The following is a 72089-nucleotide window of genomic DNA, read 5'->3' on the forward strand; positions in this document are numbered from 1 at the left end:
CGGTCTCACCAGTGGTTTCCAGACGATCAACCAGCTCAGGTTTCAGGGACAACTGACTTCCAGCTTCTTCACCCTGGATGCTTCCCCTGAGCTGACTCACAGCTACCACTTCACAACTTTTCGTCTTGACCACCTCCACTTCACCTTTATCTTCCAACACCATACTCTTAGCTCTCCTCAGGTCTACCTTCTCATGGTCTAAGGGAGTAAGTGCAACTTGTTTGCCTTTTCCCTTCTCCAAGGAGACCTCGTTCACCACGTGACACTTTGCTAGGCGACCTTTGAGCTCCAAAACTTCTCCTTCCAGCTCAATTACTCGCCTCTCAGCGGCCCGTCTCTGAAGCTCTTCCTGCTTCAACTGCTCTTCCAGCAGCAGAGCTCTCTCAGACCTCTCCGTCTCCAATGTGCCCACTCGGCTCTCAATAGCCAGTCTCTCACGCTTCTCTTGCGTCCACTGGGTTTGTAGCAACTCCTTGAGCTCCCTGATCTCGGCTCTTACTTCCACCAAATCATCCAAGCTCGCATCACTCGAGGAGGTATCTGCTTCACACCTCCCCTCACCAGCGGCCAACTCCTGGCCCTGGTCTGTGGCTTCTCCGATGGACTCCTCCATCTTTTTCCGCTCACCTTCCATCTTGCTGACTATTTCTTTAAGGCACGTCTCTGCCCTCTGGAGAGTATCACAGGACATCTGTAGCTCCTTCACCTGAGCTTCCAGATCTAGGGTCTTTCCCCGGAGACCATCATTCTCCTCACGGGTGTCTTGCAGAGTGGTCTCAACCACTTGGCGCACTTGCTCTGCACCGGCCTTATCCTCCTCTAGTTTTTCCTTCACCTTGAGGAGATCCTCATAATCTCTCTTACTCTGTTGCAGTTCCCTACTGCGTTCACCACACTCCTTCTTGGAGTCACACAGCTCCTGGTTGAGCTGTTTGCGCAGTCGTTCTAGGATTTGTTCGCGTCCAGAAACACCATTCTGCCGCGCCTCCTTCTCAAGCTTCAACTGCAAAACCTCTTCCTGGATTTTGCGGCGGTCCTCCTTAATTGCGTAGAACATTTCCTTCCACTGGTTAATTTCCTCGTTGCTTCCCTTTAGATCTCGCTGTAAGTCCTTCACAAGCTGGTGTATTTTCTGCTGTTCAGACTCCAGGGTCAGCTGGTCTGAGGACACGTTCCCCAGGTTTCCACATAATTGCTGCCCATCACTCTGACCCTGCTGGCCGATAGGTTCCAGCTCTTGGTCACGACTGGCCGCCTCCCCTTTCAGGGCTGTCAGATCCTTCTGACTCGGTACCGTACCGGAGGTTGCTACTGGCAACGTCACCTCCTCTTCTACCTCTAATGGAGGATCCACACTTGAAGCAAAGGCACACAGTACTACCCTCTCTTTATTTTTATTTTCAGCTAAGTCTGCAGGAGCAACCTTTTTGTGGCCCTTGCGCCGTCTACGAGATGGGGACTCTCTCACCTCGTCTAGCCCCTCCTGACTGAACTCACTTTTTACTTTCATAGTGTCACAGTCAGCTACCGGGTCTGTGTCACTACCCATGGTGTTGTGGACTAACAGGTCACCTCCCACTTTGACGTCACCCCCTTCTACTGGAGTTACCCCGTTATCAACGGTCACATTGTCATTTTTAGGAGGTACCAACCCACAACCAGTAACAATTTTCAGTTTTCTACACTCCACACTCTTGTGAAAATCCGCCCCTTTTTTAGACTCCGCCCCCTTTTTAACAACCACACCGGCAGGGTAATTTTTACACAAAAAATCAGCAGTAGTCTTAGGACTCAGTTCACAACATCTCTTACCACCTCCCCGGGCACTCTGGGACAACACTGGCGCCCCCGGAGAGTCCATAGGATGGTCCACTGCCGCCATTCCATATGGTGCCCACAGCTCCTGCGGTTCCTGCACCATGTCCAGTAAAAGTTTCCCAAATACGTGCTCCGGTCCCAACCGGCCCTTCAACCGCTCAACAGCTCCAGACAGATCTGCTGCTTTGCTCACAGCCATCGCGGTACGCTGTTCACACTAGCACTTCACCGCTCTCCTGGAAAAATTTTCGTGGCCCCACCAAGACCCCGCAAAACCGGATGAGTGCGATGAGAATCTTCGCAACCCTGCCGAGTTGCCGCAAGATGCTTTATACTTCGTGAGCCCCGCCGAGCCACAGCAAACCAGGTTTGAGTGCGACGCCAATCTTCACAACCCTGCCGAGTTGCCGCAAGATGCTTTATCCACACTCGTCGTCCTGTGCCGTTGCCCCTAGCAACCGGGGTGTCGTTGCCGCTAGCAACCGGGCTGCCATTGCCCGCATCCTCGAACCATATGTAAGGCAGCGCTCGTCATCATACTGGGGGTAACTCGCTTCGCTGCGTCAATCAATGCACACGTGCAATGTCTTTACGTTTTTCACACAGTGTTGCAGTTTATTATGGCACTTCATAAACCGCTGTTCACACACAGTTCATCTTAGTCCGCCACCGGCAGGTTTACACACATAAACAATTCATGAGCCAAGTGGCACACCGGCCCACTTGCTCCAGGGTACAGCTTACGGCAAGGTAATAAAGTAGCAATGTTCATATCACAATGTCCATATAGCACCGGGTATTACCTTTGCCAGGTATAGCTGTCTCAGTCTGTTACTCTGCCACCACTGTGGCTCTGCGGCTTCCCAGGTGGGGTCTCCAGCCATCGTTCCCTCAAAGGCCACTGACATCCACACAGGATCCAGGCTCTGCCTTTCAGGACTCTTACTCAAGCCGGCTCTCCCTCAAAGGCCACTGACATCCGCACAGGATCCAGGCTCGACCTTTCAGGTACCAGGCTTCACTTCAAAGCCGCTGCCTTCCAAGGCCACTAGCATCCACACAGGATCAAGTCTCGACCTTTCAGGCTGCCAGGCTTCACGGTATCCCGGTATCCCACACACATGGGGAACAGGCCTCACACCGAACATACCTGTCTCAAATTAAGCAGGGTTTATATATGCTGTGCACAGACAGCCACATACTGACAGGACCTTGCTGATGTCACAGTCATGTGATCAGTCAGCTGTGTGTATAGGTCCTGTGTGCTGTCCCAGTCACGTGTACAGAGCTTTACTGTGCATACAGGACCTGTGTGATGTCACAGTCATGTGACCAGTCAGTTAAAGGGGAAGATATATGGTCCGGTAAACACATCCTGGACCATTTACAGTAATGCTAGCAAGCTGCAGCATTACAATATTGACCCTATACACATACAGTACAGAATATATACATACTGATCCTATACACATACAGTACAGAATATATACATACTGACCCTATACACATACAGTACAGAATATATACATACTGACCCTATACACATACAGTACAGAATATATACATACTGACCCTATATACATACAGTGCAGAATATATACATACTGACCCTATACACATACAGTACAGAATATATACATACTGACCCTATACACATACAGTACAGAATATATACATACTGACGCTATATACATACAGTACAGAATATATACGTACTGACCCTATGCACATACAGTACAGAATATATACGTACTGACCTTATACACATACAGTACAGAATATATACATACTGACCCTATATACATACAGTACAGAATATATACATACTGACCCTATACACATACAGTACAGAATATATACGTATTGACCCTATACACATACAGTACAGAATATATACATACTGACCCTATACACATACAGTACATAATATATACATACTGACCCTATACACATACAGTACAGAATATATACGTATTGACCCTATACACATACAGTACAGAATATATACATACTGACCCTATACACATACAGTACAGAATATATACATACTGACCCTATATACATACAGTACAGAATATATACTCACTGATCCTATACACATACAGTACAGAATATATACAGTACATACTGATCCTATATACATACAGTACAGAATATATACATACTGACCCTATATACATTCTTTACCCTATTACCTTTTGTACATTGCTGATAAATCCGGACATAATGATGACACAAGGACTGAAGAACAGTATGGATGAGACTTGTCCGTGGTTTCTAGATGGAGTCGGCTCGTCTCTGCTGTGAAGGGTTTGTCCGGTCAGTTGGTGCCGCTCTCAGGATTTCCCAGTGTTGATTAGCGCTGGGTTACAATTGAATCACAAGTTCATAAATCTGTGACATAAAATATCACAAAGAAGAGCTCTAGGATTACAATGAAATTCTAATTTTATTAAATTACATAATGAAAATGACAATACAATGAAAAATAAATATATATATATATATATATATATATATATATATAAATATATACAGTACAGACCAAAAGTTTGGACACACCTTCTCATTTAAAGATTTTTCTGTATTTTCATAACTATGAAAATTGTACATTCACACTGAAGGCATCAAAACTATGAATTAACACATGTGGAAAGAGCTGGGGGGGGGGGGGGACAGCTGCTCACTTACCTCCAGTCCAGGTCTTGGAAGGCTGATTTAAGACAGCTGCGCCTGTCTCTGTCAGTCTGTGTGTGTTGGGCAAGGTGAGCAGACCTTGCATATGCTCCTTAGACTCTGCAGGAGGCAGAGGAAGGCACTTTGTTTAAACGGCTGAGGCCGTGCCGCATGGACTTGTTATTTTGACCTTTGTTCTGTTATTCCTTTTTGTGCCAGGAAAAGGCTGTTACTTTTGTTTCCTCACTGGTGTATGGACACTAAATAAACCACCAGTTTGTTTGAACCCGCGGACTGCATCACTGTATGAATCTGTGCCTACCTCCAACGCGGCTCAGTGAGTACAAATCCCTACAATTGGTGCTAGAAGCACGGGCACAGATCCCAAGCAGCAGTGTGACTGCTGCAAGAAGACGTATATGTCCTGGGTGAAGTCGGCCATAAGCCAGGAAGTGTCGCCGGATAAAATGGAGGACTTGCTTTACATTTGTTGCAGGCACAGCAGGCGCAACACCAGCAACAGTACCTGCAGAGCATGCTGCAGCAGGAAACAGATAAACTTCTGATCAGGGCTGTGGAGTCGGTAAGCCACAGTTGCGACTCCGACTCCTGGACTTTATCAGGTTCCGACTCCGACTCCTTCATAAATGGCCAATTCGTAACAATAAATTTACTGTTGTAAAATATTAACATCGTGCTTATTCAGTTTCTCACCATCATATAAGTAATCAGCCCACTTAGAGCAAAAACTATATTTATTAGAATACAATTAGAATATAGCAAATAACTTTTATAAACTTTTATAAACTCTTGTAAGTAAATAGGCAATAAACACTGTTATGCAGTTAATAAGATTAATAAGAAGAAATCTATAAATTTGTCCTCAGAAAAAGTATTACCTCTGTCAGATCCTCCTTCATGGATGCCCTCAAATCTGATCTAATTATTTTGAGAGCAGAGAACAACCTCTCTACACTAACTTGGGTTGGTGGCAAAGCAGTAACCACTCAGGCAACATCTCTGACAATGTCAGGATACAGAGGAATCGCTTGTTGCACTGTTATTTTTGATGAACGGTCAAATTTCTCAATTTCTTTTAGTGCACATGAAAAATTCTGCTGAAATGTACTGGCTGTGTTCTTTGATGGGGATGACTCTTCTTCTATGCGGGAACGCTTTGCACGGTCCTTGTGATCCAAATATTTTTCTAAATTAAATTGTTCATTAGTTGATGATGAGGGTGAAGATGTGGCAGGATGACCAAATTCTTCTTGTTCCTCCTGACTGTTCTGCAACCCTTTCATCCTTACTGCTATTTCAAACAGAGCTTCTTTTCCTTTAGTTAGCTGTTGATCATCTAGAAGAATCTGATGCATTGGGTCTACATAAACAGCTGCCAAAAGAATGTTATTTTGTAAGGCTGTGTGCACACGATGCGTTTTTAATGCGGTTCCGCAGCGTTTTTGCAGCTGCGGAAACGCATTAAAACACATGATAGAAGGGCAGCTATGGTCCCCAATGATAATCCGCATGTGCTGTGCCCATGCTGCAGATTTTTCCGCAGCATTTATGCTGCGCTCAAAAATCCGCAGCATGTCCATTAATTTTACGGAAAACGCGGCGTTTTCGCCACCATTGACTTGCATTAGACCGCATGGATTACGCATCACTGTATATGTAGATGCGTAATCCATGCGTTCTAATGTGCGGATGGTACCCGGGTGTGGAGGAGAGGAGAGTCTCATCCACACCCAGGTACCATTAAAAAATCTGTAGAAAAAGAATAAAATAAAAAATAAATGTATATTTACCTTCTGTCGGCCCGCGCACCGCTCCTGCTTGGTTCCCGGCACTTTGCAATGAGTTGAAGGACCTGCGCTGACGTCAGAGTCATGTGACGGGTCACGTGACGCTGACGTCGGCAGGTCTTTCAATTCAATGTTGCCGGCGAGGGAGAACCTAGTGAGCGGGACACTGGGGGCCATCGGAGGGTAAGTATACATTATTTTTTATTTTTACCACTCTCGGGTCACACTATATAAATCCATGCTGTTTGCATGGATTTATATAGTGTGACCTAGTTGTCACAAGCACTTTCCAAGTGATGCTAATCGCTTGGAAAGCGCTTGTCAATCCGCATGCGGAAATGTCAGTAGGTAACCGCTCTATTTCCACATGTCCCTGGCAGGAAAACGCATGTACAATCCGCATGCGTTTTTTTCTGCCAGGGAGATGCAGAAACGCTCAGGAAAAAATCCTGAGCATTTCTGCATCGTGTGCACATAGCCTAATAGTAGCTCCTCTCTCCGTTTCATTGATGTAGCAATGCCACTTGCAATTAACCCTCCTCTTTGGGACAGGCGAAACATCAGGTTCTTCCACTCCTTTAAGAAAATACCTGGAGTTAAGTCCTCTGCTTGTAATTTTTTAGTCACCATAAATGGGTGCCCTAGCAATTTTTCCAGCTCAGTCACCTGATTCCACTGACTTTCATTTAGCGTCAGTTGAGGGTTAGCCATGTCTACAAGAAAGGTTTTCAGTTCAACCAAGCGCTGAATCATTAAGTACTGCCCCATCGTGTGGCTTGATCAATAATTGCCCCTTTTCCAGCACGTCTCTTCAAAATTGAGTCAACTTTAGGGGTTCTGGCAACAGTAGCCAATTTTCTCACCTTGCCAATCAGTGCAGCAGCATGTCCTTCTTGCAGACTGTCTCTTATAGCCAGCTGTAGCGTATGCACAACACAGCGCATGTGATGAATGAAAGAACGTATTGACACAGTTTCAACAAGATCATCTAAACTATCATGTTGCTGTTCATCTGAAGCAACTTCAGTTTGCTCCTCAGTTACAATACTGTGTTCCTCTATTTCAAACATTTCTGTGTCTGTGGACCCAGAATGTTCTTCTAGCTGCTGGTCACCATCATTACTCTCATTCATTAGCTTAATAGTACTTATCGTATTTGAAGCATTGTCAGTTACGACAGAAAAAACTTGCTCTTTTTTAAGTTCATAGTCTTGCAGAACCTTTTCCACCAAGACCTGGAGAAACTCACTGGTGTGATGAGCTTTGGTGTCTTTTACTGCCAATGTCTTGGTAACTATTTCATTTTTGTCACAAACAAATCGGACATTGATGGCAAAATAGTTCACTCTGTGACGTGTGCAGGCATCCATTTTAAGAAACAGAAAGCGTCCCTTGAGAGTTTTTTTAAGTTCTTCCTTTTGTTTAAAAGCTTCTTCGATTACTAATTTTCTAATACTCTCTCTCTCCAGAGAAACACCAAGCTTGCAGGCTATTTCCCCATTCAGACACATAACAGCTGTTTGTGAAAATAATGAAATAGGCACACTATCCTTTACAACAAGCTCTATGATCTGTTTTTTAAATGTATCTACTGTCATTGTAACAGTAACTTTGTCACTGACAAAATATCTTGCAACTGATGGCTGCAAAGTTCTCTGCTTCTTTTGTTTGGCTGGAAGAGCTGGGCACTGGTTCATTGGTTTGGATGCAGTCTTTCTCATCCACTGCTTTCAGTACTTCTGGATGAAAGCGCTGTAGATGTCTCTTTAGATTAGAAGCTCTGGTAGGAGCATTTTTATCTTTGCCTGAATATGCACTGATCTTGGCTTCACAGCATTTGTTTTCGTCTGGATCATTTGTCATGCACTGACAGACATAATGTTTTCTATCTTGAGTGATGGTGAAATGTTCAAATACAGCTGATTTAATGTGACGCTTCTTTGACATTCTCAGGTTTTTAATTGTGCATTCACAATCCAAATGACAATTGTTTTTCCTAAAAACAATTGTACAAAATTATTGCCAGGTTGTACAACTGATATAGTGGTCAGCAATACTGTTATTCCTCATGTACTCACAGTTAACTGATGCAAAGTTTGTTGAAAGGATAATACTTCTTACAGTCTTCCTCTTCTGAGTAGCAGCTGTGAGATGCTTGGAAGACGCACACCTAGTAAACATCTAGTCTAGAGGAAGAGGAGCTTTACTACTAAGAATTTGCAACACATTTTCACTTTCAGTTTCATACATTGTAAGTAGGGGGGTTGGGGCAGCATGAGGTTAACCAAGTATAAGATTAGATAAGGGCAGTGGAGAACAGTGACACACAAGAAGTAAGAAATGTCTCTATCTCCAGCAGAACTGCTTATCACTGTTGTTCATAGTTTGATAGAACATATATATTTGAGTAACATTTATAAAATTCATATGAAAGTTCAATTATGAAATATTAATACATTTTTTTTAAAGCTGGAGTCGGAGTCAGTACATTTTTACCGACTCCGACCAAAACTAACTCCGACTCCACGACTCCGACTCCACAGCCCTGCTTCTGATGCAGCAGATCCAACAGCAGCAAAGACAAATGAAAATCTTGGCAGAGCAGATCCGTGGCAGGACGACCGCCACATCCTCAGATCCAGGTGATGACACATACGTCAGGAAGACGGTAAGAAGAGCTTTACAAAATATGACCCCGGGTGATGATGTTGAGGCGTTCCTGACTGTCTTTGAGAGGGTGGCAGAGCGGGAAAAATTGTCTCCGGAGCAGTAGGCGGAGGTGCTGGCGCCATATTTGACAGGTGAGCCGCAGAAGGCATATTATGACTTGGCCTTGCAGGATGCGAAAGAGTACGCTAAGTTGAAAACTGAGATTCTGGCATGCTTAGGAGTGACTCTGACTGTCAGGGCGCATCGGGTGCACCACTGGGCCTTTTGCAGTGACAAACCTCCCCAGTCCCAGATGTTCGACCTCCTACACCTGGTCCAAAAGTGGTTGCAACCTGAATCTTCTTCCCCAGCACAGATGGTGGAGAAGGTCATTATAGACAGGTTTATACACTCTCTTCAGAAGTCGGTGAAATCCTGGGTTGCCCAGGGAGATCCCCGTAATGCCGATGACTTGGTGGGGTTGGTAGAAAGATACCAGGTGGTTGAGAGTCCATTGGGAAAACAAGGGGTCGTAGCCTCTCAATACTGGGGTTCTCAAAAGGCAGCGGACACCCAAAAGAAGGGAGCTAGCGCCACAACAGGGGGGCGTCATAGAGTTCAGGAGGGGTCTGAGTTGTTGCCCAAGGTCCCACCCGATAATATAGTGTGTTGGAGATGTCATACCCCTGGCCATACTGCCGCCCGGTGTCCCATAAACTCTGAGTCAATGAACTGCAACATGGGCCGATGTTGCTCTTATTTTGCCTACCCCTCCTGCAGTGTGGTTTCTCAACATGGCAAGGGCCCTCAGGCATGCTCAGTGTCAGTAAACGGGGCACAAGTCTCTGGACTATTGGACTCAGGAAGTTTGGTGACCCTGATAAGGGCCACACTCCCTCATTGACTGATTCCTGGGAAGGTGGTGGGTGTCCGGTGTATCCATGGGGACGCTAAGAACTATCCTGTGGCCCCGGTGGATGTAAACACGGACTGTGGCACCACATCTCATGAAGTGGCGGTCGTTAAGGACCTATTTCATCCCATAATAATTGGACGTGACTTTGCATTATTCTAGGAAATGTGGGGGAAAGCGGGGACACACGTGGCTCTGCTCCGTACACCTCATACACACACACGGCTCCGCTCTGCACGCCTCGTGCACACGCAGTTTCGCTCTGTACACGCGCGGCTCGGCTCCGTACGCCTCTTACACGCGCGGCTCGGCTCCGTACGCCTCTTACACGCGTGGCTCGGCTCCGTACGCCTCTTACACGCGCGGCTTGGCTCCGTACGCCTCGTACACGCGCGGCTCCGCTCCGCACGCCTCGTACTCGCGCGACTCCGCTCCGCACGCCTAGTACACGCGCGGCTCCGCACGCCTCGTACACGCGCGGCTCGGCTCCGTACGCCTTGTACACGCGCGCTCGGCTCCGTACGCCTCGTACACACGCGGCTCCGCTCCGTACGCCTCGTACACACGCGGCTCCGCTCCGTACGCCTCGTACACACGCGGCTCCGCTCCGTACGCCTCGTACACACGCGGCTCCGCTCCGTACACCTCGTACACGCGCGGCTCCGCTCCGTACACTTCGTACACGCGCGGCTCCGCTCCGTACACTTCGTACACGTGCGGCTCCGCTCCGTACACCTCGTACACACGGCTCCGCTCCGTACACCTCGTACACACGCGGCTCCGCTCCGTACGCCTCGTACACACGCGGCTCCGCTCCGTACGCCTCGTACACACGCGGCTCCGCTCCGTACGCCTCGTACACACGCGGCTCCGCTCCGTACGCCTCGTACACACACGGCTCCGCTCCGTACACCTCGTACACACGGCTCCGCTCCGTACACCTCGTACACACGCGGCTCCGCTCCGTACACCTCGTACACACGCGGCTCCGCTCCGTACGCCTCGTACACACGCGGCTCCGCTCCGTACGCCTCGTACACACGCGGCTCCGCTCCGTACGCCTCGTACACACGCGGCTCCGCTCCGTACGCCTCGTACACACGCGGCTCCGCTCCGTACGCCTCGTACACACGCGGCTCCGCTCCGTACACCTCGTACACACGCAGGTTCGCTCCGTACACCTCGTACACACGCGGCTCCACTCCGTACACCTCGTACACACGCGGCTCCGCTCCGTACACCTCGTACACACGCGGCTCCGCTCCGTACGCCTCGTACACACACGGCTCCGCTCCGTACGCCTCGTACACACGCGGCTCTGCTCCGTACACCTCGTACACACACGGCTCTGCTCCGTACACCTCGTACACGCGCGGCTCCGCTCCGTACACCTCGTACACACACGGCTCTGCTACATCCACACTGTAAACCCCTCCTGACCCCACACATAAACTTCAGCTCATCCAGCACCATGACAACCACCACAGCAGAGTCCTGCATCCACTGAGGCCCCTGATCATGTGACCCCTGACTCCTCCCCTCCTGTGACCTCATCACAGCTCCTGTGCGCACAAAGCAGCCATATATGTGGTGGCGGCTCTGCAGGTGGAGGTATGTAAAGATCCCCCATTACTGGAGCATTAATACTAGATATATATTACACAGGGGATATCGCAGCCGATTCCCTCTAGAATAATCCTGGAATCGCAGCATTAGATGATTATTTCTCAGCGGTTTCTATGGCAGAGCTCCCAGCGTCCCGTACTCTATGGGACTGTCCCGTCCCGTCTCCGCTGTTCTCCGGCTCATACTCCCCTCTCAGACATCTTCGTAGCTCCTCCCTGTGAAACGCATAAATTACAATTATAATATTCACTTCACTTTACGGGAATCTGTAAATGCCGTGATTGATATTTTTTCTCTATTAAACTTATAAGAAATGTATTAAAAGCGTAACGCTGTGGCCGTGTTCACATGTAGATTAAGTGCGGCATTTTCTTTAATGCTCTTCTCTGCACGTTTTCTGCATGTTTTCTGCAGCACACGACGCAGTAACAATCTTCTCTGATTATTGGTGTTTGCTGCGCTTCTTTTATGCGTTTTCCTGCTTATTTGATGCAATCTCGGTGCAGATGTGAAGACGCGTTTTTAACGCTTTTTTCTTAGTACAGAAAAGCTTTGATTCTGCACTTAAAAATGCAACAGTGTTTTTTTCTTCATTCGTTTTTTTTTTTTTTTTCAGAAGAAGCCTATAGAGAAAAAATGCACCAAAACTGCATATTTCAGCAGCGTCTTCAGGCCACACACGGTGGAGATTTCATGGAATCACATTCCGGAGCGTGTGTCCGTGTGATCCACGTGTAGACATGTCCGTTTTTGGCCATCAGCACGGATCACACAGCTCCATTCAAGTCAAAGGATCCATATAAACACATACCGCACACGAATGCCATCCATGTGACACATACCGGCAGTTGGGAATTAGTGTACAGTTAGCGCTGTTCCCAAGCCCCAGGTGCTGAACGTTGCCCTCATCATTGTTCCCTGCTGGCGCTGCGATCAACACCAGCAGGAACAATGATGAGCGTAGTAGTCTGCTCCCGGTTTCTCCTCCTGTTAAAATAAAATAAAAAAATCCATATTCTCACCTAAGTGTCCCCCCGCTGTAATCCATGCGACCGATCACACCGAGGAACTGAAGAGAATGACTGCAGCGAGTGGGCCCCGGAGCTGCGCTGAGCTCATGAGCGGTTTCCTGTCACTTGCTGAGGGCAGCTCTGGGGCCCGCTCGCTGTTGGAGTGATCGGTCCCATGGATTACAGCTACTACTCTCATCATTGTCCCTGCTGGTGCTGATTACAGCGCCAGCAGGAAACAATGATGAGGAATAGCGCTAACTGTACACTGATTCCCAAGCGCCAATATGTGTGCTCCTGATGCGGCACACGGGCAGCACATGGTTGCCACACGTGTGCCACACACGGACGCGGATATCTCCGGTACTGGTTTTTCCTGTACCGGAAATATCCAGACGTGTGAAACCGGCCTAACTGTCCAAGCAAAGTGGATGTGATTTCATGATAATTGTGCCCCCTTGTGATAAATAAGGGGGAAAAGGCCAAAAAAATTAGAGAAGATTGTTATTCTGTAGTTTGGTGCGAATCTTGCAGAAAGCCAAAAACACAGTATTTCTGCACTGTGTGAACACGGCCTTACAGAAAAGCCGGATGTCGTATAGTGAAGCTACAAAAAAATGAGAAAGTTCTGCCGGCTCGGACTGTGAATGAAGGAACAAAAAAATAATCTACAGGTCCCAACAAGAGATGAGCAGGACGCACAGATGACGGTGCACTGCCCTGGGTGATCAAAAGTCGCGCTGGGGACTAATTGGTGGGAAAACTATCACCTTTAATAATCCTCCAACAGTTCTGGCATGAAAAATACAGAAAAGTGCCCCTTTATGGATTTGAAAGAAAGTCTGTTTAGAAACTTTAGCTTAATAGTATCAGCTCTAATCAAATGGTTAGATAGTGATTTACCCTGAAGATTCACAAATTGTGGGGTGTTTTTTGTGCAGGAATCATGTATTGCTCCCATAGTACAGTGCCCCTTTCTTGGTTCTCACACACAGTATAATGTTCCCCCAGTACCTCCATCCCCAATTTTATTTTTTTGGGGTGTTTTTCATGCAATGTAGGGAAACCTGCATGAAAATGTTAAAAAATATCCCATCATATCGAGAGAAAGAAAAATACATATGGAGAATTTGGCATTAAATATCTCTTGTCTCCATGCTTTTTCAAACAAACTTTTATAAAAGCCTCAAACTTCTGAGTATGAATCAAACATGAGATCTAACGTGATAGAAAATTACAGTCCGGGGAAGACGGGAAACATATAAACGGCCGGTGGTGATGTAGTCAGTGACCGACTCTGGCTAAATATGTTTCTAAAGACATAGTAGAAGATGAAGATGTCGTCCTCATCATAAAGTAATTATTTTTAATTTAGCTTTATGGAAGATGAGTCTATGAGAAACGTATTCAGATGCAAACTCCAAGGAAGAAACTGCTTGTTGTCTGTGGCCTAAAATATATAGGTTTTATTAGTAGATGTAAAGAAGAAAACTAAATACTGTAAAATAATAAATCTCCTCATATGTTTCCCTTATTATCTCCAGTAATTGTATTATTACACTGGATTTTTATGATGTTACATCGGCTCATCTTCTCATTCAGGTCCCTACAATATCGGATCCTCTCAGTGAAGATCGTCTATATAAGAGAATTTTTCTGATTTACTCATCAAGGATGAATATGGACAGAGACAAGATGGCTGAGAAAATATTACACCTCACCCTAGAGATCCTCTTCCGGCTTACTGGAGAGGTGAGAGATTCTGATGACGTCACATTACATCATTCTTATCTATGGGAATAACAGATGGACAGAACTGGAGAGGTGAGGACTCTGGAAATGTCTGGAGTGAGTTTTATTAATGTCTCTCTCCATAACCAGGATTACACAGTAGTGAAGAAGACCTCTAGAGAGCGCCGTCAGGACCCTGTGTCTGAATTATGGGGAAGACCCCTGAGCCCATTCACAGGGCCTCCACCACAGCCCCTGATACATGAGGACATCAATGACCAGAAGATCCTAGAACTCACCTACAAGATGATTGAGCTGCTGACTGGAGAGGTGACACTGCTAGGAATACTGGGATATTATACAGTAACGCTATGAAGGGATCAGGGGATGACGGTATCATTGTATGTGTCAGGTTCCTATAAGGTGTCAGGATGTCGCTGTCTATTTCTCCATGGAGGAGTGGGAGTATTTAGAAGGACACAAAGATCTGTACAAGGGCGTCATGATGGAGGCTCCCCAGCCCCTCACATCACCAGGTAATAGACAGGACTGAATACACACGGCCTTTGTTATCTGTATGTAAAGAATGAATTCAGTCCCTGTATGTGTTTCCTCCAGATCTATCCAGTAAGAGGACAACACCAGAGAGATGTCCCCGTCCTCTTCTTCCACAGGACTGTAAACAAGAAGATCCCAATGTTCCTCAGGATCATCAGGTAGATGGAGAGAAGGGGTCATGAGATCTCCCCTATGATGTGTAGACGGCTGTGAAGGTCTTGTGCTCAGTCTTGTTTTATCCACCAGTATTATATGGTTTATACTTGTGTAATGAGAACGGTGGAGATGGTAGGATTAGAGCTGATCATAGATGGGACTTCTCCATCTGTCTGTGACTTTTACAATATTTGTTTCAGGGTGAAGATCTGACCCATATTAATACTACAGAGACCTATGTGAGGGGTGATGAGCGGTGTAAAGAGGAGATTCCTACATATGACTACCCAGGTGAGTAGTGACCACTAAATGCAGAGAAGTCACAGATTCTTCTCAGTCAGCGGCTGTGGCTGCTTTATCGGTGACGTAGTCCGGACGTATCACAATCGTGTCATCACCATTTTACCGCTAGACCACAACATTCTCCTCCACCCAAAACAAAACTGTTCAAATGACTTAGGGCAAGTGTGGGCAATACATTTTCCCGAGGGGCCACATTAGAGATCGTGACTGTTGTGAAGGGCTGAACCAATAGGTTGAAATTAATTCTGCTCAATATTAATATCAATATATTAATGATAATATTAATATAATTAATAATTAATTGCATCAATTAATTGCATTAATATTGAGCAGAATTAAGTATGCTGACCTCTAACTATATACTACTTAAACCTGAATACAGCCCCTTCTATATATCGTATGAGCCCCCACACAGCCTCCCCATATACAGCATGAGCCCCCACACAGCCTGCTCATATGCAGTATGAGCCCCACACAGCCACCCCATATTCAGCATGAGCCCCGCACAGCCTGCTCATATTTTGTATGAGCCCCACACAGCCTGCTCATATGCAGCATGAGTTCCACACAGCCTCCCCATATACAGCATAAGCACCCACCCAGACTCCCCATATACAGCATGAGCCCCACACAGCCTTCTCATATGCAGCATTAGCCCCACACAGCCTCTCCATATGCAGTATGAGCCCCCACACAGCCTCCCCATATACAGCATGAGTCCCCACACAGCCTCCTCATATACAGCATGAGCCCCCACACAGGCTCCCCATATACAGCATGAGCCCCCACACAGCCTCCCCATATACAGCATGAGCCCCCACACAGCCTTCCCATATACAGCATGAGCCCCCACACAGCCTCCCCATATTCAGCATGAGCCCCACACAGCCTGCTCATATGCAGTATCAGCTCCACACAGCCTCTCCATATGCAGCATGAGCCCCACACAGCCTGCCCCATGCACAGCCAGAGAGCCCCATAGCCTGCCCCATGCACAGCCAGAGAGCAGAGAGCCCCATATCCTGCCCCATGGACAGCCAGAGAGCCCCATAGTCTGCCCAATGCACAGCCAGAGAGCCTCATAGCCTGCCCCATGCACAGGCAGAGAGCCCCATAGTCTGCCCCATGCACAGCCAGAGAGCAGAGAGCCTCATGGCCTGCCCCATGCTCGGCATGAGAGCTCCATGGCCTGCCCCATGCTCGGCATGAGAGCCCCATGGCCTGCCCCATGCTCGGCATGAGAGCCCCATGCTCGGCATGAGAGCTCCATGGCCTGCCCCATGCTCAACATGAGAGCCCATGCTCACCTCGCTTCACCCGACGCTCTGCCTCTGTTGCTCTCTCCGCTGCTTCACACGCTGATTTGTGGAGGAAGGGGCCAAAGGCCCCTCCTCCACAAATGTAGTCGGCGCGGATGGAGAGTTTGGAGACAGCAGACGGCCGGCGAGCAGGCGGTGGGGAAGGTTGTGGTGCGTCCGTAGGCCACTGTTTTCCAGCCCCTCGGCCATTTCAGTCCGCGGGCTGGATTCGAACAGCCAGAGGGCGGGATGTGCGTCCACTTTGCCCAGGTTTGGCTTAGGGCAGTGAAAGCCCTTTTCTAGAGAACTTGCAACCTGGGAGGTCCACTGACCCCCTGGGATTAGAAGACGCTGACCATTACCTACTCAGATCTGTAAACTACAAAGCCAAATGACAGCGAATGTAGAATGTGCTGACAAGTGAGAAAATCACTTGAAGAAATATAAACATTTTAGATTCCCAAGAGCCACCGAGCCCCATACTCCAATTACCCCAGAGAGGTTTCACCACTAGTTACACACTACTTACTGATGGAGACTGTTGAGTTTGATCATTTCAGTAGATGTGTTATTGTCTATACTCACAGTTTTTGACTACAGTAGTTAGTGCCCAAAATACTCTGATTTAACCCCTTCCTGCAGCCAGTTTTCTGATCCTAATCAGGCCTATTTTTCAAATCTGACGTGTGTCACTTTATGTGGTGATATCTTTGGAATTCTTCACAAAGGATAATAGGAAACAAATGGACCTTACAAATTATTTTCCAACTTCTCTTGAATCCGGCAGTACCCTATATATAGTTGTACACTACTGTCTGGGCACATGGCAGGATAAGAAGGGAAGGAGCGCCATTAAGCTGTGTGAATGCAGATCTTGCTGGAATAGTTTGCAAATACAATGTATTGGGGGCACTGTTCATGGTCACCTGGCAGCTCAAAAGATGGCTACCATGAACAGGCTTGGCGCTATCTACTCCGTTTTCCAAATCCCAGGGATTGTCTTGCTCATCACCCTTTAACATCTTCATGACCTTGGATGTATGGATACGTCCAGGCGATTTTGTGTGCCCAGGAGCTATGCACACACGATCGCTGCCGTCTGTCAGCTGAACTGATAGCTGACACCCAACACTCAGGGCACCGCTCCCGGCACTTTAACCCCCGAATTATATATATACTTAATATATGTACCCGTAAATATTGTTATGAAAAAAACAAATTAAACCACATACACTATATATATATATATATATATATATATATATGTATATATATATATATATAGTACAGACCAAAAGTTTGGACACACCTTCTCATTTAAAGATTTTTCGGTATTTTCATGACTATGAAAATTGTACATTCACACTGAAGGCATCAGAACTATGAATTAACACATGTGGAATTATATACTTAACAAAAAAAAGTGTGAAACAACTGAAAATATGTCTTATATTCTAGGTTCTTCAAAGTAGCCACCTTTTGCTTTGATGACTGCTTTGTACACTCTTGGCATTCTCTTGATGAGCTTCAAGAGGTAGTCACTGGAAATGTTTTTCACTTAACATGTGTGCCCTGTCAGGTTTAATAAGTGGTATTTCTTGCCTTATAAATGGGGTTGGGACCATCAGTTGTGTTGTGCAGAAGTCTGGTGGATACACAGCTGATAGTCCTACTGAATAGACTGTTAGAATTTGTATTACGGCAAGAAAAAAGCTGTGAAGTAAAGAAAAACGAGTGGCCATCGTTACTTTAAGAAATGAAGGTCAGTCAGTCTGAAAAATTGGGCAAACTTTGAAAGTGTCCCCAAGTGCAGTTGCAAAACCACCAAGTGCTAAAATAAACTGGCTGATATGAGGACCGCCCCAGGAAAGGAAGACCAAGAGTCAACTCTGCTTCTGAGGATAAGTTTATCCGAGTCACCAGCCTCAGAAATCGCAGGTTAACAGCAGCTCAGAATAGAGACCAGGTCAATGCCACACAGAGTTCTAGCAGCAGACACATCTCTAAAACCACTGTTAAGGGGAGACTTTGTGCAGCAGGCCTTCATGGTAAAATAGTTGCTAGGAAACCACTGCCAAGAACAGGCTACAAGCAGAAGAGACTGCTTGTTTGGGCTAAAGAACACAAGGAATGGACATTAGACCAGTGGAAATCTGTGCTTTGGTCTGATGAGTCCATATTTGAGATCTTTGGTTCCAACCACCGTGTTTTTGTGCGACGCAGAAAAGGTGAACGGATGGACTCTACATGCCTGGTTCCCACCGTGAAGCATGGAGGAGGAGGTGTGATGGTGTGGGGGCACTTTGCTGTTGAAGGCATACTGAACAAGCATGGCTACCACAGCATCTTGCAGCGGCATGCTATTCCATCCGGTTTGCATTTAGTTGGACCATCATTTATCTTTCAACAGGACAATGACCCCAAACACACCTCCAGGCTGTGTAAGGGCTACTTGACCAAGAAGGAGAGTAATGGGGTGCTACGCCAAATTACCTGGCCTCCACAGTCAGCAGACCTGAACCCAATTGAGATGGTTTGGGGTGAGCTGGACCTCAGAGTGAAGGCAAAAGGGCCAACAAGTGCTAAGCATCTCTGGGAACTCCTTCAAGATTGTTGGAAGACCATTTCCGGTGACTACCTCTTGAAGCTCATCAAAAGAATGCCAAGAGTGTGCAAAGCAGTCATCAAAGCAAAAGGTGGCTACTTTGAAGAACCTAGAATATAACCATATTTTCAGTTGTTTCACACTTTTTTGTTAAGTATATAGTTCCACGTATGTTATTTCATAGTTTTGATGCTGTCGGGGTCGTAGCGACATTCCACTCGTCCTCCAGTCACTCCAAATTATGGCTATGAGCATGGGTCAACCATTCAAAGAATGAGTCAGACAACAAGCTGGTTCAAACTCAGAGCATGCTCAGAGGCTACTGGCAAGCCACGATCTCAGCAATGTTCTGCCTTTATTTCCGCATGCACAAACCTAAATACACTACGTAATGGGGAGGGGAAAGGGAGTGTTCGGGGCGGGGTAAGCCATAAATGGAGTGTTCGGGGCGGGGTAAACCATAAATGTCTAGTATCCGGCCACTCCTGATTGGTCCACGTCTCCTTAACTCAGTCTCTGGGCAGACAACAGTCAGTTGATGTTTTGGTTTCATTTCTCTGAAACAGGTGCTTGGCTGATACCAGCGCCATCTTAGCATAAATTTCGATCTAAGTAACAAGTAGCAAGGAAAGCTTATTGTTATAAGACACAAAATGGTGGTTAGTACATAAGCAAAGCGTATAAAAGTATAAAAGTGGAAAAATATATATTCTTTCTTACCCTGACAATGCCTTCAGTGTGAATGTACAATTTTCATAGTCATAAAAATACAGAAAAATCTTTAAATGAGAAGGTGTGTCCAAACTTTTGGTCTGTACTGTAGGTATATGTGGTTTACGTTGTTTTTTCATAACAATATTTATGGGTACATATATATATATATATATATATATATATATATATATGTACCCATAAATATACACCGTGCATTGTGAAAGTATTTGGCCCCCTTGAACTTTTCTACCTTTTGCCACGTTTCTGGCTTCAAACATAAAGATATAAAATTCTATTTTTTTTCGGAAGAATCATCAACAAGTGGGACACAGTCGTGAAGTGGAACGAAATTTATTGGATATTTTAAGCTTTTTTAACAAATTAAAAACTGAAAAGTGGGGAGTGCAATATTATTCGGCCCCCTTGAGTTAATACTTTGTAACGCCACCTTTTGCTGAGATTACAGCTGCAAGTCGCTTGGGGTATGTCTCTATCAGTTTTGCACATCGAGAGGCTGAACTTCTTGCCCATTCTTCCTTGCAAATCAGCTCGAGCTCAGTGAGGTTGGATGGAGAGCGTTTGCGAACAGCAGTTTTCAGCTCTTTCCACAGATTCTCGATTGGATTCAGGTCTGGACTTTGACTTGGCCATGCTAACACCTGTGTACATTTATTTTTGAACCATTCCATTGTAGATTTTGCTTTATGTTTGGGATTATTGTCTTATTGGAAGATAAATCTCCGTCCCAGTCTCAGGTCTTTTGCAGACTCCAACAGGTTTTCTTCCAGAATGGTCCTGTATTTGGCTCCGTCAATCTTCTCATCAATTTTAACCATCTTTCCTGTCCCTGCTGAAGAAAAACAGGCCCAAACCATGATGCTGCCACCACCATGTTTGACAGTGGGGATGGTGTTTTGAGGGTGATGAGCTGTGTTGCTTTTACGCCAAACATATCGTTTTGCATTGTGACCAAAAAGTTCGATTTTGGTTTCATCTGACCAGAGCACCTTATTCCACATGTTTGGTGTGTCTCCCAGGTGGCTTGTGGCAAACTTAAAACGAGAATTTTTATGGATATCTTTGAGAAATGGCTTTCTTCTTGCCACTCTTCTATAAAGGCCATATTTGTGCAGTGTACGACTGATTGTTATCCTATGGACAGACTCCCCCACCTCAGCTATAGATCTCTGCAGTTCATCCAGAGTGATCATGGGCCTTTTGGCTGCATCTCTGATCAGTCTTCTCCTTGTTCGAGATGAAAGTTTAGAGGGACGGCCGGGTCTTGGTAGATTTGCAGTGGTCTGATACTCCTTCCATTTCAATATGATCGCTTGCACAGTGCTCCTTGAGATGTTTAAAACTTGGGAAATCTTTTTGTATCCAAATCCGGCTTTAAACTTCGCCACAACAGTATCTCGGACCTGCCTGGTGTGTTCCTTGGTCTTCGTGATGCTCTCTGCACTTGAAACAGAACCCTGAGACTATCACAGAGCAGGTGCATTGGAGGCAAATAGTGCTCTGTCCCTCCCGAGTCTCACCGTATGGCTAAGCTGTACTGTACAGCCACATATGGGGTATTTCTACATTAAGCAGAAATTGTGGGATTAATATTGGTGCTATTTTTACCCATTTTCCAGTGTGAAAATGTAATATCAGCTAAAACAAAATTTTGGTGGTAAAAATGTAATTGTTTTTCTTCACTGCCCAACGTAGGCACCCCTATATAGGGGTGCAGTGATCATATTAACAACTGCACCCCTAGATGAATTCATTGAGTGGCGTCATTTGTAACATGGGGTCTCTTATGGGGGGGTTCTGTTGTTCTGGCACCGCAGGGGTTCTGCCAATGTGCCCTCAAACCAGTCCAGCAAAATCTGAACTCCAATATGGCGCTTCTTCCCTTCTGAGCCACGGCCCCATTATCAGAATTCGGTCAGTATTCAGTCAGTATTTTTCTCAGGAGCGGGATCCAAAACCAGGTGAGGAACAATCATAGAAAAGGTATAATAGAAACAAGTCACCAATTCTGCATTTATCACCCACTCCTGGTTTGGCTCTCACTCTTGAGAAAAAATACTGGCCGAATACTGACCAAATACTGATAGTGGGGCCATGGCCTTACACTGTGTCTCAAAAGTAGTTTTCGACCACATATGGGGTATAATCGTACTCAGAATAAATTGCACAACAATTTTCTCCTGTTACCCTTTTTGAAAATAAAAATTGGGGTCTAAAATTTAAAATAATGCAACGTTATAAACTTATGTGAAGCACCTGGGGGTTCAAGGTGCTCCCCACATATTTAGATACATTTCTTGAGGGGTCTAGTTTCCAAAATGGGGTCACTTGTGGGGGTTTCCACTGTTTAGGCACATCAGGTGCTCTCCAAACGCGACATAGCGTCCACTAATCCAGCAAATTTTGCATTCAAAAAGTCAAATGGCACTCCTTCCCTTCCAAGCCCTGCCGTGCGCCCAAACGGGAGTTTTCGTCCACATATTGGGCATCGGTTTACTCAGAAGAAATTGTACAACAAATTGCATGCCTAAAAAAAACATTTTTGTGGGAAAAATTGGATTTTTTTTTATTTTTACGGCTCAAGATTATAAACTTCTCTGTGAAGCACCTGTGGGTTGAAGGTGCTCACCACACATCTGATAAATTCCTTGAGGGGGTCTAGTTTCCAACATGGGGTCACTTGTGGTGGTTTTCCTCCATTTAGGCACATCAGGGGCTCTCCAAACGCAATATTACACCCGAGGATCATTCCCATCAAAGTCTGCGTTCCAAAAGTCACTCTTCCTTTCTAAGCCCTGCCGTGTGCCCAAACGGTAGTTTTCATTCACACATGGGGTGTCTGCATACTCAGAAGAAATTGCACAACAAATTGTATGGTTAAATTTGTACTGTTACCCTTGTGAAAATGCAAAATTTGGGGCTAAAAAACATTTTTGTGGGGAAAAATTTGATTTTTCTGTGAAGTCCTTGGGGATCCAAGGTTCTTACCATACTTCTAGATAAATTCCCCTGAGGGTCTAGGTTCCAGAATGGTGTCACTTGAGGGGGTTTCCACTGTTTAGGCACTTTAGGGGCTCTCTAAACACAACATGGCATCCGCTAATTATTCCAACAAATTTTACATTCAAAAAGTCAAATAGCGCTCCTTCCCTTCCAAGCCCAAACAGTGATTCTCCCCCACAAATGGGGTATGGGCAGTGTGAGGACACAGCTTCTAATCTTAATTAGCAAGACGACTAGATTTGTTAGGCCAGAAGAACTACACTATTGTATGTGTGTTGACTTTTGAAGAAATTTGTTTTTCTTTCTTCGGGTGCCACAAGAAACATAGACTTTTGTCATAAGTCTGAATGTTGACTTCTCTTGATCTGTGAACAATGAATATTTGCTAAATATGTTGATTAACCTTTGTGTGGACCCTGTGGCTTGTTGACTTACAGAGCAGAAAAGTATAAGATATGGAAATTGATTAAATGCTCAAACAATGAGACATGAGCCCTGCACCTTCCCCCCTGACCTGTGAATGATGACCTGAGCCACAGATGTATAAATAAAAAGGGATTTCTATGGTACTGCAGGAAGTATCAGAGAGACACTTCAGGGCAGCAGCTTGGTAGCATGGCTCCATCCAGAGGGACACAGATTTATATTCTTCAGGAATCCAGCCTAAGGGAACACTGCCCTGGCTGTAAGGATACAGATCTGCTCCATTGACCATCACTGACCCTATGGAGATGTTTGAGGTAACCAGGTTTGTGACCATCCGGTCACCTGGTCCCGTGGATATGTTCTGAGACGCCAGGTTGGGACCATCCGATCACCTGGTCCCATGGAGACATTTGGGGAAGGCCAGGATTGTGACCCTCCGGTCACCTGGTCCAATGGATATGTTTGGGCTAGCCAGGTTGGGACCATCTGGTCACCTGGAACCCATGGATACACCCGGATAAACCCAGATTGGGACCATCCGATCACCTGGATCCATGTATATGTTTAGAGAAAGCCAGGGTGGGATCTTCAGGTCTCCTTGCAACGTACCTCAATGGACTGTCAGCTTCCTAAACTTGCTGCTACCTCCTCTCTGTGGGTGCCCGCCAAAATCGGGGGCCACTGGTTGAGGTAGTTGTCTCTGGAAGTCCCAAAGTGGCAGTTGCTCTATTCCCAGTGAGCCAGCGAAAGGGTGAGACTGCGTAATTTTGCACCATCTTGTGTGTTTGCTGGGACTGTTCAATAAAGTATTGCCACACAGTTTAACCTTCACCCTGTGTGGTTTGAGTAGTATTATGCCCACGGAAGACCCAGTGTCTCCACAGGCGTGCTCAGGAGGAAATGCACAACAAATTTTGGGGTCCATTTTCTCCTGATATCTTTGTGAAAATAAAAATAATGGGTCTAAATTTTAATTTTTGTGGAAAAAAAGGTAAATGTTCATTTTTTCCTTCCACATTCCTTTAATTCCTGTGAAGCACCTGAAGGTTTACTAAACTTCTTGAATGTGGTTTTGAGCACCTTGAGGGGTGCAGTTTTTAGAATGGTGTCACTATTAGGTATTTTCTGTCATATAGACCCCTAAAGTCACTTCAAATGTGATGTGGTCACTAAAAAAAATGTTTTTGTAAACTTTGTTGGAAAAATGAGAAATCGCTGGTCAACTTTTAATCCTTATAACTTCCTAACAAAAAAAAATTCAAAAATTGTGCTGATGTAATGTAGACATACGGAAAATTTTGTTTACAACTGTGATTTAAGGGCATAAAAATTAAGTTTGAAAATTGCTAAATTTTCAAAATTTACACCAAATTTTCATTTTTTTTTAACAAATAAACGCAAGTCATATTGAAGAAATTTTACCACTATCATGAAGTATAATATGTTACGGAAAAAAATCTCAGAATCAGTGGGATCCATTGAAGCGTTCCAGAGATATTTACCAATGGAAAAAAGGGGTAAACAAGAGAGACACCCGCGCTAAATAGTGTGTCATTGTATCAAGTATGTCAGCAGCTAGTGACAACCAACATCCCTGGATTGATGAATACTTGAATTGCCAAACCAAAACTGGAAAATGCCAAAAAATACCCACTTCAGTGTACCATAAATGATGACCAATTAGAAACAAACCTAAAGTGTCCACAGCTAATATTTTACTAACAAAAAGTGATCCAGATACAGTATATGTTGTGGAGGATCCTGCAGTCTGATCCGTATTGGTCAATCTAGACTGTATAAATTACATCAATGCAGTTTAATAGCCATATAATAGCAATCTGTATATCAAAAAACAATACCTCACAGGTTGTGTTATATAATATATAATCAATCCAGTGACCGCACAAATGAACTAAAATTTATATACACATATACACCATACACACCATGTGTTTAGAACTTGTATGCAAGTTAGAAGTTAATTACCGTCCATTAACATTCCTGAATGACAGTCCACGAGAGACGAGCAGCAGGACCTATGTAAGAAGGTCCGCAATAACTCACTGTGTCAGCTTTTTATTGCCCGATGCTTGTATGCAAGTTAGAGGTTAATTACTGTCCATTAACATTTCTGACTGACAGTCAACGAGAGACGAGCAGCGGAACCTATGTAAGAAGGTCCGCAATAACTCACTGTGTCGGCGTTTTATTGCCCGATGCTTGTATGAAAGTTAGAAGTTAATTACTGTCCATTAACATTTCTGACTGACAGTCCATGAGAGACGAGCAGCGGGACCTATATGAGAAGGTCCGCAATAACTCACTGTGTCTGCGTTTTATTGTACGATGCTTGTATGCAAGTTAGAAGTTAATTACCATCCATTAACATTCCTGACTGACAGTCCACGAGAGACGAGCAGCGGGACCTATGTAAGAAGGTTCGCAATAACTCACTGTGTCAGCGTTTTATTGCCCGATGCTTGTATGCAAGTTAGAAGTTAATTACTGTTCATTAACATTTCTGACTGACAGTCAACGAGAGACGAGCAGCGGAACCTATGTAAGAAGGTCCGCAATAACTCACTGTGTCGGCGTTTTATTGCCCGATGCTTGTATGCAAGTTAGAAGTTAATTACTGTCCATTAACATTTCTGACTGACAGTCAACGAGAGACGAGCAGCGGAACCTATGTAAGAAGGTCCGCAATAACTCACTGTGTCGGCGTTTTATGGCCCGATGCTTGTATGCAAGTTAGAGGTTAATTACCGTCCATTAACATTTCTGACTGACAGTCAACGAGAGACGAGCAGCGGAACCTATGTAAGAAGGTCCGCAATAACTCACTGTGTCGGCGTTTTATTGCCCGATGCTTGTATGCAAGTTAGAAGTTAATTACTGTCCATTAACATTTCTGACTGACAGTCAACGAGAGACGAGCAGCAGAACCTATGTAAGAAGGTCCGCAATAACTCACTGTGTCGGCGTTTTATTGCCCGATGCTTGTATGCAAGTTAGAAGTTAATTACTGTCCATTAACATTTCTGACTGACAGTCAACGAGAGACGAGCAGCTGAACCTATGTAAGAAGGTCCGCAATAACTCAATAACTCACTGTGTCGGCGTTTTATGGCCCGATGCTTGTATGCAAGTTAGAGGTTAATTACCGTCCATTAACATTCCTGACTGACAGTCCATGAGAGATGAGCAGTGGGACCTATATGAGAAGGTCCGCAGTAACTTACTGTGTCAGCGTTTTATTGTCCGATGCTTGTATGCAAGTTAGAGGTTAATTACCGTCCATTAACATTTCTGACTGACAGTCCACGAGAGACGAGCTGCGGGACCTATGTAAGAAGGTCCGCAGTAACTCACTGTGTCGGCGTTTTATTGTCCGATGCTTGTATGCAAGTTAGAGGTTAATTACTGTCCATTAACATTCCTGACTGACAGTCCACGAGAGACGAGCAGCGGAACCTATGTAAGAAGGTCCGCAATAACTCACTGTGTCGGCGTTTTATTGTCCGATGCTTGTATGCAAGTTAGAGGTTAATTACTGTCCATTAACATTCCTGACTGACAGTCCACGAGAGACTGTTTTGATGTCCGATGCTGTCAGTGCTGATTACTTGGATGTGGAGGTGGCGGCATGAACACGCAAGGACCGGTGGCTTGCCTGCGGCTGAACTTGCCGTGTGTGAAGGAGCAGTGGCATTTTCCAGTTTTTATTTGCCAGTTCCACAGTTATTACCTCATAAAGTGATACTTGTCAGAATTGTAAAATTTGGACTAGTCATGAAGGTGAAAACAGGCTTTGGGGGGGTAAAGGGATTAACACATACACATGTATCTGGACTTACTCAGAGACCTCTAGGCTTGGGCCATGGTGTAAGGCCACGGCCCCACTATCAGTATTTGGTCAGTATTTTCTCAGGGGTGGGAGCCAAAACCAGGAGTGGGTGATAAATGCAGAATTGGTGACTTGTTTCTATTATACCTTTTCTCTGATTGTTCCTCACCTGGTTTTGGCTCCCACTCCTGAGAAAAAATACTGACCGAATACTTAACAAATACTTAACAAATACTGATAGTGGGGCTGTGGCCTTACCTGCAGTTCTGTAGAGTGAGACGGCAAGAAGAATAGTCAGGTAGCCGGGTCAGAACCAGCAGGGCCGAGAAAATACAAAATCAGAAGACACCAGTAGTCCGTAAACGGTCCGGGGTCACAACAGGAAACAAATACACCAGCCGGGAGCTGAGCACAGAGGACTGAACCAGAGGAGAACAAGGCTGTATCTGGCAGCTTCCGGCAATATGCTTCCAGCTTTAGTAGGGTGCGGTGCTTTCCAAATGGCTGAAGCAGGGAGCAGATGACTCCAGCTGGACAGCACACACACCCATACTGGCAGATGGTACTACTGGTCCCAGGCACCCTAATCTTAGTGGCTGGACAGGGCCTGGGCCACCCAGAAATTCTGGTTCCGACGTCTCCTCCATCACCAGCGCCGCCTGAAGAATGAATAAGGCGGCTTCTGGTGAGAGAAGCAGACGTCGCAGGAGCAGATCCCAGAGGAGATGGGACCCACCATTTGCAGAAGCCCTAATATAACAAAATGGCAGAAAACCAGAGCAGTAAAAATACCCATAAAGTGACTCAATTTTGAAAATTATAACCCCTAATGAATTAATCTATAGGAGTAGGGACTATTTTGACTTCACAGCCACTTTCCAGAAATTAGCACGCAGTGGATGTTAGAGAGTGAAAATTGTACATTTGCCATTTCATTTCCTAACACATAGTGCCCAGATTGTGCTCCGGGAGACACACACCATAAATTAAGTGGGTTCTTCTCACTATAGTAATGCCAAATACATGGATGCTAAATGTGGTTTGGGCACACTGCAAGGCTCAGAAGCGAGGGGGAGATCTGACTTTGGTAGAGCGGATATTGCTGGATTGGTTTATGAAAGCCATGTTGCTTTTCAAGAGCCTTTAAGCCACTAATAATGTGGAAACCTTTGTTTTTCCATAGACAGATGATGGATCTGAGTGGGGACTTGTTTTTTTGCGGGATGAATAGAAGTTTTTATTGGTATTATTTTTGCCTGCACAACATTGTTTGGTGGCTTTTTATTCCATATTTGGGAGGCAGAATGAACAATCAGTTGAACACCACGGTCTACTGCTTCATGCTATGAGGTTTTGTATTAGACTGTGAACTCTCAGCGTCTTGGTGAATAATTCAATTTTTTTTACATAACTTACCATTTTTATGGACAGTTTAAGTAGAAATGTTCAAAAATATAAAATTCAAGGATACTTTATTAAAAAATAATAATTTGCTTTCTTCTTGGCAGATGACTGTACCAGGAGATCAGAGGGACAGCTAACATCTTCAATTTTCAAATCAGATGATTTTGAGATCACACAGGATACAGTTGAAGTGAATGCCATTAAGCCAGATATACCATCATCCCTTCACAGCAAAGATCTGTCATCTGATCCTTTGAAACTGGTCCTGTCTTCTGATTCATTACCGACTACTAAGGAAAATCAAAGTCACAAAATATGCATTAAAAAACTAATTGCTTCTAAAGCAAAAAAGCCATTTTCACATTCAGAATATGGAAATCGTTTTCCCGTCGAAAAGTCTTTTCTTAAACATCAAAAAATTCACACAGCAAAGAATAGATTTTCTTGTTCCAAGTGTGGGAGATGTTTTAACCAGAAATCAGATCTTGTTAGTCACCAGAGAATTCACACAGGGGATAAGCCATTTTCATGTTCAGAATGTGGGAAATGTTTTGTGAAGAATATATCTCTTCTCAATCACCAGAGAGTCCACACAGGGGAGAAGCCTTTTTCATGTTTAGAATGTGGGAAATGTTTTAACCGGAAAGCACATCTTGATAGCCACCAGAGAACCCACACAGGGGAGAAGCCTTTTTCATGTTCAGAATGTGGGAAATGTTTTAAATGGAAAACAAATCTTGATAGCCACCAGAGAATCCACATAAGCGAGAAGCCATTTTCATGTTCAGAATGTGAGAAATCTTTTACAGAGAAAACTCATCTCCTCACACATCAGAGAACTCACACCGGGGAGAAGCCATTTTCATGTTCAGAATGTGGGAAATGTTTTGCAAAGAAATCAACTCTTAATACACATCACAGAACTCACACAGGGGAGAAGCCATTTTCATGTTCAGAATGTGGAAAATGTTTTACAGAGAAATCAAAGCTTATCAGACATCAGATAACTCACACAGGGAAGATGCCTTTTCCATGTTCAGAATGTAGAAAATGTTTTCTAGATAAATCAACTCTTTTTACACATCAAAGAACTCACACAGGGGAGAAGCCTTTTTCATGTTCAGAATGTGGGAAATGTTTTAACCAGAAATCAGATTTTGTTAAGCACCAGAGAATCCACACAGGGGAGAAGCCTTTTTCATGTTCAGAATGTGGGAAATGTTTTAGCCAGAAATCAGATTTTGTGAAGCACCAGAGAACCCACACAGGGGAGAAGCCTTTTTCATGTTCAGATTGTGGGAAAAGTTTTGTACAGAAATCACATCTTAATATACATCAGAGAACTCACACAGGGAAGAAGCCTTTTTCATGTTCAGAATGTGGGATATATTTTACACAGAAATCAACTCTTAAAACTCATCAGGAAAGTCACACAGGGGTGAAGCGTTTTTCATGTTCAGAATGTGAGAAATATTTTACACGGAAATCATCTCTTAAGAAACATCAGAGAAGTCACACAGGGGAGAAGCCTTTTTCATGTTCAAAATGTGGGAAATGTTTTGCAGATAAATCAACTCTTGTTATACATCAGAGACGTCACACAGGGGAAAAGCCTTTTTCATGTTCAGAATGTGGGAAATATTTTACACGGAAATCATCTCTTAAGAAACATCAGATAAGTCACACAGGGGAGAAGCCTTTTTCATGTTCAGAATGTGGGAAATGTTTTGTAGATAAATCATCTCTTATTAGTCACCAGAGAAGTCACACAGGGTAAAAGCCTTTTTTATTTCCTTAAATTATATTCTTATTGTTCAGAATGTAGGAAATATTTCATGCAAAAATCAAATTTTGTTCAGCACCAGACTGAGCAGTCACACAGGTGAGAAGCTTTTTTCCTGTTCTTAATGTGGTAAATGTTTTACTTGGAAATCAAGTCTTAATAAACTTCAAAGAAATCACACAGAGGAGAAGCCTTTTTCATGTTCAGAATGTTGAAAACGTTTTAACCGAAAACTGGATCTTCTTAAAGGGGTTGTTCACTACTAGGACAACCCTTTATTCATGTTTGGCCTTGATAAAATAAAAAAACTCATACTCAGGTCCCGTGCTGGTGCTGTTCCAGCAGTGTTGTGACTCACGTCATTTTACACGGAAATCAACTCTTAATACACATCAGAAAAGTCACACAGTGGTGAAACTTTTTCATGTTCAGAGTGTGGGAAATATATTACATTTAAATCATCTCTTAAGAAACATCAGCGAAGTCACACAGGGGAGAAGCCTTTTTCATGTTCAAAATGTGGGAAATGTTTTAACTAGAAAGTGCATCTTGATAGCCACGGGAGAACCCACACAGAGGAGAATGCAGCGACTACACCCTACTGGTCTCTGTACAGACTAGAAAGGCCATAGCTGCACAACTAAAAACACAAAACTAGGACCTAACCATTAAATAGGCATTTGAGGAGTTTCTCGTACCAGAGAGGAGGCTGCAACACACTGTCAATAAAGGGAAAGAAAAGTGTGAAGTAAGATATGAAAAACCCTTAGTGAGAAACACATTCATATAGGGTAAAGAAGGCAAGCTAATGAGAACCAAAAATAAAAGGAATAAGTAGAACTTCCCAGAAACCTAACAGTGGTAGAAAGAAAAGGTACTGGGAGGGAAAGCAAACAGACAAGGAGGATTGTTTCACCTTTGTTGTGAAACTTTCAAAATTCATCCTCACCCACAATTATTTGAATTTGATAGCAACATATATCTACAGGAGACTGGTACTGCAATGAGAAGTAAAATGGCTCCACAGTATGCAAATCTTTTCATGGCCAAGCTTGAAAGTGACTTCTTGTCCTCATGTCCCATCAGGCCTCTTGCCTACTACCATTACATTGACGATATTTTAATCATCTGGATGGAATCTGAGCAACAGCTTAAGATATTCCATGAATACTGTAAGGTTGCAGCCGAACAGGTCTTGGACGGGAGGTATGTGTCCCAGAGGTGCCAAGCCTTGGTGATGTAGGACTTGGAAAAGCGGGCTCCAGCACACATAGTGCTGAAAGGTATTTAATGTACTCAGATTAGAGGGCTGGGTTTTACGAGCAGCTGAAAGAGCTAGGTGGAAACAGCTGCTCACTTACCTTCAGTTTAGGTCTTGGAAGGCCTGATTTAAGACAGCTGCGCCTGTCTCAATCTGTCTGTGTGTGTTGTGCAAGGTGAGCAGGCTTGCATGTGCTGCTCAGATCTTGCTGAAGGCAGAGAAAGGCATCTGCATTTAAACGATTGAGGGCGTGCTGTATGGACTGGTTATTTTATGTTTTGTTCTGTTTGGAACCTGAAATAGGCTGAGATATTTTTGTTTCCTACCTGGTTTATAGACATTTAATAAACCACCAGTTTGTTTGAACCTGCGGACTGCATCCCTGTGTGAACCAGCACCTACCACAGAGTTGACCCCTCACAAATTGGTGCTAGAAGTGTGGGCATGAATCCCAAGGGTGCCAGTGTGACTGCTATAGGAAACTGTATACAGTACAGACCAAAAGTTTGGACACACCTTCTCATTTAAAGATTTTTCTGTATTTTCATGACTATGAAAATTATACATTCACATTGAAGGCATCAAAACTATGAATTAACACATGTGGAATTATATACTTAACAAAAAAAGTGTGAAACAACTGAAAATATGTCTTATATTCTAGGTTCTTCAAAGTAGCCACCTTTTGCTTTGATGACTGCTTTGCACACTCTTGGCATTCTCTTGATGAGCTTCAAGAGGTAGTCACTGGAAATGGTCTTCCAACAATCTTGAAGGAGTTCCCAGAGATGCTTAGCACTTGTTGGTCCTTTTGCCTTCACTCTGCGGTCCAGCTCACCCCAAACCATCTCGATTGGGTTCAGGTCATGTGACTGTGGAGGCCAGGTCATCTGGCGTAGCACCCCATCACTCTCCTTCTTGGTAAAATAGCCCTTCCACAGCCTGGAGGTGTGTTTGGGGTCATTGTCCTGTTGACAAATAAATGATGGTCCAACTAAACGCAAACCGGATGGAATAGCATGCCGCTGCAAGATGCTATGGTAGCCATGCTGGTTCAATATGCCTTCAATTTTGAATAAATCCCCAACAGTGTCACCAGCAAAGCACCCCCACACCATCACACCTCCTCCTCCATGCTTCATGGTGGGAACCAGGCATGCAGAGTCCATCCGTTCACCTTTTCTGCGTCGCACAAAGACACAGTGGTTGGAACCAAAGATCTCAAATTTGGACTCATCAGACCAAAGCACAGATTTCCACTGGTCTAATGTCCATTTCTTGTGTTCTTCAGCCCAAACAAGTCTCTTCTGCTTGTTGCCTGTCCTTAGCAGTGGTTTCCTAGCAGCTATTTTACCATGAAGGCCTGCTGCACAAAGTCTCCTCTTAACAGTTGTTGAAGAGATGTGTCTGCTGCTAGAACTCTGTGTGGCATTGACCTGGTCTCTAATCTGAGCTGCTGTTAACCTGCGATTTCTGAGTCTGGTGACTCGGATAAACTTATCCTCAGAAGCAGAGGTGACTCTTGGTCTTCCTTTCCTGGGGCGGTCCTCATGTGAGCCAGTTTCTTTGTAGCGCTTGATGGTTTTTGCAACTGCACTTGGGGACACTTTCAAAGTTTTCCCTATTTTTCGGACTGACTGACCTTCATTTCTTAAAGTAATGATGGCCACTCGTTTTTCTTTACTTAGCTGCTTTTTTCTTGCCATAATACAAATTCTAACAGTCTATTCAGTAGGACTATCAGCTGTGTATCCACCAGACTTCTGCACAACACAACTGATGGTCCCAACCCCATTTATAAGGCAAGAAATCCCACTTATTAAACCTGACAGGGCACACCTGTGAAGTGAAAACCATTTCCGGTGACTACCTCTTGAAGCTCATCAAGAGAATGCCAAGAGTGTGCAAAGCAGTCATCAAAGCAAAAGGTGGCTACTTTGAAGAACCTAGAATATAAGACATATTTTCAGTTGTTTTACACTTTTTTGTTAAGTATATAATTCCACATGTGTTAATTCATAGTTTTGATGCCTTCAGTGTAAATGTACAATTCTCATAGTCATAAAAATACAGAAAAATCTTTAAATGAGAAGGTGTGACCAAACTTTTGGTCTGTACTGTATGTCCTGGGTGAAGGCTGCCAGCCAGCAAGCATGGAAGAGCTGATTAAGCAACTGGTGCAGGCAAATATGCATCAGCGGCAAGCTCAGCAGGAGACCAACAAATTGTTGATACAGCAATTTCAGGTTCAACAGCAACAGATTCAGCAGCGACAGCAGCAGGAACTGATGACGCTCCTGGCGGAGGCCGTCCGTATCAGAGAAGCCGCACCAGCTCGAGGCCAAAGCGACAAGACCCAGGTAAGGAAAACCGTGAGACGGGTGTTGCAAAAGATGACTCAAGGGGATGACGTTGAGGCGTTCCTGGCCGTATATGAGAGGGTGGCGGACCGTGAGCGACTACTACCGGAGCAGTGGGCGGAGGTTCTAGCTCCATATCTGACCGATGAAACCACAGAAGGAGTATAGCAAGCTTAAGGCTGAGAGCCTGGCGCGACTGGGAGTTACCCTCGCAGTCAGGGCACAACAAGTTCACCTCTGGAACTTCCACAGGGACTAACCTCCTCGGTCACAAATGTTTGATCTTTTGCACCTGGTACAGAAGTGGCTGCATCCAGAGACTTGTTCCCCAGCCCAGATGGTCGAGAGAGTGGTCATGGATCGGTTTATCCACTCACTGCCTAAGCTGATTTAGTCCTGGGCTGCCCAGAGAGATCTCCAAAATGCAGACTACCCGGTGGGCCTAGTAGAGAGGTACCAGGCGGTAAAGGGTTCCCTGGGTGGTTAAGCAGTGGTTATGTCACCTTTCTAGGGCTCCCAGAAGAAGAGGACTGAATCGCAGCTGGGTAATCAGTCCCATTCTATCCTTTGCTGGAGGTGTCATGCCCCTGGCCATATAGCCACTCGGTGTCCCATGTACTCTGAGCAAATGGACTGCAACGTGGGCCGGCTTTGCTCTTATTTTGCCTACCCCGCCTGTAGCGCGGTTCCTCAACATGGCGAGGGCGCTCAGGCATGCTCATTGTCCATAAACGGGGTGCAAGTGTCTGGACTGTTGGACTCAGGAAGTTTGGTAACCCTGATAAACGCCAAACTCCTTCATCAGCTGGTTTCTGGGAAGGTGGTGGGTGTCCGGTGTATCCATGGGGACGCTAAAAACTATCCTGTGGCCTGGGTGGATGTAAACATGGACTGTGGCACCTCATCTCAGGAAGTGGGGGTCGTTAAAGACTTGATGCACCCGATAATAGTCGGACGGGACTTTGCTTTATTCTGGGATATGTGGGGGAAAGCGGGGACACCTGGTTGCTCGGACGTCAGCCAGATCATCCCTGAAGACACCTCGCCGCAGGCTGTAATGGACGAGTTTCCCATGTGTGTGTTTGTGGGGCGATGAGGATGAGGTAGCATCCCCTGAGGCCAATATCCCTGAGCAGGGGGTGTCCGAGGGAAAATTTGGAATTGCCCAACTCATGGATTTAACTTTGAAATTGGCGTTCGAAAATGTTACCGTGTTAAATGGAGTGCCTCAGGAGCCGGGGGGCCGACAGTGGGTTCCCTCATTTTTCTGTGAATGGGGAATTGCTGTACATAGTAACCAAGTCAAGGGGTGAGGTAATAGAGCAGTTGCTAGTGCCAGGGCCCTTTAGACGCAGGGTACTTGACATGGCTCATTCCCATGTGTTGGGTGGTCACCTGGCGCAGATAAGGCTTAGGGACGGATCCTCCAGAGGTTCTGCTGGCCTGGGTGCTACAGAGAAATAATGAGATACTTGCAATGACTATAGGAAGCTGAACAAGGTCTCGAAGTTCGACACCTACCCAATGCCTAGGGTACATGAGCTTATCGAAAGGCTAGGACCCACTCGGTACATCACCACCCTGGACCTCACCAAAGGATACTGGCAAATTCCCCGGTCCAAAGAGGCCAAGGAGATTACAGCCTTCTCGACGCCAGACGGATGTTATCAATATGTCAGGATGCCGTTTGGGTTTCAGGGAGATCCAGCCACTTTCCAGAGAGCCATGGACCGGATCTTAGCACCCCATAATAAGTACGCAGTGGCCTTCCTAGTTGACATCGTCATATTCAGCCAGGACTAGGAAAGTCATCTTGGCAAAGTTCAAGCAATACTTGACGCCCTAAGGAAGGTGGGCTTTACCATCAACCTGAAGAAATGTGCTATGGGGATGGAGGAAGCCAAGTATCTGGACTACGTGGTTGATAGAGGGGAAATAAAACCACAAATAAATAAGGTTGAGGCGATTCTGAACTGGCCACAACCCCTCACGAAGAAGCAGGTCAGGGCATTGTGGCGACTATCGAAGGTTTGTCTATATCTTTACCCTGATAGCAGCCCCGCTGATGGATCTTCTGAAAGGGACAAAGCCGGCTATGGCTAACTGGCCTGGAAGCTGAAGCAGCCTTCCAGGATTTAAAACTGGCCCTCTGTAAACAGCCTGTCTTGGTGGCGCAAAACTTCTCCAAAGAGTCTGTGGTCCAGACGGACGCATTGGATGTCAGACTGGGAGCAGTCTTGTCCCAGGATATTAAAGGAGAGGAACACCCAATAATGTACCTCAGTCGGAAACTGTCCATGTGTGAGAAGAACTACTCCATAGTAGAAAAAGAATGGTAGAAGGTTCAGGTTAGTGTCCGACCATCCCCACTAAGGTGGATGCGAGAAAAGAAGGGAAACAATGCCCGAGTAACTAGGTGGTTTCTAGCCCTACAAGATTTTAGTTTCCAGGTAGCCAGAAAGGATAGGAGTAGTACCAATTAAATCCGCACTCCTCCACACATGGATAAGGAATCAAAGGTTCAATTAAAGTCCATCTTTTATTTAAGGCTTTATTTATTTTGGACTTTAATTGAACCTTTGATTCCTTATCCATGTGTGGAGGAGCGCAGATTTATTTGGCACCATTACTATTCTTTCTGGCTTTCTGCTGTTTATCCCTCTGTGGATTCAGTGCTGCCTGCAGCCCTCCATTATACATACCACATGTGTTATGCATTTAACAACCCAAAAAGGTGAGATTTTTCTGTTTTCTCACGACTTAATCTGGTAACAGCGCTATTTGCGCTCCCCTTTTTATTTATTTTTAGTTTCCAGGTGGAGCATAGGCCTGGGAAAAAACATGGGAATGATGATGCCTTATCAAGGGTCTTTGTATGGTGGCAGAAGGTGCCAAGCCCACCGGCTTTGGGCAGAGGGGAGGTATGTAAGGTTGCAGCTGGACATGTCGTGGACATGAGGTATGAGTACTCAAGGTGCCAAGCTTTGGTGATGTACGGAAGAATAATTTTCCTCTTTACTCTCCAAATCACACACCACCACCTGTGAACTTGACCTAATCCAGTCCCATCTCATCCCCAACCTTAACACAGTCTTCATCCCAACCCTTACCCACCTTTTCAACCTGTCACTAACAACTGGTGTCTTCCCCTCATGCTTCAAACATGCCTCGATCACACCCATCCTCAAAAAGCCCTCCCTTGACCCATCCTTTCTGACTAGTTATTGCCCCCTATCACTTCTCCCTTACGTCTCAAAACTACTGGAACAACACATCCATTCTGAACTGTCTTCCCAGCTTTCCTCCTGCTCTCTCTTTGACCGCCTCCAATCTGGCTTCCGACTGCACCATTCTACTGAGACTGCTCTGACTAAAGTCATCAACGACCAACTAACCACCAAATCCAAGCGACACTACTCTGTCCTCCTCCTCCTAGACCTGTCACCTGCCTTCGACACAGTGGACCATTCCCTCTTACTACAGATTCTCTCATCTCTTGGCATCAAAGACTTGGCCGTATCTTGGATCTCCTCATACTTAACAGTCAGAACATTCAGTGTCTCCCACTCACACATCACCTCCTCATCTCACCCCCTATCTGTCGATGTCCCCAAAGGTGCAGTCCTAAGACCCCTGCTCTTCTCCATCTACACCTTTGGCCTGGGACAATTCATAGAGTCTCATGGCTTTCAGTACCACCTGTAGCATCGGCGTCTATGCCTTCTTCCAGGCAGAGACGCCATCCCTCTCACCTCCTCTCTCCCCGCGCTCCCCCCTCCCCTTCCCAGCCTGCTGTCAGCGCGCGCAGTCCTTTAGCATCGGCGTCTCTGCCTCCTGCCAGGCAGAGACGCCGTCCCTCTCACCTCCTCTCTCTCCGTGCTCCCCGCTCCCCTTCTCAGCCTGCTGTCGGCGCGCGCAGTCCCCCGGGCTCTGTGCTTAGGGCGCACACGCGCGGGCTCCCCCCCTCTTAAAGGGGCCGTGCGTGCCGTCCTAAGGAGTCCCCGGCCAATAGCCGAGGGTCCTCCCATATATAGGGCACCTCCAAAATGGAGGTGCCCGAGCAAAGTTGTTGCACAGTTTCTTATCTCTGCTTCAGCCCTCAGGGCCCGTTGCTAGCCTGACTCCTCGTCCTGCCTGCCAGCCTGTTATCTGCCCGTTATCTGCCGAGCCTGCCAGCCTGCTCACCTGGAGCGCTCACCTGTTACCTGCCTGTTACCTGCCCTGTCTGTCAACCCACTCACCTAGGAGTACCCGTCTGTTACCTGCTATGTCTGTCAGCCCGCTCACCTGGGAGCACCCGCCTGTTACCTGCTGTGTCCGTCAGCCCGCTCACCTCGGAGCACCCGCCTGTTACCTGCTGTGTCCGTCAGCCCGCTCACCTGGGAGCACCCGCCTGTTACCTGCTGTGTCCGTCAGCCCGCTCACCTAGGAGCACTCGCCTGTTACCTGCTGTGTCCGTCAGCCCGCTCACCTGGGAGCGCCCACCTGTTACCTGCCTTGTCTGCCTGCCCGCTCACCTGGGAGCACCCGCCTGTTTCCTGCTAGCCTACCTGGAGGCCCTGCCGTCACTTGCTGTGACCACCTGCCTGGTAAATCTAGAGACTACTACTTGCTCTGCTTGCTGTGTCCATCCGTCATACCGGTCAGTTCCAGCCATCTGACCCGTGGGAGCCACCTGCTCTCTTACAAGGTCGTCCCCAGAGTAGCACCTGGTCCCTCTGCCCGGATCCTCCCTGGTCACGGAGTCGTTAGCCGCCGTCCGACCAGGGTCGGTTCGGGTTGATACTTAGTTACGCTCCTCTGGGTCCCTCCTTGCACCGCGGCACAGAGGTTCCACCACCCGGACCCGTAACTCCACCTCTATACTGACGACACACAGATCCACCTCTCTGGACCCGATATCTCCTCCCTACTAACCAAAATCCCACAATGTCTGTCCAGTATCTCATCCTTCTTCTCTGACAGATTTCTAAAACTTAACATGGATAAAACAGAATTCATTGTCTTTCCGCCATCTCATTCATCCCCCCACGTGACCTATCTATCAACGTCAATGGCTGCCCACTCTCCCCAGTCCCTGCTCGCTGCCTGACTAATTCACCTGTCCCCACGCTATTCCCCAGCCTCTCCCCTCTGTCAATCCCTTCACTGGTTCCCCATTGCCCATAGAATCCAGTTCAAAACCCTAACCCTGGCATACAAAGCCATCCACAACCTGTCTCCTTATATCTTTGACCTAGTCTCCTGGTACATACCTGCACGCAACCTCCGATCCTCACAAGATCTCCTTCTCTACTCCCCTCTTATCTCCTCTTCCCACAATCGCATACAAGATTTCTCCAGTGCATCCCCCCTACTCTGGAATTCTCTACCCCAACATATCAGACTCTCACCTACCATGGAAACCTTCAAAAGGAACCTGAAGACTCACCTCTTCCGACAAGCCTACAACCTGCAGTAACCATTGCTCCGCCATACTGGTGCACGACCAGCTCTACCCTCACTTACTGTATGCTCAACTATCCCTTGTAGATTGTGAGCCCTCGCGGGCTGGGTCCTCGTTCCTCCTGTACCAGTTGTTGTCACGTTTTGTTAAAGATCTTTGTAATAGTTCATGTATGTATACCCATTTTTCACATGTAAAGTGGCATGGAATAAATGGTGCTATAATAATAATAATGTAAGACTCGGAAAAGTAGGCTGCAGCACACATAGTGCTGAGAGGTACGGTATTTAAAGGGCTCAGATTAAAGGGCCTGGTTTTACGAGCAGCTGACAGAGCTGGCGTGATCAGCTGCTCACTTACCTCCAGTCCAGGTCTTGGAAGGCCTGATTTAAGACAGCTGTGCTTGTCTCAGTGTGCTGTGTGTTGTGCAAGGTGAGCAGACATTGCATGTGCTGCTCAGAGTCTGCTGAAGGCAGAGAAAGGCATCTGCATTTAAACGACTGAGGCCGCGCTGTATGGACTGGTGATTTTGTGTTTTGTTCTGTTATACCTTTTTGGAACCTGAAAGAGTCTGTTATGTTTTGTTTCCTGCCTGGTTTATGGACATTTAATAAACCACCAGTTTGTTTGAACCTGCGCACTGCATCCCTGTGTGAACCAGCGCCTACCACAGAGCAGACCCCTCACAACACTTTAATAAATTTCATCCCACCATCAACTCATCACGCAACTATTCACTCCTGTACTGAAATTAACTTTTTAGACACCTTCAAGCTATTGAACAATGAAATAGAGATGTCCCTGACCCTCTACATGGGTCAGTTTCCATCCAAAACACATAATAAAACTCTATTGTCTACAACCAACCCATTAGATATGTGATGGTGTGATATGATATGTGGGTATCTTTTTGTGTATAGTTATATTTTACTGATTTTCATAGTGTTCTCTTGTTGCTCTGTGTCCCTCTAATGTTGACTTCTCTTGTAGGATGAGTTGATATTTGTTAATTGATGAATAGCTGGTATTTATCATCTGATATGAGCTCCCACAGTTTATTGTACTGTTATCTTTGCCCAGGGTCAGTGAATAATGCTGTTTGCTAATATGCTAATGACATATTGAAGCAGGCTAGCTTGTTGATTTTGCAATGCAATGGAAGGACCAACAATGGGACCCCCCCCCCTGACCTGTGAATGAGGAGAATGGACTTTTAAATATCACAGCCAGGAGAGACACTGGTGAGATTCTGTATGGGACGAGGATGTGAGGACAGCATGCCAGAGAGAATGGGAGAAGCCTGGATGACTTTGGAAATATTTCTTGAAGGAATATATATGGATAAATATATGGTCTATTTTATCCTCTGTCTGCTGGATTGTTGGACTCTCATCTCCCAGGGCGTTAGTACCATTACCGGACTGCATTCATGTTTTTGGACTATTTTTCTCCTCTGTGTGGTGGATTATATATGGACCTTTCAGTATTGCCTATCATAAAGGTCTTGGAATTGTTCAATCTTCTCTTGCTCTGTTGATTGTGTGATGTTGGAGAAGGACCCCGTGACAAGATACAATCGGATATGTTCCAACCCTATGGACAGAGACAACACCTTGGTGGCCTCAGAAGGACTTTTTTGAACGAGGGATACCATACAAGAAGAATTGAAAACCAGATTGCAAGAGCCACCAGAATATCAAGGAATCATCTCCTACATTACAAAACTAAACAAGAAAGCAATCTGGTGCCTCTAATAGTCCCCTAAAATCCAATTCTGGGGGTGCTAAGTAGAGCTACATGGAAATTACAACCATTATTACAAAAAGATGCCCGCTTACAATCTATATTTCCAGATCCCCCACTTCTGTGTTTTAGGCAGCCCCCAAAACTAAAAAGCATCATTTCAGAAGCTCCATGTCCTCACCAACAGCTACAGGAACTTTTCCCTGCAACCAGAAACAAATGTAAAATCTGTCTATTTATAATGAACACAGACAAGATAAAGATTCCCAACTCAAATCAGGAGACAACCACAAGATCCCAAGTACTTTCAGCTGCATCACATCTAATGTAGCGTGCTTAATTATATGTACCAAATGTCCAGATAGGGGTCTGTACGTAGGGGAGACAGGGCAAAAACTTAGAACAAGGATGAATTGTTATCGCCACACAATAAAAGAAAAAAGATTAGATCTACCTGTGGCCTAACATTTTTTTATCCCTGATCACAGCATCATGGACATGAAATTACTTGTATTAAAAGGTAACTTCAAATCTCAGACGGAAAAATGTGGAATTACAAACTTATGACAATCTTTGACACACTCAGGGAGCAGGAATTAATGTGTCGCATGGATTTATGTCTTTCTACATCAACTAAGGAATGTGCTCCTCAGACCCTTTGGGGGCATCACAATCATGGACCATATCTCAATCACAGGGCAATAAAACTTTTATACTCCTTCTCAATGAACTGTTCCAATATTCACAGCCACAACTGCTTCTCCCTCTCCCATACTGATAGTTCTGTTTCACATCACTTGTCTTATCTATTGCATTATTCCTGTGCCCTGTTGTGTATAAATATGTGACTCTTCAGATTTTGTGTTATACTATGTCTACTGAAGAGATCTGAGTAGTCTCGAAAGCTTGTAATTTGTTACCATCTTTTCAGTTAAACAAAGGTATCAACCACTGAAGACTCTCAAATTTTAATATTTTTTTCCAAACAGCAATTTTAAGATCTATACACAGGTGTTCAATGGGATTTAGATCCGGACTCATTGCTGGTCACTTCACAACTCTACAGCACTTTGTTTCCATCCATTTCTGGGTGCTTCTTGATGTATGCTTGGGGTCATTGTCATTCTGGAAGACTCATTACCTAGAACATAAACCCAGCTTTTTGACACTAGGCACTACATTGCCACACAAAATCCTTTCTTAATCTTCAGATTTCAGGATGCCTTGCACACAGTCAAGGCACCCAGTGCCAGAGGCAGCAAAAGAACTCAAAAACATATTTGAACCTCCACCATATTTGACTGTAGTTACTGTGTTCTGTTCTTTTCTTTGTAGGCTTCATTTTCTTTAAACAGTAGAATGATGTGCTTTACCAAAAACTCTATATTGGTCTCATCTGTCCACAAGACGCTTCCCCAGAAGGATTTTGGCTTATTCATGTACATTTTGGCCAACTGCAGTGTAGCTTCTTTATGCCTCTGTGTCAGCAGTGAGGTCCTCCTGGGTCTCCTGCCATAGCGTTTCATTTAATTCAAATGTTGACTGATAATTCACACTGGCACTGATGCACCCTGAGCATGCAAGATGGCTTGAATTTATTTGGAACTTTAGTGGGGCTGCTTATCCACCATCTGGACTATCCTGCGTTGCAACTTTTCGTCAGTTTCTCTCTTCTGTCCACATCCAGAGAGATTAGCTACAGTTCCATGGGTTGTAAATGTGTTGATTATGTTGCGCACCATGGACAAAGGAACATCCAGATCTCTGGAGATGGACTTGAAAATTATCAACAATTTCAAGGTTACAACAATTTTGGTTCTCAAGTCCTCAAACAGTTCTCTTCTTCTCTTTCGTTCTCCATACTTAGTGTGGCACACACATGCACACAATGCAAAGATTGAATCAACTTCTCCCTTTTTTATCTGGTTTCAGGTGTAATTTTCATGTTGCCACAATTGAGTTTGAACGAGCTTCACATGCATGAAATAAAGTTGTTTACCCACACCCCACAATTTTGACAAGGTGCCAACAATTTTGTCCGGCGCATTTTTGGTGGTTTTGTGTGAAATTATGTTCAATTTGCCTTTTTTTCTCTTTTTTTTTATTGTGTTGTTCCAATACACACAAAGGAAATAAACGTGTATAACAAAACATGTGTGATTGTAATAATTTTCTGGAACAATTTCAAGGGAGCCAACACTATGGCCATGACTTGTTTTTGTTGCCTTTTAAATGTGTTGCAGCATATCATCCTCTACATGTTCAGCTATATTAGGAGGCTTGCAGCAATCGCAAATTAGCAGCTTTCCATTATTGCCATTTCCATGTACATTTACCCATACTGGCCCTACATTGTCGTCATTGAGCACAGGTTATAAATTGGATTTAACGAAAATACCCATCCCTCTATCTTTTGTTTCTTTCCTAACTTTTTAAGTGTAGTGTAACCCTCTGTTTGTCACCCAGTCATGGCTTTCTAGCCAGGTTTCCGTAATGCCCACCACATTGTAATCTGTGGCTGACACAAGAGCCTCTAATTCATTCATTTTGTTTGCAAGTCTTATTGCATTTGCCAGCAGACATTTATTACTCCTACTCGCCTACTTAATTTCCTTGCATGTCCTAGCCCCCATAAATCCTCATTGACCCCTACTGTCTCTCTGTCTACTGTATGTCCTTATTTACACAAGTACCCTCCCTCCCCCCAGATCCTACTTTAAAAGCTCCTTCATCCATCTGACCATTTTTTCCCGCAGCACAGCTGCACCCTCCCCGTTAAGGTGCAGCCTGTCCCTATCGTAGCGCCTGTAGCTGACAGAGAAGCTGGCCCAGTTCTCCATGAATCCAAACCCTTTCTTCCTGCCACTTATTTAACTCTTTAAGATCCAGTTAACTTTCTAGTGATGATAGTGGAATCTGCAGTATTTCTGAAGACACTTCCTTGGAGGCCCTGTACTTCAGCTTCTCTCCTAATTCCCTGTAATCATTTTCAAAGACCCTCCACCTCCCTCTAACTTTGTCATTGGTACCCATGTGTACCATGACTGCTGGATTTTCCCCAGCCCCACCCAATAATCTGTCTATCTGATCACATGAAGATCCCCAAATTAATTTAGGAGCTATCTTAAGGACCATAATCTTTCCACTTAACGAGATAATGCAGACGGCACCTGACCCACCTGGAACAAAGCACTCGCCCTACCTCATACTACTGATACCCTTCCAAATCCACCTCAATTATGTCTTGAGGCCCCATCAATTTTTTTTTTAAAAGAGAAGAATAGAAAGAATTATGATTTTCCAGGCCATAGGAAGTTGCAACTTAACTTACAGGATTTAACATTTTTATAATTTTATAAGGACCTACAAATTTAGGCACAAACTTTCTAGATGTGATCTTTAAGTGCAGATATTTTGAAGACAACCACACAAAATCTCCCTCCCTAAAGATAGAAGCCTTCCTACCTCTGTGGTTAGCACCACTTTTGGCCTGGTCACTAGCTACTAAAAGATCCCTTTTGACCTCCCTCCAGACCTTAATTAATTGGGGACAAAATCTCTCCTCCTCTGACATGGAGGATTGTAATCCTGAAAAATTCCCAAACACTACAAACTACAGCAGCTAAAAAAAAAGCAAGGTCCCGGTAGTCTTAGAGGAATGGTTATTTAGAGCACACTTGGTATGGGACAAAAATTCCACCCAGTCTTTCTGATTAGAGGAGACAAAACATCCCTAATACTGCTCTATTTCCAGGATCATCCTTTTCTGTTTGACTGTTAGTCTCGGGATGATACACTAAGAGAAAAAACAGATTGATACCCAATCTGGAGCAAAAACTAAGCCAAAAACTAGCCAGAAATTGAACTCCTCAATCGAAAATTATGTTTTTGGGAACACCATGAAGTTTAACGATTTGAGAAATTAACAAAGTTGCTAAGATCCTAGCAGTTTGCATGTTTTGAAGTGGGACCAAAAGAACGATTTTGCTAAAACGGTCTACCACCACCTACATGACAGTAATACCACCAGTTAAGCAAATCAGTGACAAAGTCCATAGACAAGTGGGTCCAGGTTTGTAATGGAACATCGTTAGGGAAGAGATAACTAGAGGCTTTAGCCCTGGCACAGACTTTCAGACTTTGCATTTTCAGACATACTCTTCAATATCCTTAAGAGCATTCTGCCACTAAAAAGACCCAGAAAGTGATCTTGAAGAGGAAGAAGAACCCACATGGCCAGCGAAAAAGGAATCATGTACTTCATTAAGAAGATCTATGACTAAAGAGGGCAGTACATAAAGCTTATTTATAGGTAAACCTTCCTGCGCACTGTCCTGAGCATCCTGAATGTGTGAAGCCCAGCTGTGCTTGGTATCACAAATCCTAGAAGGGTGTGTTGAAGGATTCCTCCACAAGAGGCCCCCATAACCATTCACACATCTCCACCTTCCACCTCAGACCACCAGAGGGAGACCGTTAGGGATATAAAAGGGAAGGTGGAGCCAGGCAGCAGTTGGTTTGAGTCAGAGTCTAGTTCAGTCTGGTTTAGCAGTGAATCCAGTGCAGTCTGAGAGGAGTTACCTCAGAGGACAAAAGCCTGTTCCAGCTCCTGCAATTGCTAACCTGCAGTGGAGTTTATCCAGATCAAGACTCCGTGTAGCTCAGAGAGGTGAGCTTCAGGTGTGCCGGCGCCATAAGATCGGTGAAGCGCGGCAAGCTGCCGTTAGTGTGAGTAGCCTAGAGAGGGCCCAAGTAGGCCGAAGGCGAGTAGACAGAGTTAGTTCATAGGGGGCAGAGGAGCTTAACTAGCTCACCCCGAAGAAGCAGTTACCGGACACCGGGTCCGAAGCTTACCGGGATCTCCATGACCCAGTAAGATAAACCAGAATCCCTGGAGAACTACAAGTCCCAGGATCGCTAAAGTGCTGATACGTACCAGAGCCAGGAGACACATAGGCCCCGTAGGTCGGGAGCGTTCACTCCAAGAGAAGGCCCTACCACAAGGTCAGCCAGCGCAGGACAGAGACAAAGTTAGGCCTAGCTCCAGGCAGGTCAGAAACTTACTACGCAGAGTCAAGAAGCATGAGGCCCAAAACCTGCTCATTGGGGAAGATCCGGACATACACCCTTCACCCTACAGTGCTCCGGGGAGTGCCTGAATTTCCATCAGTAAAAGGTACTGAAGTGACTATTGTGTCCATCCCTGTTCTTGCTCTGACCCGGCTGAGTCTCTCCGTCCTGCATACCCCGTCCGTACCCTGCCCTGAGGCCTAGCTCCACCTGTGGGGAGCCATACCATCTAGCTGCCTGATCACCGGCCTCAGTGGACTGCGCAGCGCTGGTGAATATCATCAGAAACCATAGGTGGTGTCACAAACTCTTTTATAAACTTAACAAATCACTAACCCTTTTTTAAAGGAGAGGCCCAGGGTACGGGCCCGGGAGCCGACCACCGCGACATCCCTAAAGGCCAGGCTAAAGGCCCGGGTACCGATTCATCCCCATCTCCCCCTGGGCTAGTCAAATGCGCTGCCTGAGATCTTCCCCACCCCTTCACTAAGAATCTTGACTTGAATTTCGTGTTGACATTCGTAGAGCCAGGGAGATAAGTAACGGCAAAATCAAACCGGGCAAAAAATACAAGGCCCACCAAGCCTGTCTGGTGTTTAAGCACTTAGCACCGTCAACGTACAACAGATTCTTATGATCGGTCAAGACAGTCACCTTATCTGCTGGACCTCAAATTGACATTTCTCCAGTTTAGCAAATAAATGGTTGTCACATAGAGCCTGAAGAAACTCTCTGACATGCTCGTGATGCTCCTCCAGAGTATGTGAATAAATCAATATGTCATACAGGTAAATCACCACAAGTCTACCCACTAGTGAGCAAAAAATATTATGATATTTTAAAAGACTGAAGGTGCATTGCTTAACCCAAATGGCATCACCAAATTTTTAAAATGACACTGAGGCGTAATGAATGCGGTCTTCCGTTCGTCACCCTGATGTATGAGTATAAAGTTATATGCCCCTCTCAAGTCAAGTTTGGAAAACCATTTAGCTCCAGATAATTGCTTAAACTGGTTCGGTATAAGGGGCAAAGGACAGGGATTGTGAACCGTGATTTTATTAATCTCTCTAAAATTCAAGCACGGATGCAACTCTCCATCCTTTTTTTAACAAGTAAAAACCCCCACTACAACTGGAGAGGTGGATGGCCGTATATGACCCTTAGGGCAGAGACACACTGCCGTATAACTCGTGTGAGGATCGCATCGCACTGAATGGACTGGCCCGCACCTCTCCTGACCTGAACATGACAGCATGATGGATTTCTTTGCAGCTGTCAAGCTCAGGTCAGGAGAGGTGTCGGCCAGTATGAGGTTCGAGGCGATCCTCGCAGGAGAAGTACGGCCATCTGTCTCTGCCCTCAGCCGGACTCTTCTGAATATAGTCTGTCAAGGCCGCCCTCCCTGGAAAGGGTTAAACAAACTAGATTTCGGCCTTTTAGCTCCTGGTATGAGGTGGATAGCACAATCATATGCTGCCATATAGTAGACGTCCGGTAACTGGTGATAATCACCTCATGTGTCGTCTATTTGTCTCCAAGCAGGAAAATCCCACGTTACATTCACACATAAAACTGTAGAAAAGGCGGCGCGGGGTAATTGTGCCCGTAGTGAGGGGCAAATAATGCCGGAAATGTCACTGACTGCGGAGACGTCTCCATGTAGCGTCTTCACTCCGGATATCACTGTACAGGAGCCACACTGTTCACACTGTGCATCCACTGAGGCCCCTGATCATGTGACCCCTGACTCCTCCCCTCCTGTGACCTCATCACAGGTCCTATGCGCACAGAACAGCCATATATGTGGTGGCGGCTCTGCAGGTGGAGGTATGTGGATATTCCCCATTACTGGGCATTAACCCCTTCTGCACGGAGACTCTTTTGGGGTCTCTGTGTGGTGTGAACAGTGAGATAACAGCTGTGGACAGAATGCGGCTTAGCTGGTTCCCGTCCACATTAGATCCATTCAGACGACTGCAGGATGAAGGACAGAAGCCCAGAGAAGTCCTCACACAACGCCATTATTCCTCTCCTAGCTCCAGCACAGTAATGTAGATGCTAGTGATGACATTCGGGGGATTTGCAGGAATATGTGGCAGATACTTGCTGGATCTTCTGCTTTCTGGACCGGTTCCACTTGTAAGTCTTATTAACCCTTTCACCCCAGAGTCTGTTTCACCTTCCTTACAGGTCACTTTTTTCAATTCTGACCAGTGTGTGAAGAATTAAAGCAATGGCAAAGGGAAAAAATTAAAATGTTACTTTTTCCCACAAAAATCTTACTTTACCCCCAAATTTTGCATTTTCAAAAGGGTAACAGGAGAAAGTGCATCATACAATTTGTTGTGCAATTTTTCCTGAGTAAGCCGATATCCTATGTGTGGTAGGAAAACTACTGTTTGGGTGTATGGCAGGGCTCGGAAGGGAAGGAGTCCACTTGACTTTTTGTATGCAAAAATTTTTGGAATCGAGAGCATACCCCATGTCGGCCCCTGATGTGCCTATACAGTGACAACCCCCCACAAGGGACACAATTTTTGAAGATAGACCCCTCAAGGAATTTATCTAGTTTTGTGGTGAGCACCTGGAACACACAGGTGCTTCACATAATGTTATAATAAGCCGAAGACTAACAACTCCCATACAACAAACTGTAATAATTATGTTATTGAACATATATTAAAAAGACAACAATTAAAAACAAAACCAGAATTAAAAAAGGGAAATCTACTGCAAATGAACAAGTAACAGGTAAAAAAGTTTTACTTATAGTTTATGCCAGATGTGAAAATACATATATAGATCCATATGGAGAAATATCTAATAAACACTAACTATATGATTACTTCATACATATAAATAAAAAGAGCATAGTGCATGTATGAGCACCACATATCTGTTAGTAGTGTCAGTTCATTTTTTAATGTCTCCCCCGAGTGGGACCATATGGAATCTTATGAAAACTCCAGAAATAAAGATATTTGGTCTCATTCAAAATCCTCTATGGCTAGTTGCTGAGGTTATGCTATACAAATACAAAATTATTATTATTATTTATATAGCTCCATTGATTCCATGGCGCTGTACATAAGAAGGGGTTACATACAAAATACAGATATCACTTACAGTAAGCAAACTAACAATGATAGACTGGTACAGAGGGAAGAGGACCCTGCCCTTGTGGGCTTACATTCTACTGGACGATGGGGATGGAGACAGTAGGTTGGGGGGTTGCAGTAGCTCCGGTGTTGTTGAGGTGGCAGCAAGCAAGGTCATGGCAGGCTGTAAGCTTGTTTAAAGAGATGTATTTTCAGGTTCCATCTGAAGGATAAAAGTGTGGTGGATAATCGGACGTGTTGAGGCACAGAATTTCATAGGATGAGGGATATTCGGAAGAAATCTTGGAGGCGATTAACCTCCACCTGTAGAGCCGCCACCACATATATGGTTGGTAGAGACTAAATCCAAGTTGACAAAATACAACTAGTGCTGTGATAGGGTAACAAGAGGTACACAATGTATTCAGGTATATTAATAACCCCTACAGAGCCATCTTTAATTGTTTAGCACAGGCTTTTGCAGAGCCTTTGTACTACCAGTAACGTGGAAGCCCCCTATATTTCCATTGACAGAAGACGCACCTGAGCGGGGACTTGCATTTTTTGTAGATTGAATTGAAGCATTTTTTGAAAACATTTTACATAACATTTTCTATCACATTTATCCTGCGCTCTACGTTGAGCACTTACATTGGGGTTTCCATCTACAGTGGGGGAAATAATTATTTGATCCCTTGCTGTTTTTGCAAGTTTGCCCACTGACAAAGACATGAACAGTCTATAATTTTAAGGGTAGGTTAATTTTAACATTAAAAAATGGAATATCCAAAACAATCAAGAAAATCACATTGTATAAATTATATATTTTTTTGCATTTGGCAGTGAGAAATAAGTATTTGATCCCTCTGGCAAACATCACTTAATACTTGGTGGCAAAACCCTTGTTGGCAAGCACAGCAGTCAGACGTTGTTTGTAGTTGATGATGAGGTTTGCGCACATGTCATGAGGAATTTTGGTCCACTCCTCTTTGCAGGTCATCTCTAAATCATTAAGATTTTGAGGCTGTCGCTTGGCAACTCAGAGCTTCAACTCCCTCCATAAGTTTTCTATGGGGCATGAACCCATCTATCTTCCTTTCAGTAAGGTGAAGTCATCTTGTCCCCTTTGCAGAAAAGCACCCTCAAAGTATAATGTTTCCCCCACCATGCTTCACGGTTGGGACGATGTTCTTAGGGTTGTACTCATTCTTCTTCTTCCTCCAAACATGGCGAGTTGAGTTAATGCCAAAGAGCTCAATTTTTGTCTCATCTGACCACAGCACCTTATCCCAATAACTCACAGAATCATCCAGGTGTTCATTGACAAAATTCAGACAAGCCTGCACATGTGCCTTGCTGAGCAGGGGGACCTTGAGGGCACTGCAGGATTTTAAACCTTTAATGTGTAATCTGTTACCAATGGTTTTCTTGGTGACTGTAGTCGCAGGTGCCTTGAGATCATTAACAAATTCCAGCCCATGTAGTTATAGCCTGATCTCTCACCTTCCTCATGATCAAGGATACCCCATGAGGTGAGATTTTGCATGGTGCCCCAGATCGATGTCGATTGACAGTCATTTTGTATTTCTTCCATTGTCTTACTATTGCACCAACAGTTGTCTCGTTCTCACCCAGCGTCTTACTTATGGTTTTGTAGCCCATTCCAGCTTTGTGCAGGTCTATAATCTTGTCCCTGACATCCTTAGAAAGCTCTTTGGTCTTGCCCATTTTGTAGAGGTTAGAGTCTGACTGATTAATTAAGTCTGTGGATAGTAGTCTTTTTCAGGTGACTATATAAGACAGCTGTCTTTAATGCAGGTAATGAGTTGATTAGGAGCATCTAACTGGTCTGTAGGAGTCAGAACTCATAATGGTTTGTAGGGCATCAAATACTTTTTTCTCACTGCAAAATACAAAAAATTATCTAATGTATACAATGAGATTTTCTTGATTTTATTTTTTGGATATTCTATCTCTCAATGTTAAAATTAACCTACCCTTAAAATTATAGACTGTTCATGTCTTTGTCAGTGGGCGAACTTACAAAAACAGCAAGGGATCAAATAATTATTTCCCTCCACTGTAAATCTCTGAGTGACATGATTCAGATAAAACCCATTCACTATAATGAGGCAGCAGAGTTACTGTCGACTCCATTTCGTCTCTGTTTAGCGTTGTCTTTTTTTCCAGAAGTACACAAAACTTTGGTCTATTGCGCTTTTATGCACGCTTAAAAATATGGACACTGCCAAATCATAGGACAGACTTGAGTCCACAGTGTCTTAATCTGCCTTATTATAGGGAATCTTCCATTGGGTTTTCCGTCTGAATCACATATTTCAGAGATCTACACGGAAACCCTGTTGTAAGCGCTCAGCGTAGAGCGCAGGATAAATGTGCGCCATGCCTTATTGCGATCTTTGGGAGGAAGAATGAACAAATCAACAGCAGGTGAAGAATTGTTTTTATTTATTTTTTATGCCATTCCTCATGTGGACGACTTTATTCTATGGGTTTTTGCCACCTTTTTTATTTTTTACACTGTTCACTGAAGGGGTTAACTAGTGTGACAGTTTTATAGATCAGATCGTTCTGGACGCGGTATTTGAGTACCAGGGGGTGACAGTAAGAGAGACATAACCAGTCCGGGATGAAAGCACTGTACCAGAAATGTATTTTTATTCAATAAGGAGTACTTCCACCAGTTCAGGGGCACCGCGATAGGCAGCCCGTGTGCACCATCATATGCCAACCTGCTCCTGGGCTAGTGGGAGGAAACTATTGTTTTTGGTGACACTTCGCAGTGCCCTGAGGAGAGTATTATCATGTGGCTCCGCTACATTGATGATATCTTTGTCATCTGGAAGGGCACTGCGGAGACGTTCAAGGATTTTGTCAAGAAACTCAATGTCAACAATATTGGGTTACATTTTATGTATGAGTTGAATTCATCTAGCCTGGCCTTTTTGGACATTAAAATTGAGATCAATTCCAAGGGTGAAATTATCACTAAGACCCATAGGAAAGAAACGGCCACAAATTCCCTCCTGAGGTGGGAGAGCAACCATCCGGCCCCCCTCAGGAGGGAAATCCCCAAGAGACAATATTTAAGAATGCACCAGAATTGCTCTACCTTGTGGTCCTTCAAGAAGCAGGCAGATGACCTCAAGATAAGGTTTAAAGACAGAGGTTACCTCAAAAGAGCCTTGAGGGAGGCATACAACAAGGCGTTAAAAAACCTGATCAAAGTGAAACTACACGATTCGTCATGAGATATTGCAATAGAGAGGAGATTAGATCAATCCTCCAAAGGACTATTAAAGATGGACACAGACATGGAGAATGAGATCACACCTTACCCACAAATCACATACCGAAAAGGTAAATCTTTGAGGGATAGGCTAGTGCGTAGCCAGTGTCAGCTGAGAACCACCCCAACTTGGTTGGATAGAGGAATCAAAGGGTGTTTCACATGTGGGGTAAGATGTAAGATGTGTGAATCGATCCAGTCAGGCAATGTTCAGAAGCAATGTTACTGGTATCAGGTACTCCATTCGGCACTTCATAAATTGTCGCACTAAGGGCATCATCTATAAGGGCACATGTGAGAATGTGGTGGAGTACGTTGAAAAAACAAGAAGAGAATTTCGTAGGCGGGTGGGGAAACATACGAGATATATGGAATAAAAAAGACACACTGGTCGCTAATCACATCAACCTACTGCATCACGGAGATGTAAGGAAGATCCTATTTATGGGGGTAGAGAAAATTACATCTCCGGTGAAAGGAGGTAACTGGGATAGGTCGATTTTACAGAGGGAGACCCGTTGGATTTTCAACCTCACAACGGTACACCCGAATGGCCTGAATAAGCAAATGTCCTTAACTCCTTTCTTTGAAATAGAGGTGTAATAGGGACATATAGTCAGGGACAGCCACCGATGAGTGGGGGTGCCATTGCGCAGGACAGGGTGCCAACCTCCGCGTTAGGTAGGTGTGCAGATAGAGAGGGAAACGCTAGGGCATTTATAGATCTTTTCCACCCATTCTTTGGCAGTTTGGTTTGGTAGGGCAGTTCTGTATTGACTAGACACACCTGCCCACACTGTAACAAAACCCTCACTGGCAACAACAGTCGCTGATGAATAGCACTCTCTTTGATGTCTCCAACATCGTTGACAGCCATCATTTCTGCTCAGCGTGAATCGATTTTAACCAATGAACAGCACTGAAGTCCACTGTTCCCTCGTCCAGCGTAGATGCTACCTGGCCCATGCAAGTCGATGACGCCTGTGCCTGGTGGTGTGGTCAGGTACCCTAGCAGACCACACTGATGTAAACTGTTTCGAATGGTCTGACATGACACTTGGGTGCCTCTCACCTCCCTTAAATGTGCCTGCAGTTGTGTGGCGTTCATCATCCAGTTCCGAAAGGCATTGTTCACAATGAAGCAGTCATCAGTGTGGGGTGTGGCCAAAAGATGTCCACTTCTCTGCCTTTCTGTGACTTTTCCACTCTCTCTGTATCTCTATTGCAACCTGCTGATGATGACACTCGGTGACACTCAAAGCTCAGTGACCACTTTCATCTGAAAACATCCTGCTTCAATTTCAACGCCTACATTTTTTGGGCGATTCATGGATCAAACACTTGTTGTGAATTTTGCCATTAGGCTCCTTGTTAGAGAACAGCAAGTTGTGCAAAAAGTACTGTAGGGTTTCTACTCACTCAGCAGCGGTTGAGCAAGGCACCGGTTTCATTAAAATGTCCAGGCTAGTTTATTAGAACTTCATAAACCACTCAGCATAAGCTAACAAAAAGACGCCTTTAACATACCTGGCGGCGTCCTTGCATAGTGGTCCATCTCCCACTGTACAAGGGCGCGCACTTGATCTCCAGTCCAGTCTCCAGTTCAGTCAGTTGGCTTCTGGTCACTGATATGCCAGGTCCCGTTTATGTTTCCTGCCTCTGGTATCAGTTCCCGTGTTTGAACTGTGTCCTGTCTGTATTATCTTCTAGCCTGTTGTCTTCTGCCTATCCTGGAGGCTGTATTTCTAGGCCTGTGTGAACACGCTCCTTGCCTGTTCGTTCCGCCTTCTAGAGGCCGCATACCTAGACCCGCTCCTGTATCTTGCTGCTGTGTCTGTTCTTGTCTGAATACTCTCCTAGCCCCTTTCCTGTTTTTCTCTATGTCCGTACCTTCCCTTTTTCTGCAGAGTCTGAACTCGTACCTAACTCCTGCTCGTTGTCACTGTCACTTCCGTTTGTGAGTTTGTGGTCCACTCGCTACTTCACTGCAAGTACCCTGTGGGTATCTGGTTCTGCCTTTCCCTTCCTGTCTGTTCCGTGTGTACTGAGCCCTGTCCCCTCCGCTCTGCCTTGCTTGCCCCTTCGGCGGTTCTTGCTTGCTCAGCCCTGTCCACCGCGTCTGCGGTTTCGCCTTGCTCAGCCCTGTCCACCGCGTCTGCGGTTTCGCTTTGCTCAGCCCTGTCCACCGCGTCTGCGGTTTCGCTTTGCTCAGCCCTGTCCACCGCGTCTGCGGTTTCGCTTTGCTCAGCCCTGTCCACCGCGTCTGCGGTTTCGCTTTGCTCAGCCCTGTCCACCGCTTCTGCGGTTTCGCTTTGCTCAGCCCTGTCCACCGCGTCTGCGGTTTCGCTTTGCTCAGCCCTGTCCACCGCGTCTGCGGTTTCGCTTTGCTCAGCCCTGTCCACCGCGTCTGCGGTTTCGCTTTGCTCAGCCCTGTCCACCGCGTCTGCGGTTTCGCTTTGCTCAGCCCTGTCCACCGCGTCTGCGGTTTCGCTTTGCTCAGCCCTGTCCACCGCGTCTGCGGTTTCGCTTTGCTCAGCCCTGTCCACCGCGTCTGCGGTTTCGCTTTGCTCAGCCCTGTAGACCGCGTCTGCGGTTTCGCTTTGCTCAGCCCTGTCCACCGCGTCTGTGGTTCTGCTCTGCTCTGCCTTGACTACCGCACCTGCGGTTTCGCTTTACTCTGTTTGTTTGCCAAATGTGCGGCTCCGAATTTGTCTCCCAGTCTGTACTGGACCCTACCCAGCCTGCGCTCTAGTCTGCCTGTTCCTGTATTCCCCGGTGTGGGTCAACAGCCGTGTCCGGAGTCTGACCTGGAGTAGACCCTGGTCCCTCTGCTCGGTTCCTCCCTGGTGCACTGGCGTCGTATGCCGTCGTGCGACCTTGGTCGGATCGGGCAGATACTTAGTTACGCCCCTCCAGACACTCTCCGGTTCATGGCACAGTGGAACCACTAAACACGCACACGCCAGTCAGTCCGGGCGTGTGCATTACAGCATGCTCATGCCATGGTTCCCGTTGAGCCCCACGGCCTTCGCTCTCTGAGACGTTTTCCAGCGAATATGTGCATTAAAAATAAATAAAAAAATATATATATATATTTTTTTTGTTTAGCTGAGTTCCAGGCGAATTACGCACCCGTCCAGATGGATCTTTCTGCACTCGTTCCTGCGGATCCGCCACGGTACTATGGGGATCCAAGACAGAGTCGTACATTTGTGGAGCAATGCATGCTACACTTCAAGTTCTACCCTCTTTGTTTTCCCACCGATCGGGCTAAGGTGGGATTCATGATGTCTTACCTAGCGGGTGATGCCTTGAAATGGATTACCCCCCTATGGGACGCACAGGATCCTATCGTCCTGGACATAATGGCCTTCCTGGTGGCCTTTCTAATGGTCTTCGATGATCCGAACCCGGAGGCTCCTGCTGAAGCTTCACTTTCCAATATCCCGGAGCAGCCCCGATGGGTAATGTGTGTGGGTAGCGCACTAGTCCTCCTGCCCGAAGAGACTACTGCCCATCCAGAATCCACACAGGATGACTACGCTCTTCGGAATACTTCTCCCAACCTCAAGAGGCAGTCCAGACGTGCTAGGCGTAGAGGCAAGCCGTCACGCCTGGTTCTGTCCTCCCAAAGACCTCCTGATTCCAACCTTGAAGTCCCTGCTGAAGCTTCATTTCCCTGTATCCCAGAGCAGCCCCTACGGGTAATATGCATGGGTAGCGCACCTGTTCTCCTGCCCGAAGAGACTTCTGCCCACCTAGAATCCTCCGGGATACCACCTGATGACAAATGGAGAGAGACTTCCCTACACCCGGTACCCGATACTTCGTCGGCTCCGTCCTGTGAGCCTGACAATGGGTACCTCAAAGCGGTAGTTAACCCCGAGTCTCTATACCCCTCCGACCAGGCGGAGGACCTCCAGTTGTCTCCAGAACCCTTCGGGGTGCTACCTGGTAGCAAATGTACAGAGTCTTCCCTATACTCTGTACCTGATACCTCGCCCGCTTCGTCCAGTGAGTCCGACCTAGTGTACTCCAAAGCAGAGGTTATCCCCGAGTCTCTACACCCCTCCGACCAGGCGGAGGACCTCCAGTTGTCTCCTGAACCCTTCGGAGTGCTACCTGATAGCGAATGGACAGAGACTCTCCTATACTCGGTATCTGATACCTCGCCCGCTTCTTCCAGTGAGTCCGACCTAGTGTACTCCGAAGCAGAGGTTATCCCCGAGTCTCTACACCCCTCCGACCAGGCGGAGGACCTCCAGTTGTCTCCTGAACCCTTCGGGGTGCTACCTGATAGCGAATGGACAGAGACTCTCCTATACTCGGTTCCTGATACGTCGCCCGCTTCTTCCAGTGAGTCCGACCTACTGCACTCCGAAGCAGAGGTTACCCATGAGTCTCTTCACCCTTCCGACCTGGCGGAGGACCTCCAGTTGTCTCCTGAACCCTTCGGGGTGCTACCTGGTAGCGAAAGGACAGAGACTCTCCTATACTCTGTACCTGATACCTCGCTCGCTTTGTCCAGTGAGTCCAACCTAGTGTACTCCGAAGCAGAGTTTACTCCCAAGTCTCTACACCCCTCCGACCAGGCGGAGGACCTCCAGTTGTCTCCAGAACCCTTCGGGGTGCCACCTGGTGGTGAATGGACAGAGACTTTTCTATATTCGGCACCCGATACCTCGCCTGCTTCGTCCAGTGAGTCCGACCTAGTGTTTTCTGAAGCAGAGGTTACCCCCGAGTCTCTGCACTCGTCTGACCCGGCAGAAGACCTCCAGGTGTCTCCTGAATCCTTCGGGGTGCTACTTGATAGCGAAGGAACAGAGACTCTCCTATACTCGGTACCTGATACCTCGCCTGCTTCATCCAGTGAGTCTGAACAAGTGTAGTCCGAAGCGGAGGTTACCCCCGAGTCTCTGCCCCCCTCCAACCCGGTGGAGGACTTCCAGTTGTCTTCTGTACCCTCTGGGGTGCCACCTGAAAATATGTGGAGAGAGACTTCCTTGTGTGCTGTTCCTGGTACTCCACCCGTTTCGTCTGTTGCTGAGGATGGCTGGATAGGAGGAAGCATCCAAGCTACCCAGAGGAGACCAGTTTTTCCGGTGGACAGTGGAAGTGATCTCCTTGAAGTGAAGGATTGGCCCTCGAATTCCCTGCGGAAGATTCTGGCAGGCCTGAAGAAGAGGGGGCGTAAGGGGGGGTACTGTAACATACCTGGCGGCGTCCTTGCATAGTGGTCCATCTCCCACTGTACAAGGGCGTGCACTTGATCTCCAGTCCAGTCTGCCAGCCTGGCTTCCCTCCATGCTGTCTGTTTGCCTCTGTGTCTGCTGCTTAAGGGTGGCGCCCGATCACTTCCTGCTTTTTGTACCTGCTGCAGGCACACCCCTTGTGCATCCTCAGCCTATTGCTGTCTGTCACCTGGTATTTAAGCCAGCTGCTCCAATTAACCCATGCCTGAGCATTGTGTTCAGTTAGTTGGCTTCTGGTCACTGATATGCCAGGTCCCGTTTATGTTTCCTGCCTTTGGTATCAGTTCCCGTGTCTGAACTGTGTCCTGTCTGTATTATCTTCTAGCCTGTTGTCTTCTGCCTATCCTGGAGGCAGTATTTCCAGGCCTGTGTGAACACGCTCCTTGCCTGTTCGTTCCGCCTTCTAGGGGCCGCATACCTAGACTCGCTCCTGTATCTTGCTGCTGTGTCTGTTCTTGTCTGAATACTCTCCTAGCCCCTTTCCTGTTTTTCTCTATGTCCGTACCTTCCCTTTTTCTGCAGAGTCTGAACTCGTACCTAACTCCTGCTCGTTGTCACTGTACTTCCGTTTGTGAGTTTGTGGTCCACTCGCTACTTCACTGCAAGTACCCTGTGGGTATCTGGTTCTGCCTTTCCCTTCCTGTCTGTTCCATGTGTACTGAGCCCTGTCCCCTCCGCTCTGCCTTGCTTGCCCCTTCGGCGGTTCTTGCTTGCTCAGCCCTGTCCACCGCGTCTGCGGTTTCACTTTGCTCAGCCCTGTCCACTGCGTCTGCGGTTTCGCTTTGCTCAGCCTTGTCCACCGCGTCTGCAGTTTCGCTTTGCTCAGCCCTGTCCACCGCGTCTGTGGTTTCGCCTTGCTCAGCCCTGTCCACCACGGCTGCGGTTTCGCTTTGCTCAGCCCTGTCCACCGCGTCTGCGGTTTCGCTTTGCTCAGCCCTGTCCACCGCGTCTGCGGTTTCTCTTTGCTCAGCCCTGTCCACCGCGTCTGCGGTTTCGCTTTGCTCAGCCCTGTCCACCGCGTCTGCGGTTTCACTTTGCTCAGCCCTGTCCACCGCGTCTGCGGTTTCGCTTTGCTCAGCCCTGTCCACCACGTCTGCGGTTTCGCTTTGCTCAGCCCTGTCCACCGCGTCTGCGGTTTCGCTTTGCTCAGCACTGTCCACCGCGTCTGCGGTTTCGCTTTGCTCAGCCCTGTCCACCGCGTCTGCGGTTTCACTTTGCTCAGCACTGTCCACCGCGTCTGCGGTTTCGCTTTGCTCAGCCCTGTCCACCGCGTCTGCGGTTTCGCTTTGCTCAGCCCTGTCCACCGCGTTTGCGGTTTCGCTTTGCTCAGCCCTGTCCACCGCGTCTGCAGTTTCGCTTTGCTCAGCCCTGTCCACTGCGTCTGCGGTTTCGCTTTGCTCAGCCCTGTCCACCACGTCTGCGGTTTCGCTGTGCTCAGCCCTGTCCATCGCGTCTGCGGTTTTGCTTTGCTCAGCCCTGTCCACCGCGTCTGCGGTTTTGCTTTGTTCAGCCCTGTCCACCGCGTCTGCGGTTTCGCTTTGCTCAGCCCTGTCCACCGCGTCTGCGGTTTCGCTTTGCTCAGCCCTGCCACCGCGTCTGCGGTTTCGCTTTGCTCAGCCCTATCCACCGCGGCTGCGGTTTCGCTTTACTCAGCCTTGTCCACAGCGTCTGCGGTTTCGCTTTACTCAGCCTTGTCCACCGCGTCTGCGGTTCTGCTCTGCTCAGCCTTGTCTACCGCGTCTGCGGTTCTGCTCTGCTCTGCCTTGACTACCGCACCTGCGGTTTCGCTTTACTCTGTTTGTTTACCGCATGTGCGGCTCCGAATTTGTCTCCCAGTCTGTACTGGACCCTACCCAGCCTGCGCTCTAGTCTGCCTGTTCCTGTATTCCCCGGTGTGGGTCAACAGCCGTGTCCGGAGTCTGACCTGGAGTAGACCCTGGTCCCTCTGCTCGGTTCCTCCCTGGTGCACTGGCGTCTTATGCCGTCGTGCGACCTTGGTCGGATCGGGCAGATACTTAGTTACGCCCCTCCAGACACTCTCCGGTTCATGGCACAGTGGAACCACTAAACACGCACACGCCAGTCAGCCCGGGCGTGTGCATTACAACGCCCTTTTCCAGCACAGTGAAAAACAGAAAGTAAATAGTTCAGACAGTGCTGTGGGTTCGCCTACTCAGGTCAGTGTCCTTTAGCAGATAGCCTGTAGGTCTCCACAGTTCCAGTCACAGACACTGAATGAGACACTTGGTCTTCATTTTATCTGCCATACCACACCCCCGGCTGGGACTATGTGAGCCCCACTCTTTGACTGCTCGTAAACTCGGCCCTGATACGCCCTATTAACCCTCAGCACTATCTGTCCTTGAGTCTGCTTTCCAAGGCTTACATCACCGAAGCTACCAACCTCGATGATATATATCTCCCCTCAAGCACCTGTGTTACATGCACGCCGCCTAAGCTCAGATAGGGGCGAGACCGATTACATGAATTCGTTGGAATTCTGGGGGAACAGTTATTCCGGGCGACCATAGGCTGCAGCTTCTCTGAGGCACAGGACAGATTCAATTGCTGACCAGACACATTTGAAAGAGTCCTCATAAACGGTAGAACAGTAACATTTAATGAGGTATGGCCAATGCAATGTACATGTCTCTTTGAGCAACAGGCTCCAGTAATAACAGTACAATCTTCTTTGCAACTCAGCAGTACACAGTGTATTATCCTGTAGCACAGTTTAAATGCATACATAACCACAGGCTTTTCCTTCACAAGGACTCAATTGTACACAGCATTCTTTATCCTGCATGGAGATGGGGGGGGGTGTTTGATGAGGGAGACGATCCCTATGACAGGATTACTTCCAGTCCTTATCTTCCTGGTCGACAATGCTCCACACTGTTAGTTCAGGGAGTCTATCTGACCTGTGTTTAGCTTCCCACCTGACCTGAATTCTGTTTTCTTGCCTTCTATGAGATACAGATCATAAGCCACCTTTCTCTTCGGCTCTGGACAGAGAGTAAACAACTTCCCCACAATCCCCCTGGGGCTCTGCTAAAACACTCCCCTTCTTCTGTGACTGTGTTAACCCCTCTAGTTGGTGGATGCTTCTGGAGCACAACACTTCCTGTCTCCTGTGCTTGTGTTACTTCTAATAGTTGCTGAATGCTTTTAAAGCAGCAGCACTACTTCTGCACGTCACACCTGTCCGGCGGCCATCTTACAGTACTGAAACATTGAACAGTTGGACATGTGTATCAAAACATTAAGAAATGGTCACATTAAAGAGGTTATCCACTGCAATGTGTAGTTGGCAGATGGATTTAAACCTAGGAAATAAGGCTTTCTTCAAATACCTTGTGTTTCCAAATGTGCCTGTGAGCAGCGCTATCGTTGTCCTCTTAGCACCATCATGTGACCCCCGGCTGCAGTTGCCTCTGATGTCTGGTGACTTCACGTCAAGTTCCGGAATTGATTGACTGGGCTGTGGGCGGCGTTTCACCACATGTCACAGCCCAGCATCGTGTGCGCTCTCTCTTCACTGCTTTCATTAACAGAGTGCCGCAAGCCCGCGAGATGCTGGGCTATGAAGTGATGAAACTTCGCCCACAGCCCGGTCAATCATTGAGACTGGGACATCAGTGATGTCGGGTCAACTTCCAGTTCTGGGAGTTGCCATTTTTGCCCAGTCTCTTTCTTATGGTGGAGTCATGAACATTGACCTTAACTGAGGCACGTGAGGTCTGCAGTTATTTGGATGTTGTTGTGGGGTCTTTTGTGAGCTCTAGGATGAGTCGTCGCTGCACTCTTGGGGTAATTTTGATCGGCAGGCCACTACTGGGAACATTCACCACTGTTCCATGTTTTTTGCTATTTGTGAATAATGGCTCTCACTGTGGTTCGCTGGCATGTCAAAGCTTTAGAAATGGCTTTATAACCTTTTCCAGACTGACAGATCCCAATTACTTTGTTTCTCATTTGTTCCTGAATTTCTTTGGATCGCAGCATGATGGCTAGCTTTTGAGGATCTTTTAGTCTACTTTACTTTTTCAGGCAGGTTCTATTTAAGTGATTCCTTGATTGAGAACAGGTGTGGCAGTAATCAGGCCTCTATATGGCTAGCGAAATTGAACTCCGCTTCCCAAAGATGTGATAAACCACAGTTAATTTATGTTTTAATGGGGAGTTGGGGGGGGGGCAATCACTTTTTCACACAGGGCTCTGTAGGTTTGGATTTCTTTTTCCCTTAATAATAAAGACCTTCATTTAAAAACTGCATTTTGTGTTTACTTGTGTTACCTTTGTCTAATGTTTAAATTTATTTTGTGATCTGAAACATTTAAGTGTGAAAGAATAAGAAATCAGGAAAGGGTCGAACACTTTTTCACACCACTGTTGGTTTTATTAGTAGATGTAAAGGAATCTAAATACTGTACAATAATCTCCTCATATGTTCCCCTTATTATTCCCAGTAATTGTATTATTACACAGGATTTTTATGATATTACATCGGCTCATCATCTTCTCATTCTGATCTCTACAATATCGGATCCTCTTAGTGAATATCTTCTATATAAGAGAATTTTCCTGAATTACGCATCAAAGATGGATATGGACAGAGACAAGATGGCTGAGAAAATATTACACCTCACCCTAGAGATCCTCTTCCGACTTACTGGAGAGGTGAGAGATTCTGATGATGTCTCATTACATCATTCTTATCTAAGGGAATAACAGATGGACAGAACTGGAGAGGTGAGGACTCTGTAAATGTCTGGAGGGAGATTTATTAATGTGTCTCTCCATAATCAGGATTACACACTAGTGAAGAAGACCTCTAGCGAGCGCTGTCAGGACCCTGTGTCTGAATTATGGGGAAGACCCCTGAGTCCAATCACATGGCCTCCACCTCACCCCCTGATGCATGAGGACATCAATGACCAGAAGATCCTAGAACTCATCTACAAGATGATTGAGCTACTGACTGGAGAGGTGACACTGCTGGGAATGCTGGGACATTATACAGTAACGCTATGGAGGGATCGAGGTGGTGACTGTATCATTGTATGTGTCAGGTTCCTATAAGATGTCAGGATGTTGCTGTCTATTTCTCCATCGAGGAGTGGGAGTATTTAGAAGGACACAAAGATCTGTACAAGGACGTCATGATGGAGGTTCCCCAGCCCCTCACATCACCAGGTAATAGACAGGACTGAATACACACAGCCTATAATTATCTGTATGTAAAGAATAAATTCAGTCCCTGTATGTGTTTCCTCCAGATCTATCCAGTAAGAGGACAACACCAGAGAGATGTCCCCGTCCTCTTCTTCCACAGGACTGTGAACAAGAAGATCCCAATGTTCCTCAGGATCATCAGGTAGGTGGAGAGAAGGTGTCATGTGATCTCCCCTATGATGTATAGACGGCTGTGAAGGTCTTGTGTTCAGTCTTGTTTTATCCACCAGTATTATATGTTTTATACTTGTGTAATGAGAACGGTGGAGATGACAGGATTAGAGCTGCTCATAGATGTGACTTCTCCATCTGTCTGTGACTTTTATAATATTTGTTTCAGGGTGAAGATCTGACCCATATTAATACTACAGAGACATATGTGAGGGGTGATGAGCGGTGTAAAGAGCAGATTCCTACATATGACTACCCAGGTGAGTAGTAACCACTAAATGCAGAGAAGTCACAGATTCTTCTTAGGCACCGGCTGTGGCTGCTTTATCAGTGGTGTAGTCCGGCCGTATCACAATCGTGTGATCACCATTTTGCCTCTAGACCACAACATTCTCTCAAGACCAGGTCCCGTCTCCCTGAGCTAACTTAACTTTTATGATTGAAAATATTAAATGTGCAGTGAGGGCCAAGTGTGAATTTCTGTAAAATAACAGCAGTTTTACCCTTAATCCTGACTTTTCAATTTCTTTTTAAACCGACTAACTTCAAACCAGATTGTGATAAACTATACAGAAAACATTACATCTGTGCCATGATATATCTCTAAGCTGTGTGTGGCTGATGGCTGTAATATACATTTATTCACGTCTGCAGGAGATGTGTGGCCATGGCTCGAGCCCTGGTTTCATGGATTTGTTGAGGGCAATAACCCTTCATGGTTGACCAAGTGAGTGTCAAATTATTATGTTGATTGCAATCCACAGAAAACCAAACGGAAACAATGTTCTGTATTGGGAGGATTCAAAGAATCTCTGATCCCGTTTATTTTGCTTAGCATTTTATATTGTTTTGAGCATATCAATAGCCAATCACCTACAGGCTGACCAATGTTAGTACAATTATTACGGAAACACATATATGGTCACAGTAGTTCGAAGCACGATGGAATTTTACAAGGTCCATCCTGGCCTAAACTAGTTAGATAACAGGAGCGGAGTGTCTGACAAAAAAAAAAATGTTATTGTGAGAAAAGTTAGTGTGGGAAAGATGAGGCGAGAGAAAAGAAGGAAAGAATGTATGTTGTGCAAGGAGTGATAATAACATGATTTTGAAACAAGCAGACAAAATGGAGTTGCTATAGCATGAATATCATTATGTCCTTTACATTTTCCCCCCTAAAAATTATGTTATTATCAACATTAGAGGTGCTATCCCAGGGTCATGCTTTGAGCCTGAGGGACATTGGTCTTCACTCAATTAGTGCCCTTGTTACCAATCGAGGCTGTCGCGGCATGTCCATCCCCCTTTGTTGGTTGATATAATCATAAAGCTCTGATCTTCAGACGTGAGTTTGGTCGGGGCGTGCGGGTGAAGGTCATCATTCCCTTGTCGTCCAGGTCCTCAATGCTGGTCACATCTGGGAGGTCCGTGTACAGTAGCACTGGATGTCGGTTAACAGCGTTCTCCTTGCTCTCTGATGACTGGCAGGTTTTCCTCATGCAAAATGGGATACAATAAAAGACTAGTTTTAGTAAGACATATATTAACAAGATGCAAGCAACAATATGCAACATTCCTTGTAATATTCCAGCAATCCACCCACCAATCCCTTTAAACCAATTAGCAGGATTTAAAAAGGAGAATGTATCAGACCACCAACTGTCTTTGATCAATTCGTTATGTTTGTTATATTCTTCCCTGAGTTTCCTAATGTCTTCCATTTTAGTCTTTAACCGTATGGTAGAGTCGGGGTCAATATAGTGACAACAGGCTGGGCCTATAACCTGACACATCCCTCCTTGAGCTGCTGTCAAATAGTCCAGCACTAAAGTATGTTGATTAGCTACTGTAATATGTTGATTCTGCACTGCAACAGTAGTATTAATTACTTCCAGCACACTCCAAATCTGGTCATCTAAGTAGTCAGTGACTTCCACTAATTTGTCCCACATTTGTGTTACAATAGGGTAGAGGAAGACAGTACTGGCTATCTTATTGGGTATACTCATTTGTACTAAATGAGGTCTTCCTGATGGGCGTGGATGGCTCTCATATCTACTTTACTATGGGGAATAAGATAAGTGGCTGGAGTAAGCCGGGCCAACGTACAAGTCCACCCTACTCTGACTGGGAGCCATTTATACGCATTATTCCCACAGACCCAATATGTGGCTGATGGCTGATCCCATAAAGCAGAGTGCTGTAATACTAATTTATGTACCAAATCGATAAAAGCGGTGTTATTTGATAACATACACCATGAAGGCATTTGTCCCAGGGGGCTACAGTATCCAATATCCGGATTGCCACATGTTGGATCACTAGGCTTATATTCAGAAGATTCATTGCAAGGGATGTTACCAGATATTTTATAACATGTGTCATTGGTACCTTTTATAAACAGATTTGCATGTACCCATGAGTGATTATGAATGTATCTTTCCAACAATGACAGTTTAAAAGCATCTGCCGTACTAGGAGTAGCATTAAAACTGATTTGTAGACCTTCAGTTGGTATGAAGCCTAAATTAGTCAAGGAAGACTTGTTTCTGGGCACCCATTTGTTTCCTTTAAGGGCAAGAAATTGTAGGTGTCTACTGGTAGCAGTAAGATTTCCTTGCCACCAGGGGAGATACAGTGGTGTTCCATAATCTACTAAACTTAGTAGCGTTATTAGCAAGGGCGTCGCTACAATTGGGCCAGTTTAGTATTTCTTCCAGAGTGACTGGGACCGCCAGAAAAGGCATACTAGTGGCTGAAACTGGTGAGTGAGTACATATCCAACAGTCACTGATCGGGTTGTTCTCTAATTGACTCAATTCTTGTACCAAAATCTGGTGGTGAGTAATGAACTTGTTATTAAAAGGGTCAGTACTCTGTTGTAGGCTATTCCAGGTATTGACTAGTCTAACCATACATATTATCATAAAACATCTCAGGATGGTTGACGTTTGCAGTGTGAAGCATGGATCCATGTTGACTTCCCTTCAAGTTTTACTGCTGTTTGGGTTGTAAGGAGCACTTGGTATGGTCCGTCATACAATGGTTCTAGTCCGTGTTTCCGAACATGCCTCTTCACATACACATAATCTCCGGGCTTGAGGGTTATGATAACCTTCTGCATCAGCTGGATCTGGAATAGAAGATGATACTAACGCATGGGTGTTAGTTAAGGCTTTGGCAAGCTGAATCACATATTGCACAACATGATCTGTTTCTTCTGATAATCGGTGTGGGGTAAATCGAGCTATAGCTGGTTGTGACCGAAATAGTATCTCATAGGGTGACAGTTTATGTTTCCCTATGGGGGTGGTGTGTATGTGATATAGTGCAATGGGAAGGAGCTCAGGCCACTGGGCCGTAGTCTCCTGCATCATTTTGATCAATTGCCTTTTCAGTGTGCCATTCAATCTCTCCACCTTGCCCCTTGACTGTGGATGGTAAGGAGTATGCAGCACCACTGTTGATCCGATCATGGTAAGTATTTCTTGATATACGCATGAGGAAAAGGCTGGTCCCTGATCACTTTCAATAACTTCTGGGACTCCATACCGGCAAACAACTTCAGAGACCAGTTTCATGGCGGTAGTCTTGGCAGTCATATTTGGAACAGCAAATGCTTCTGGCCAGCTGGAAAACATATCCACTACCACTAAGCAGTATTCATATCGTCCTGCTTTACGGAGAGTGATATGATCAACTTGCAATCATTGGAACGGATACTCTGGTTTAGCAAGGTGTTTTGTCGGTACATTCTGTAATCTGCCTGGGTTGCAGGTTTGGCATATTGTGCAAACTTTGTTTTGTGCGCTCAACATGGTGGAAATTCATGGGGCCCAATAGAGTTTCTGTACCAGTAGCAAAGCTTGATTCTTCCCTCGATGCACCGGTCCATGGGCCAAGGCTGCAAAGGCCTGATATAGGAGTAGAGGCAAACAATACAGTTGTCCCTTTTTCCATAGCCCATCTATCAATTTAGCTCCCGCCTCCTTCCGTGACTCGTTCTTCTTTAGAGACTTTTTGCTATGTGCAGCGTAGCTTTGTGATTGGAGGGACCAGTTGATGAATTTCTGCAAGTTAATCCTGGGTTGGCACGGAATTTAGCTGTTTGGTCTGCTGCCACGTAACAGCCATGGACATGGATGTCGGAAGAAGAGCTGCTCGCTTAGCATGGAGATCAGCAAGTGCATTACCTCTTGCTTCAGGGGCATCTGGTTGGGTATGAGCTTTTACCTTTACGACAGCCAACTGTCTTGGTAGTTGTACCGCTTCCATCAATTGTCTGACGCTTTCAGCATTTTTCACAGGAGAACCTGCAGTCGTGACAAAGCCTCTCCTTGCCCAGATCTCCCCAAAGTCATGTGCAATCCCGAAGGCGTATCTCGAGTCAGTAAATATATTCACATATTTTCTTCCAGACAATCATGTGGTGGAGCCTCTTTCCCCTCTCCCTCAGGTGCTGGTAGCAGGGTGGCCGGGTTGATGGTGGTGCACTGGTGTAATTTCACATTTTCTGGCAAAATCAACGTACACTGCAGGTGTCTCTGTGTGGACAGATGTTTAGGTTGCTGTAAAGCCAAAACAGCCGCAATATCGTGTGGAGCATAAATGTGAGTCTCATGTCCAAGGATGATGTCCGTCGTTTTTTCAAGTAACTGCTGTGTGGCATGAACCGCTTGTAGACAGCTGGGGGAGGCCCTGTCTACCGGGTCCAGACGCGCTGAGTAATAAACGACCGGGCGCTGCTTTGTACAGTGTCTCTGCGTGAGAACCCTGGCTGCATGCCCTCCTGTCTCGGAGACATACAAATGGAAAGGTTGAGCATAATCCGGGTTTCCAAGGGCAGGGACTGTCATTAGCCTTGATTTTAGTTGCTCAAAGGCTTGTTGCAGCAGTTCTTGGTGGTCCTTGTTGTTTACACCAGCCAGAGTGTCTTCTTTTAATGCATCATATAGGGGTTGCATCAGACGTGAGGCTCCTGGGATCCATTGTCTGCAATATGTACATAGTCCGAGGACCCGTTGCACCTCTATGGGATCTTTTGGGAATGGTACTAGGTAGATGGCCATCTTTCTTTCTTCTGTGAGATGTCTGGCACCCTGAGTAAGGCAGTGGCCTAAGAAAACCACTTGACCGAGGCAAAACTGAAGTTTCGAGGCTGAGACTCGACAATTCAGTTTTGCTAGATGCTTGAGGAGGCTAACACTGGCCCTGATGGACACTTGCTCCGTGGGGGGACACAAAAGAAGATCATCAACGTATTGTAATAGTACTACCTCAGAGTTGTCCAGCTGCCACAGCAGCAGACAGCTAGACATGTTCTTTGCAAACTGATTAGGGCTATTCTGCGCTCCGTGCGGCATCACCGTCCAAGTCAATTGCCTTCCCTGATATGTAAATGCAAACAGAAACTGACAGTCTTTATGTAGTGGAATGCTGAAAAAGGCGTTTGCTAAATCAATTACTGTAAACCAGGCTGTGGTAGATGGTATTTGTGAGAGAAGTGTATGTGGGTTAGGCACCACAGGAGTTTCCACGACTGTCGCTGCATTTACTGCCCTCAAATCCTGCATCAATCGATAAGCGGGCGGCAGCCCCGGTTGGGATTTTTTCCTTACGGGGAACAACGGCTTATTGAATGGGGAGACACAGGGGATTAGTGCCCCTTTCTCTAACAAGGTGTGAATTTGCTGGTGTAGACCTTGTTCTTGTGCATGTGTGAGCGGGTACTGGCGAACCTTGGGAAAGGGCGCTTCGGGCTTGAGGTACACCTGTATTGGTTCTACCGGCAATCTCCCAATGTCGTCTGGGCCTTGTGACCACAGATGAGAAGGGATTTCCTCTGTGTATGGAGCTAACCTGGGATCTTTTGGGAGATTTCCAATCGTATTTGATATGTTAATCATAACCGTGGGTAGCGCCCGTAAGATGCAGACCTACTCTATGTGTGCATCATAGTTTGGATCCTTTAAAGTAAGGATCATCTGACCATTGTCCTGGTATTGAATTCGGGATCAGAATTTAGGTTTGCTCCTAAAAGATTTACCGGGCAGGTCGGGGATATGACAAATTGTGCCATTACTTCCGGAAATGGGCCAATCGGAATAGGTTTAGTGAGAGTGTGTTTGTTAGGTCTGCCATCTACACCGATCAATATTAGATTGTCGTTAGAAAATTGGACTGGGAGACCCTGAGGCAATTCAGTGGATTTTAAAATGGAGTTGGCCGCCCCAATGTCTACCATGAACTTCACCGGATTTCCTCCTATTGGGAGAACTACAGATGAACAGAGCCCGGGGGTGGTTACGGGCATCACGATGGCAGACTCTGGTTGGCCTCCATTTCAGACTGGATGGTTTTGGGGGACATTGTCTCGTGGGACGTGCGTCCTATTTCTAGATAGGGGGGCTTGGGCGGTGCACTGGCTAGCAGGGGTGTGACAGTCCCTTTGGAAATGTCCCGTCCGGCCACACCTCCAACACTGATGACAGGAATTCACTACTGGCCTTTTCCCGGGATACATTACTCGCTGATCAGGTACCACCATGGGGTAATAGTGGGGCTGTAAGGGAGGATACTGTGTTGCGGGTACTGCGGATGCATCAACTGCCACTGCAGCGGGTTTGGATTTAGGCTTAACCGCAGAAGCGGTCCGGGCGACACTTTTCTGGAAGCTTTTTGCTACCTTTAGGGCATCTCCTGGGGTGGCTGACACAACATCTGGTCGTACAGCCAATATCACGTCCTTGATTTCAGTCCGTAACCCCTGGATAAAGGTGGATACTAACAGCTGGCAATGACTTTTAGTATGTAAGGAGAACCCAAGGTCCTTATAGACCCGTATAAGGCCTCCATAAAACTTCTCAGCCGACTCTCCCTTCTCTTGAGTGACATCTGTGAGGGTAGTGGATTGATCAGCCAACTTATCCAAAGCCTATATTTTAGGGCTTGACAGAAGTCAACCCCACTCTCATTACGTATTGGCGTCTAATGCTCTATTATATGAGACATCAGCCTCTACCATGGGATAATATCCTTCACCGGCTTTTACATGGAGCAGGTGTAAAGGATCTTGCCTTGTTGTTGACTATATCTCTCTGTTTGCAGACATGCCCCTTTAAAAAGCCATGGGGGAATGTTCGGGATCCGGGAGACGGTTACACAGAGTATCCGTCTGTACTGGGGTAAACTGGGAATATTTGGGTGGGCTGGTATTGTGGTCCGCTTCCTCCATTTCCTCCATCTTTGTGAGAGGGGGTGAAGGTGGAAGAAAATCAGCATGAGTACTCTCTGTTGGGAGATCTTGGAGGTAGGGGAACACTGGGGGAGACCAGATATCGGGTTTGATTAGTTGAGCGGCATAATCAACGAGATCCCTGTCGATGGCCAAGAGTCTTATCTCTCTCAATTTAGTTGGATGCGTGTTGATGTTGCTTTATAGCCCCGACTATTATTTTGGCCACATCTTGTTTTGGATGTCAAAAAATACCGGTGGAAATAAATGGCAGGGCTAGGGTTGGGACCACATGAAGCTGTGATGCGTATGCTATGGTGTTTTGAATTATTTCTGTAAGCAGGTGTTGTGACCTGGGTACATCCAGGGGATCATATTTTGGTACCACCGCATGTATAACATACTGACATGATAGCTGTCCCGCTCTTGTAGCCATCACTTCTCCTTCTGTTAATGGACCGTGGTCACGGATGTAATCGTTGGATGCAGTTTGTATTGTAAATCCCCCAATACAAAATATTTCTGCTAGCCCTCCCCCCATGCTGTAGATTTGCATTTGCTGCGTTTACAATGATCCCAACTTGCTGTTGCGTTATACTCCCCATGCCTATTCTCAGTATAGTAGAAAATTCCGAAGGACCATTCAGTAATACAGACGCCACCTCCTGGTACTCGTGTCCATGTTCTATTTCCCCAGTTCGGAAGAGGGTGAATAGGGTAGAGTTCGGAGGTCCCTGGGTCTCCCCGAATGAAGTGTGGACCATGGCGGGAGCAGGTGGGGGCAATGGTTTATAATACCCGCCGTCAGCGTTAAGTAATGGGAAGGTTGGTGCTACAGCACTGGGTCTGCGGGTTCCATTATTATTATGTCTCGCGCCATCCCAGATTGGTGGACCCAACACACATTACAAAGACAGCCATCTGGGTTATATGGTGGTGGCTGGCCACCAGTGGGAAGTGCAGGGTATTTAATCTCCTTAGGTATAAACTGCTCAGTTTCCGGATTCAGGGGCTGGGGTACGGCTACATTTGTGGGGGTAGGGGATGCTTCTTTAGGGGCTTCTGATTCAGTTTGTGGACACATAAGTTGGGAAGGGGAATCTTCTTCCTCCTCTACCTTTTTCCCATCAGCTTCATTTTGTAGCACAAAACAGCCAGTCTTTGTTACAGTGCTAGATAATTTTCCTTTCTTGACATAAAGATAATTGAAATAACCAGGCTTCATCTCCTCCTCTATTTGAACATATCCATCACCACAAATCTCATGTGCAACTTTCCTAAACTTTTCAGCATCTTCCAACAATCCACAGTCAACTAGTCTTCCCCTTTTCTGCCGGATTCCTTCGTCCCACAATGTAGGCTGAAGTCTCCCCTCCATGGGAAAATTTAACACCTTAAACACTTTTGGTGCATTCTTAAATGATCTTTTCCCCTCTCGACCGACCATGATAGTGATCACATCCTCTCCCTCCTGAGGGGGAGACACTTTCTTTCTGCTCCACGGAAACATTGATTAATCACTGCACTTCTGCCTTTCGACTAACAAAGATCCTTGATTTG

At 45.9% G+C, this 72089-nt stretch overlaps 2 protein-coding genes across 3 annotated transcripts in view; both read left to right on the top strand.

The window, feature by feature from the left end:
* The first annotated feature begins 11416 nt into the window (after window positions 1-11416).
* On the top strand, window positions 11417-30510 carry LOC141197649 (uncharacterized). Its single transcript, XM_073662730.1, has 7 exons — window positions 11417-11475; window positions 14103-14252; window positions 14382-14561; window positions 14644-14767; window positions 14850-14947; window positions 15146-15236; window positions 28668-30510. Exons 2-7 carry the CDS (start codon window positions 14175-14177, stop codon window positions 30338-30340), a joined length of 2244 nt encoding a protein of 747 aa, XP_073518831.1. The 5' UTR covers window positions 11417-11475; window positions 14103-14174; the 3' UTR covers window positions 30341-30510.
* Window positions 30511-48003: 17493 nt separating this feature from the next.
* Window positions 48004-72089, top strand: part of LOC141197665 (uncharacterized) — a 30161-nt gene continuing 6075 nt past the window's right edge. The window contains exons 1-7 of one of the 2 annotated variants that reach the window (XM_073662750.1): window positions 48004-48368; window positions 49544-49755; window positions 62446-62569; window positions 62699-62878; window positions 62962-63085; window positions 63169-63266; window positions 63465-63555. In XM_073662750.1, the coding sequence (XP_073518851.1) occupies window positions 62492-62569; window positions 62699-62878; window positions 62962-63085; window positions 63169-63266; window positions 63465-63555 (571 nt within the window). In that variant the 5' untranslated portion in view covers window positions 48004-48368; window positions 49544-49755; window positions 62446-62491. The remainder of the gene's footprint in view (window positions 48369-49543; window positions 49756-62445; window positions 62570-62698; window positions 62879-62961; window positions 63086-63168; window positions 63267-63464; window positions 63556-72089) is intronic. The other variant, XM_073662751.1, reaches the window with a different exon arrangement.

Source organism: Phyllobates terribilis, unplaced genomic scaffold (genome assembly GCF_046119375.1).
Source record: "Phyllobates terribilis strain yellow unplaced genomic scaffold, ASM4611937v1 Scaffold_85__1_contigs__length_6476398, whole genome shotgun sequence".
Lineage (NCBI taxonomy): Eukaryota > Metazoa > Chordata > Amphibia > Anura > Dendrobatidae > Phyllobates > Phyllobates terribilis.

Bases quoted from the DNA above. Each gene is read 5' to 3' on its own strand.
- LOC141197649 (XM_073662730.1), top strand. From the start codon at position 14,175: ATGAATATGGACAGAGACAAGATGGCTGAGAAAATATTACACCTCACC. The intron at 14,253-14,381 runs GTGAGAGATTCT...CTCCATAACCAG, and splicing joins TCTTCCGGCTTACTGGAGAG to GATTACACAGTAGTGAAGAA. The intron at 15,237-28,667 runs GTGAGTAGTGAC...TCTTCTTGGCAG, and splicing joins TCCTACATATGACTACCCAG to ATGACTGTACCAGGAGATCA.